Here is a 72,089-nt window from a genome sequence, read left to right as displayed (position 1 = left end):
TAAACGTTGGGGCGTCCTCTACTAACGACGCGCTACATCGGAGCCCGGGTGTAGTGATAAATATGCAAGGGTGTAGGGCGTTCACCGAAAGCGACGCGCCATGCCGGCGCCCGGGTGTGGTGTTAAGTGTGCAAGGGTTCCCACATCATGGACGGGTGTGGGTAAAGAAGTTAGTCCATAGGACAGATAATAGAACAAATAGTGGAACAGAACACAAGATAGATATAGAAAACAATAGAAGATATCATAGAAGGAGACCAATTAGGAAGGAGTAGGATAGGAGGAGGATCAGGGTTGGTACTTGGAATGTTGGATCACTTACAGGAAAATTGATGGAGCTTGTGGATACCTTGGAAAGGAGAAGGGTGAATATTGCTTGCATTCAGGAGACTAAATGGGTAGGAGAGAAAAGTAAGGAAGTGGGTAATTCAGGGTACAAACTGTGGTTTACCGGAAAGGAGAGAAATAAGAACGGAGTGGGTATAATCATAGACAGAACATTAAAAGACGCAGTAGTAGCTGTAAAAAGAGTAGGAGATAGAATTATACTAGTAAAGCTAGTACTAGAAGGAGAAACAATAAATATAGTTAGTGCTTATGCCCCACAAATAGGACTAGACAGTGAGAGTAAACAAATGTTTTGGGAAGATATGGATGATTTAATGCAAAGCATACCGAATGAAGAGAATGTTTTCATTGGTGGAGATTTGAATGGACATGTAGGAAGTGATAGGCAAGGTTATGAGAATGTTCATGGAGGTTTTGGTTTTGGCAGTCGAAATGACGAGGGAAAAAGCATCCTGGATTTTACTATGGCATACGACCTAATACTAGCAAATACCTACTTTATAAAAAGAGAGTCACATTTAGTGACTTTCAAAAGTGGGCAACATAGAAGCCAAATCGACTTCCTCTTAACCAGGAAGACAAATAGAGCTCTATGCAATGATTGCAAGGTCATTCCAAGAGAGGCTTTAACAAGTCAACATAGGTTGGTGGTCTTGGATGTCAAGTTTAGGAACAATTCAAGTAAGGTTAGAAGAAATAGTGTAGCTCGAACAAAGTGGTGGGAGTTCAAAGGAGTAAAGCAAGTGAAGTTCAAAAATGAGCTTCTCGAGTCCGAAGTATGGAAGGTAGATATGGAGGCCAATGATATGTGGATACAGATGGCATCAAAGATTAGAGAAGTAGCTAGAAAAGTACTTGGAGAGTCTAAAGGACATGGACCACCCTCAAAAGAGAGATGGTGGTGGAATGAGGAAGTACAAAAGGCAGTGAAGAGAAAAAGGGAATGGTATAAGAAATTACCTAAATGTGATAATAATGAGGCATATGAACAGTACGAGATAGCAAAGAAAGAAGCAAAAAAGGCAGTTAGTCAAGCAAGAGCATAGGCCTTTGAAAAGTTATATAAGAAACTTGGAACTAAAGAAGGGGAGAAAGATATTTATAGATTAGCAAGGAGTAGAGAAAGGAAATGTCAAGATCTCAATCAAGTTAGGTGCATTAAGGATAAAGAAGGAAAAGTGTTGGTAAAAGATGAAGACATTAAAGAAAGATGGAGAAATTATTTTAATGATCTCTTTAATAATAGTCAAAATGGTAATAGCGTGAATATAGATTATAGAACAATAGAAAAGAATGTAAATTATACCAGAAGGATTCGATCTTTAGAAGTAAAGGAAGCACTTAAGAGAATGAAAGTGGGTAAAGCCTGTGGACCCGATGAAATACCAATTGAAGTGTGGAAGTATTTGGGAGATATGGGAGTGGCATGGTTAACTAAATTATTTAATAAGATTCTAAACTCAAAGAAAATGCCTGATGAATGGAGGAAGAGTATTTTAGTACCTATTTTTAAAAATAAGGAAGACATACAGAGTTGCTCAAACTATAGGGGAATTAAACTCATGAGCCATACTATGAAGTTGTGGGAGAGAGTTGTGGAGCATCGACTACGTCATGATACTTCTATCTCTCTCAATCAATTTGGTTTCATGCCCAGTCGTTCAACTATGGAAGCGATCTTTCTCATTAGAAGCTTGATGGAGAAATATAGAGATGTGAAGAAAGATCTACACATGGTTTTTATTGATTTGGAGAAGGCTTATGATAGTGTTCCAAGAGAGGTCTTATGGAATGTGTTAGAACAAAAGAGGGTATCTATTAGGTACATACAAGTATTGAAAGATATGTATGAAGGAGCAACTACTATTGTGCGCACAGTGGGAGGGGACACAAGTGATTTTCCGATCTTAATTGGATTACACCAAGGATCAGCCATAAGCCCTTACCTTTTTACATTAGTTTTAGATGAACTGACGAAACATATACAAGAGAGTATTCCTTGGTGCATGATGTTTGCGGATGATATTGTTTTGATAGATGAGACACGAGAAGGAGTCAATAGGAAGCTAGAACTTTGGAGAAGTACTCTAGAGTCAAAGGGTTTTAAGTTAAGTAGAACGAAGACAGAATACATGCATTGCAAGTTCAGTGAAGGCCAAACTGGTGATAGGGATGTAGTTAGTTTGTATGTAGTGGTATTGTCCCAAAGTAATCAGTTTAAATATCTAGGCTCATCCATCAAGTAGATGGGGATGTGAGGAGGATGTTAGTCATAGGATTAAAGCCGATGGTTGAAGTGGAGACGTGCCACGGGAGTTTTATGTGATCGTAAGATTCCCAATAAATTAAAAGGAAAATTTTACCGCATGACCATACGACCGGCTATGTTATATGGTAGTGAGTGTTGGGCCTTTGAAAGAGTCGTATGCATCTAAGATAAGAGTTGCAGAGATGAGAATGTTAAGGTGGATGAGTGGCCATACTAGACTAGATAAAGTCCGTAATGAGAGTATTAGAGAAAAGGTAGGAGTGGTGCCAATTGAAGATAAGTTGAGAGAAGGGAGATTGAGGTGGTTTGGTCATGTGAAGCGTAGACATACGGAGGCTCCAGTTAGACAAGTAGAGCACATTAGGTTAGAGGATAGAAAGAAAAAAAGGGGTAGACCTAAATTAACTTGGAGGAGAGTAGTACAACATGACTTAGAAGCATTAAACATTTCTGAGGATTTAACCCAAAATCGTTCAGAGTGGAAAAAGCGAATCCATATAGCCGACCCCAAATTTTTGGGATAAAGGCTTAGTTGAGTTGAGTTGAGTATTCTTTAGCCTTGGTTTCTAGACTTTCATTATAGTTCAAAATTTATTTATTGTGCTTAGAACATTCCAAAAACTTTCTGGATCCTTGATGTCTCCATTTAATTATTCCAATTTAATTTACTTAATTATGACATGCTTTGAATATTTAATTAGACATTGAGCTAACTTAACATCTACATAAAAACAAAGAATTTGAGTTCAAGATTCCTTTTGCAAAAACAATCACTTGAAACATGTCCGAAGTGCCCAAAAATGCTGAAAATGATTATAATGTTAGGCACTTTTGTGACAATCTATTGTGCACTCATGTCAAGGCAAAAACACAATGCCCGTGCCTATGGAATTTCACCTATTTGAAGGTACTTTTTGAACGCCATAAGGATGAGCATTCGGTTCAAACTAAACCGAACTGAATTAAATTATAAAAATCGAATTACATATTTTAGAAATCGAATCGAACCGAAATAGATGAAAAATCAAATTAAATCGAACTGCTCTATTTCGATTCGATTTGGTTCAAACCAATCGGTTTTGATTTTTGATTATTTTTTAATTTAAACTTAATTTTCAAGTTATTTGTCTAATTTTAACTTTAGTTTGAACCTAATAACCATTAATCAATGAAATTAAACAATTTACATATATATAACTACATATAATTCATAAATTCTCTATAAAAATAAATCAATTCAAAAATCGATTCGGTCTGATTTGAATATATAAGATTACTATTCGTTCGGTTTGACTGATTTTTTTCTCTTCAAAATCAAACCGAACCTAAAATAACTGAAATTTTTATAATATAAAATTGAACCAAACCGAATTATTTTAAAAATCAAACTGAATTACTGAATTAAGACGGTTCAGTTCAGTTTATTCAGTTTGAACCGAAAAATGCTCATCATTAGAATGCCACACCACTAGTCATGAATCTAAAGTTTGTTTTTTGAAACTTTATTCTTTTAGACAAAAATCGATCGATTTAATCTGGATCATCCATATGCATCTTCACCGTTTGGTGTCCGATGAAGGTGGGGTTGGTGCTAAAATAAAGTTTAGGAAGCAGGTATGAAGGTGGTGATATCTGATCACCCAGACCACTCACATTTTGATCAAAGAATGCCTTCGAATGTGGCAGTGGACACTATGACAATCTCACAATTCTAGCAACCTTAGGGAGCAAAGCAAGTCAAAAAAAGGTAGCCCATGTCTAGAGGAGTCTAGCACTAGTGAAAATGGACTCGATGAATGGATCGCTTTTAAAACTAACAATAAAATTCAAATTATATTAAACAAAGAATAACTCATATAACTTCTTGTGGAGAGTTGATTTTAATTATAGGTATCTTCTATGGTTATATTATATGGGTTTTTTTAGTGAAGGTTAGTCAAATTAATAATTTTTTTTGTAATTAATTACTTTATAAAAAAATATTAAATACTTCTTATAAGATTTATGAGATAAATTGTAAAATTAAAATTATATTAAATCACCTTTTTTTTTTACAATAAAGTAATTTTATTTTATATGAAATCAAATACTTAATTATATGACAAAATTATTGAACTCTTGTAACTTTAAAGGTAGAAGTTAATATAGAAAATTTGCTGTGATTTTAACTTAATGTTTTTAAAGAAAGAAAAAATTTATAATTCAAAATGAATAATTTCATTAATTTTTTTCCTTATATTTTAATTATATTTTTTAATTTATTATAATTTTACCAATATTTATGTATTATCCAATGTCTCGATTTACTTTCCTTTTTTAATTTTAATTTATTATTAAAAAATTTTTAAATTTTAATTTTTTTATAAAAATATTTCTAATTTTTAAGTTAAAAACAATAAAATTACATTTTTACTCATTCTATCTTATATTCAAAAAATATTGGCCATATCAATTATTATCACAAAAATGCTCTTTCTTCCACTAAAAAGTATTGAAAGTGTATTTATTTTTTATTTTAAAAATCTATAATTACATGTTAGGAGAAATTTGAAAAAAAAAAATCAAAGTTAAAAATATTTTAATACTAAATTGAAATTAAGGGTAGATTTGAACAAAGACAATGACGTACAATAAAATTGTCGGGAAAGCCTGCGGTAATGTATACAACTTTGCTGCAATATGAAAAAAATGATATATATATATATATATATATATATATATAATGTGACATTCACAGTACAGGATCATCATGATTTGATTCTTGTTCGATGCTTTCTACTCCTACGGCATTACACGAGACAAGATCGTCTAGAGTGCAAAGAAGTTTCAGCATTCTTTCATTTGTCTCTGTCATGAACAAGAGGGGAAGGGAAAGCTTTGGAAGGAAAGAAAACAAGATTATGGCCATTGTTTGTCTTCTGGCATTACATGTATGTATTGTCTTAAAAAAGGACGGGCGGCACCTCGGAGATATCTGAGGTCCAATAAAGTGGGAGCACATGAACACGTCCCTTTTCTGGGATACGAAGGGTATATCCTTTGTTCTCCGACTCGGTACTTCCACTCCAATTTCCTCCTCTGTCCACTTTCCCTTCTAGGATTCTTTGCTTCTTGTTAATTTTTAGGTTTTTCTTTTTCAAAGTTGTCTCTTGGCATTAATTATTTGCATTTGTTCCCTGATTTCTACCATTTTTAATAACAACGTACCATTCAATGCTGAAAACTATTGTTGCCTTGATTGTGCATTGAATTGATGTGCTGAAGTAGATAAATTATTAATTACTTTTGATGAATAATATTTCATTCCCAAGTTAAAAGAATGCCAATAGAGCAAAGTGGTAGAAGTAAAGTAGATTTTTCTTGGAAAGATTTGTTGGTACTATTGGATATGTGTTATGATTGAAGAGAAATTCTTATCTAGACTCAGTCTACCATGTCATCCGTAGAGTAAACTAATCAAATCATTTTATGGTTATACAATCATAGATAAATATGTGATTTAATTTTCAGTTTTCATTCCATATTTATGTAATTATGCATCTCCACAAGTATTAATTGGAACTGGATGAGGTAGAAAATAAATATATTAAGCCATCACTTTCCAAGTTTATGCAAAAACACATTCTTGTTTCAAAATTTCATTATCACATGCTTTATAACCATATTTGCGAATTCATTTCTTGAAAGGGGTATTTCATTCTTCACCTTTGTATATTTATAGCAGGGGGACATGTGAAAGTAATTAGAACTGTAGTATGGATAGAAAAATTGCAAACTTAACAAGGGCTGCAACAAAAATCACAGAAACTCTAGGACAAGCATGCAAAAAAAAAAAAAAAAAAACTAACTTATTCATTTTGTTTCTTTTTATAGAACAAGGAAGTGGCTATATATTCTAGGATACACATTATTTCCTTCCTTTCTATCCTTGGAAGACAATTTGTGTAAGTCACAAAGTGCTCTATCAAGACCTCTGTTGTTTATCTACATTTTTCTCTGCAAAAAATACAAAAATGACAGAGATGGCCGTATCCCCACTTCTGCAAGTAGTTTTTGACAGACTAGCTTCTCCAGTCCTTGGAAAGCTTCGTGAACTCTGCAATCTTAAGCATAACTTAAAGAAGCTGCAGCAGTCATTACCTATGATTCAAGCCATTCTTGAAGATGCAGAAGAGCGACAAGTGACGGATAAAGCTGTGAAAGCTTGGCTGTCGAAGCTCAAAGATGTGGCTTATGATGCGGATGACTTGTTGGATGAGCTTGCTGCAGAAATCACTCTATGTGAGAGTCGCTGCAGCATTGGGGATCAGGTACGCAGCTTGCTTTTACCTTTTGAACCATCCAGGCGTCTTTTTCGCATTGCTTCTGATCTTGAAAACATGCTTAAGGTGTTAGATAAGAAAATAAGTGAGGGCCTAAAATTCAATTTGAAAGAAAAAGCTTGCAATATGCAGCGTGAGACTCCAGCTAAAAATAGAGACACAGGGTCCTTTGTAAATAAATCAGAAGTTTATGGGAGAGGGAAGGATAAGGAGAAGATTTTAGAACTTTTATCACTATCTTCCCAAGGGCAAAATGTAGGGGATGTTACAATTATTCCTATAGTTGGTATAGGTGGCATTGGAAAGACAACCCTTGCTCAGTTTGTCTACAATGATGATAAGTTGATAGGTAGTTTTGATTTGAAATTATGGGTTTATGTGTCTGATGATTTCAATGTTAAAAGGATTATTAGAGCTATTGTAGAGTCAGCAACCAGGAGAAGATGCAAATTCTTAGAGATGGATATTCTACAATCTGAGCTGCAGGAATCATTATGTGGGAAAAGGTTCTTGCTTGTTTTGGATGATGTGTGGATGGAAGATCCATGTGAGTGGGAGAGGCTTGGAAATTTGTTGAGAGGTGGTGTGGGTGGAGGCAAGATAATCGTGACGACCCGTAGTGACAAAGTTGCATCAATAGTTGGGACAATCCCGCCATATCATCTCACAGGCTTGCCCGAGGATGCTTGCTGGGCTTTGTTCAAGGACCGAGCTTTACCATGGGAAGATGAAGAAAAGTATCCTAAATTGGTGCCAATTGGAAAACAAATCCTCAAGAAATGTGGAGGAGTGCCAATAGCCGTAACAACTTTAGGATCCCTGATGCGCCTCAAAAGAGAGGAGAAGGACTGGTTGGATGTGCAAAAGCATGAACTTTTTGACATGAATGAATGCCAAAGCCAAATTCTGCCTGCTTTAAGATTGAGTTACAGCCATTTGCCAGCACATCTTAAACGTTGCTTTGCATACTGTTCACTGTTTCCAAAAAACTATGAAATCCATAAGGAAAAATTAATCCTTTTATGGATGGCAGAAGGCCTGATTTTAGGACAGGAAGGGAACAGACAGCTAGAGGACATTGGAAATTATTATTTTGATGAGTTACTGTGGCGGTCCTTCTTTCAGGAAGTTAAAATTGGTGAAGATGGCAACACGACAGTGTACAAAATGCATGATCTCATTCATGATCTTGCAAAATATGTTGGAGGAAATGAGTTTGTGAAGCTGGAGCAAGGTCATACATCAGTTAATCTTGCACGAGCTCGTCATGCATCAATAATTCACAACCATGAGTCTTCAATGATTCCACAAGCCTTGTTGAATGCAAAACGTCTACGAACCCTGCTTTTGATGTCCCTTACGGTTTGCTCCGGAGAACTTTCTTTTTCACCCACTAAATTTATGTATTTACGAGTGCTAAACTTAAGTGGGTGTGGCATAAAAACACTGCAGGAATCAATTTGTGAATTGGTGTGTTTGAGATATCTTGACCTCTCCAACACATCGGTTCAAATGCTTCCCGAAACCATATGTGAACTCTTTAATTTGCAGACACTTGACTTATCAGGTTGCTACCACCTTGCCAAGCTCCCCAGCAGGATGGACAAGTTGATCAATTTGAGACACCTTATTTTAATAGGGTGTGAATCACTGACATGCATGCCAGCTGGAATTGGAAAGTTAATTCATCTTCAGACATGGCCTGTATTCATTGTTGGCACAGGGATTGGAGAAAGCATTACAGAACTTAGATCTCTCAACCTCCGGGGTGAGTTAAACATCAAATGCTTGGAGAACGTCAGAGACCCAGAAGAGGCGAAGACTGCAAATTTGATAGCAAAAAACTACATTCAGGTGTTGCGGTTGTGGTGGGAAGATAATGACGGAGGCATGAAGATCCAATCAGCGAAGGCAACACCTTCACGTTGCATGAGTACTGGAAGGAATTTTCAATCATCGGGATTATGGCATGGAAATCATGGTGGTGATGCTCAATCAGTAGATGTGGAAGAAATTTTGAAATGCCTTGAACCACACCCAAATCTTGGTAGGCTTTTCATCAGAGGGTATCCAGGAATCACATTTCCTCAATGGGTGCTTCCAAATCTTGCTGTGGTTGTGTTGATCAACTGCAAAAGGTGTGAAAACTTGCCAACCCTTGGGCACCTTCCTTACCTGAAATTACTCTATTTGCAAGGCATGGACAATGTTGAGTGTATTTCCATAGAATTCTATAGCATTGACGTCCAGAGGCCGTTCCCAGCTTTGACAGAATTAACTCTCAGAAACTTTCCGAAGTTGAAAGAATGGTCTAACAGTGATGGCAGAGAAGCATTTCCGTGCCTGGAAAAGCTAATTGTTAGCAAATGCCCAAAGCTGAGTACAGCACCATTGTTTCCATCATTGCAACATTTAGAGTTGCATGATTGCCATCCATTGCTGATTACCACCATGGAAAATCTCTCCTTGCTTTCTGTTCTTGTGGTTGACACTATCCCTGGATTGACCGTTCTACCAGGAAAGTTGCTGCAAAACAATAGTTTTCTAGCCTCTCTGAAGATTAGCTCATGTGGAAGTCTCTATTGTCTGCCTTCAGAACTAGAAAAGCTTACAGCTCTCAAGTCATTAACAATATGCTCGTGTGAGGAGCTATCAACTTTGCCAGAAGGATTGCATAACCTTAAATCTCTGGAGTCCTTGGAGATCAGTGAATGCCACAATATTATCTCTTTGTCGGATGCTGGTGTTGGCAGTTTAAGCAACCTTAAAATCTTATCCGTTGAGAACTGTACTAATCTTACTTCTTTATCAGCTGGACTGCTGAATCTCATTGCTCTTGAGCAGCTCACTATTGTAGATTGCCCAAATTTGGCTTCTTTGCCTAACGAATGGAAAAATCTTTCAGCTCTCAGGAGTTTGAGCATTTTATGTTGTCCTAAGTTGGATTCTCTACCAGATGGGCTGCAATATGTCTCAACATTGCAAACTTTGGAAATTCGTAGCTGTCATGGTCTGAAAGATTTGCCAGGGTGGGTGGATAAACTTTCTTCATTAAGATCACTGGCAATTTCAGATTGCAAAAATTTGACTTCCTTGCCAGATGGACTGAAACATCTTAGTAAACTCCAGCACCTGTCCATTCAAGATTGTCCTAATCTGGAGAGCTGGTGCAAGCAGGAGAAAGGTAGAAAGGGCTGGCATAAAGTGTCTCACATTCCTCATGTCTACATCGGGTCACCAGAGTTCCAGAAATAGTTCAGACTGGAAATATATTCAGGTAAAACAAAAAAAACTCTCACATATTTGTTCTGTTTTAGTTCAATGCGTTATTGGTTTTAACATATGTTTTATGATAATTTTGTGAATTATACTCTGAAGTAATCACTTCAAGAAAACATCTGATCCCATAAGAACTTCACAAAGATGAGTTATTTTTAAAAGCTTATGTAATTGTTTGATTCCTCTTTTTGTTCATTATCTACTTGCTAATCATGCAAATATTTTTGGTTCTTGTGGTCAATCATTTGGCTACACAAGTGAAATGAACTTATCCAATTTCAGTTTGCATAGTATTGCAAACCAAAGTTTGTCTTTGAAATCAAAATTACTTACAATTCAAGCATAGAAAAGCTACAGTTTGTCAGACATTTTAATAGTGTGTCCAATTTTACTATATATTTCATGTTATTGCCGCCGCAAAAGAACAGCTTTAATTATTTGAGTATTGGATTCATCCTCTGAATTTTACAACTAAATGCCATCTACGTAATATATGTATGAGGTACAAGATTTAGAGGTTTCATATGTGTTAGTGCAGTAATATCTCTACTGGTAGCATTGATGCCAAAATGTGCAGGAGAAAAGCATGCATTCCAGTTCATTTGCTTTCGAGATGTTCAAATATGCATGGTGATAATGATGATAATTATTATAAATTACCTTTTGTTCTAGGAACATGCAAGCATGATATATTATTCCATTTTTACTATTTGTCCCTCCCCCTTCTAATTGCCAATGTTACTTTAATCTGGGATTATTTTGGATGCCAAATTCTTTTTTCCCCTGATACACAAATACATACAGATAAGGGGTAGAAAAAAACTAAGAAAGAAGCTTATTTTGCTTATACTAACATGTGGAATGATGATAAATTTTTCTGGTTATGTTTGAAATGGCAGCTTTTGAAATCCATTTTAGCTTTAGCTTCTACTCTTTTATAGTGTGATGCATCATGTACTGAGATAAAACAGTCTTCTGCTACTTCACATCTGTTTACAACTTCAGTAGTATCATTTTTCTGCATGCCTAGTTGAAGATTCTAAGGACTCTGTTATGCTGTTAATTTTCCTTGGTGGTGGTTCTGCTTTTTTGTTTGCTTATTTTTCTGCTTCTGTGGCTTCAAAGTTTTTACTTCTACACCCTTGATACATGTTGAATCGAATTCTATGACGTCAGATGCTTTTTCTAAGACCTCAATTTTTCAATAGCAGGTGCTATAGGACATGGATATAGAGGTAGATAAACTTCTTGGAAATGAACAGCCTATACAGCTGTGAACAAGTCCAGAGGAAAATTATTAGCTCATCTTCAATAGCTGCAGCCAATCCTGAAAGGGTACAATGGACCATCAAATGCTAATGTCTCTGTGGCTTTGAATATGAATTTGGAGTTCAATTTGCTGTCCTTGTTACACCTCCATTTCATAACTCACCTTGCATTAGTTTTGAATATTGAATTTGTACTTTCCATCCAGAGTTCCACTTCTAGGGCTTATTTTGTGTCAAACAATCTGAATATTGGTGTTTTTTCACAGTTACCAGTGTTTTACTGTTTTCTGTTAAGGAGGGTATGAAAATACCATGAATGGAAAGGAAGAAATGAACTATTGAAGTACTTGATGAATAAAATCAGAAATTTATTTTTTCTTTACAGCTTCTATTTTGACAATGTGTTCAGCATCTGAGGAATATGTTGAAGTGAATTTAATTATCATGATATCATTAGCTAAAAGTTAAGTAGAAAATGAAGAATTCAAACTGCCTAATAGTTATATGCAAAAGTTTCAAGAAATTTATTGCAACTTCAGAAATTTCTTTAATTGATTGTAGCTCAATATGGGTGAACAAATATATTCTGTTTGGAGGAATTGTTTTTCTCCTTGTTCATTAAGAACTCCATGTTTTTCTCATTTTTCCTTGCATAGCTAAAGTATTGCATATGTTCTGTCCCATATTGTGGTTTTCAGTAAAATAACTGCGCGAATTTGCATTCAATGCTAGAACTTGGCTAGTTATGAAGATGTTTATGAAACCTTGTTAAATAAACATTTTTTATAGGTTGTGGTATTATGTGAGATCAAATTCGATAAAATTGTCGGAAAATGGAGGCTCAAATTCTGATACCATGTTGAAAAATAATGGAGGGAGAGCAGAAAATACTTTTCATTAAAAGTTTTTCCAAGAACACAACAAAAGAGATTCAAAATTGAGAGAAAACATAAACTGCATTGATAAACAAAGACAATGCAAATGCTAAACAAACATTTTTTTTTTCCTTCATTTTCTCACAACTCGCTTTCCTTTCTCTACACACCACCCTCCTTTTTATGGGTCAAAAAAGACTTTATCAAGTCAACAAATTCACACCAAATACAATACAAGGTTACTAAATTCAAAGCTACAAATGTTGAGAATCACTCCTTTCCAACAAAACACTTTACATCAAAATACTTCCATTTCTTGCATACATAATTTCCACCAAATATTCTCCAAAAACTCATCAACTCCAACAAAAATGTTTGAAAATATCATATGTTTTGCCTTGTTCTTCTTGTATGATCACATTATTTTCTTAGTGCCTATTCCTAAGAAATGATAACCTACGAGGCATGCAGTACAATTCTCTGGAATTGCATCAGCATAATGTTATCGGTCACTTTGGATTTTGGAATAGAGAACTGAGCTGAATGCTGAAAATTTTCAATTCATCAATTCCTGTAAATCCAAAACTCGCATCCTGATTGAATAATTCAATCCACTCCAAAAAAGTAGTTTACAGCCATAACTTGGTAATAAACTTTTGGAAATTCCCCTTGTTGACTCATAGTGTCAGATAATAGATGTCTGTGGATTCATACATGACCACATTGAGCTTCAATATTAGAGGGTATTGGATAGAAATGACCATCAAACATTTCTATTGTCATAGTATAATATGCATTGACTGAAATAGAATGGATTGAGATTTTCTCTGAGGAAACTCCAGCTGAATGTTTGCTGATCTGTAGTTGTCCGTGTTAAAATAGGCATCGTGTAGAGACGAGAATTTTCACTTATTTCCATGTATTCCTTGTTTTCTTGATTTTAACAAGCTTATGCTACGTAATGATTGTAGAATTAATGTGCTTAACAAGGGAATGATTGCAGGTAACTAGATCATCTGTACATTTTGGCTCATCTGAAGGCGCTCCAAGCCTTCACCAAAACAATTCAGCCAGAGTGGCTCAAGCCTCGAAGGTTAAGATATCGTACAATCTGAGTATTTTCAGAGTGAACCGTTTTACTCTGTGCATGCAAAAGCTTCCAGAACCGCTGTGGAGGGATATAATGTTTCACCAAGCTTCTTATTTTTTTCAAACCAATATAGTTGATACCTCAATCCGAATAAAAAAACAAAGGCTGGTGTTAGAAGTGAGTAGATTGCCCTTAAAACATGCGATCCTCCAATCTTCCTAGTTTATTGAACCATAAATGCGTTTTTCTGTTCTGAAATATTCCTGTTCCACTTTGTGTCAGATGTGTTGAATCTTTGCAATGGCTGACTAATGAGTGCCTATTTTAGCAATGTTCTGCCATTTTGCCATTAGGCCATGCTACTCTCTGATGCATGGTACTGTTGAGGGAAAATTTAAGGTAAATGTGGATGGTATTAACTTCAGAGAAGAGAAAACTTCATGAACGGATGTGTGCTGTCGCTCAATACAATGAGCAGCTGTGGGAATTGTGGAAAAACATTATATTGGAATATTTTTAGCTGAAACGCTGGACTATGATTAAGATGAAGCTACCAAAGATTAAAGAAAAATCTAGATCTCAAGCAATCTAGTTTGCCTTTTATCATCTATCTTAATCATAACTGAGTTGATAAATGTATGATTCTTAGTTTATATAGAGCACATCAAGAGAATGAGTCGTACTAGCACAAGACATAAAGAAGCCATTGAAAAGAGACATCTAGCATTTTTGTTGAGGCGATGAAGTAAAGTTGCATACTCATGAAGCAAAGGCCAGAGAAGAACTTACTTCAAGCAGGGGAGCTACTTTCTGCTAAGGATTTATTGAACCTTGGCAATCCAATGTGTTTATGTGGAATGTGTGCTATTTTAGGCCAATGCTCCCCCTTTCCTGTTTGCTTCGTTTCTCAAGTTCAGGACAGTCTTGAATACATAGGTGCTGGAGTGCACTAAGAAGCTTCAGACTTTCTGGCAAATATTTTAAGTTAAAGTGTCTTGAGAAACATAAGATTAGGGGTGAGCAGATTTCAGTTCAAACCAAAAAATCGAACTGAACCGAGTCAATTCGGTTCAATTAGTTCGGTTTTAAAACTTAATCGGTTCAGTTCGGTTTTACATTATACAAATTTCGGTTATTTCGGTTCAGTTCGATTCGGTTTTGAAGAGAAAAAAATCGGTTAAATCGAACCGAACTGAATAGTAATTTATATATTCAAATCGAACCAAATCGAACCGAATTGATTTATTTTTATGGAAAATTTATAAATTATATTTAATTTTATATATATTAATTGTTTAATTTCATTGATTGATGGTTATTAAGTTCAAACCAAAATAAAAATTAGACCAAATAACTTAAAAATAAAGTATAAATTAAAAATCAATAAAAAATCAAAACCGATCAGTTTAAATAGAACTGAACTGAAATAAAGCGGTTCGGCTTGATTCGATTTTTTACCTATTTTGGTTCGGTTCGATTTCTAAAATACATAATTCAGTTTTTATAATTTAATTCGGTTCGGTTCGGTTCGAACCGAATGCTCACCCCTACATAAGATTCCCAAGCGCAGGGAGATCTTCACATTTTCTACAGGTAGTCAAATGAAGCAACACCAAATTTGGAAGCATCCAATGTGGAAATTTGTTTCCAGGATACCCTTCTATACGTAATGTAGCCATTTTATTTTTGAGTGAGGTTGTAGGTGTTGAGACAGTGGATGTAGAATAGGTTTTGAGGCGTGATGAATCACTATCTTTAAGATATTAATTGCCCCCACTAGATTGCTCCAAGGTTATGACAATATAACTCAAGGATACAACAAAGCCTGAAATCTACAGACAGCAACTCCTAAAGATTTTCCTTAAGAACTCTTTATACGAACCGAATTTAGAGAGACTAGAAGAAAAGAAGAAGAAGAAGAAGTAGAAGTATTATATATTTGGATTGAAAAACTCATCAATATTTATAAAGAATGAAAAGTCATGGCACCTCTTTCTAGATAGACACATCTGTCTATCTCTAATAGATATAACTGTTTGTGTAAAAGACATGTCTGTTTATTAACAAACACCTATACAAACAGTTGTGACTTTTTGTATAAAATATACATGTCTGTTTATTAATAAACATATCTACTTGTTAATAAACACATCTGTTCGTAATTTATTTACGAAAATTACAATAAGATAATTATTTTATATCACACATATATGTGCTAAGTGCCATAATAGAATAATATATATATATATATATATATATATATATATATATATATATATATATTATTCTATTATATATATATATAAAATTCTATACACATTTCATTCTTTTCATTCCTTCACTTTCTTATATTTTAACAATATAGGAATTCTTTCTCTTTATACTATCTAACATACAAGCTATTTATAACAATCCCCCACTTAGCTTGTATTGTTAGATTCCATTATTTTATGCATAATAAAAAGTATCTTTCGATTTAAACTTTTCCTTAGTGTAAGTATTTCAAAGTTTTAAAGAAATCATGGTGGCCTTAACTTAAACCTAGATTCCTATTAAATAGAAGCAGAAATACTACACACACGAATCAATTAGTTCGACTTAAATAGTTCACCAAAATTTTAGCACCAATATGGCCTTGTGCTACCTCATGTTTTCATGAATATTTACAAAAGTTATTTTCACTTTTGTTAAAGCGGCACCACTTCCTATATTCATATAGGTGAAGTTTCTTTTGTATTAATATTAAACTTCATTAAAAGTATAAATACTCATTCTCATTCTATTAACTTAGTATACTAAGCACTTAATTATAATATTTACTAATGACTTGTTGTTACCCTTTAAACTTTATTTAGTAATAATATTATCAAGTAGGGTTCCCATCAGTAGTAAATTTAATAGAATATTCTAAATCCTAATCAGCACATGTACTTATGATCATAACTCTTGAGAGCCCTTTTATTAAAGAATTTATTAGATTATTATAGGATTTAACATAAACATGGTAATAACACCATTAGAGACTAATTGTCTTATATTTTCATGTCTTAACCTTATATGTATGTACTTTTAATTGTATATTTTACTATAAGCTTTAACCATCACGATTTGAATGATTTCACTATCACAATATAAAGAAATAAATAGCATAGGTTGTGGCCACAACTTAATATCCGATAACAAGTTTTTCAACCATTCTGCTTCTTTACCAACATTTGCCTTATAAATTCGGATTCTACCGTAAAATGAGTTATACAAGTTTGTTTCTTTGATGCCTAAGAAATAGAACCTCCACCTAAAGTGGACACCCAACCAAAAGTTGACTTATTATCCTTAGTACTACTTATTCAATTGGCATTTGTATAACCTAGGATCTCCACCATATTTGTTTCACTAGTCAACCATATAATCACATATTTATAATATGAACTAGATAAATAATTCATAGTCTAGATATGTATCTTATTTGCAGAAATAAATTACTCCATAACTTGTTTAAAATGAGAGCCTCAAAAAATAAAGAACAAGACCAAACTTGCACAAACACAAATGCACACTCATTTGTCCTCTTGTCACTCCTTACAAATAACTTATAAGGCTCTTATATTTACTACTCAAAATGTACCAACCTTTTGGCCAATAAATTCATCTCTTCATACATGTAACTATTAAGAAGAATTGCATCTTTTTATTTAGTTACGTCTTTTGGCCAAGGGACACAAATCTTTGTATGGATACAACTCTTTATATGGTTTTAGCACAATTGAAAAATTATCACAGAATAATCTATAGTTTACAATTCTTTTTTTTTAAATATAAAAAAACTCGTGAAATTTCTTTCCAATATTCCACACTAGGATTATTAGTATATCTTGACAATTTACATATTGCAAAAGCAATATCACGAGTAGTGCAATGCATAGCATACATTAAACTACCAATAGCACTAACAAACTCAATTTGAGTAGTTATTCTACCAAAATTTCCAGTCAATTTACAATAAATATCATATATAATATTTGCTTCCCTCAATATAATGAAATTGACAAAGAGTAAGACCCCCACTATGTTGCAGCTAGATAGTTTTAGGTAGATCCCTCAAGAATAATAACCAAAATATAAATCTAGACAGCAATTTTAAAATTCTCCCAAGAATAAATTAAAGAATAATAATATTGATTGTAGGTAAAAATGAAGAGAAGAGACAAAAAAGAAAAGTTAATAGATTTTTGTTCCAAACTGCTATTTATAAAGTATTTGCATCTCTTCAAACATATACAACAGTTCACTTTATATCTATTAGAATAATTATATCTGTTCACTTACACCTTTTAGAATAAATACAATCGTTCACTTTGTATCTCTTAGAACAATTAAATATGTTCACTTATACCTTTTACAACAGATACAATTGTTCATTTTGTATCTCTTAGAACAATTACATCTGCTCACTTATGCCTCTTAGAACATATACAATCGTTCACTTATACCTTTTAGAACAGATACAACCATTCACTTATACCTCTTAGAACAGATACAACCATTCACTTTATATCTCTTAGAACAATTATATTTATTCACTTATACCTTTTACAACAGATACAACCGTTTACTTTGTATTTCTTAGAAAAATTATATCTGTTCACTTATACCTCTTAAAGCATATACAATCATTCATTTATACCTCTTAGAACAGATATAACCATTCACTTATACCTCTTAGAACATATATAACTATCGGTAATAAATAGTTCATTTTGATTCCTTTTAATGAACAAACATAACTCTTTCAAAATGAAATAAATTTTATTATCACTAATATTTTTAACAATATCCCCACCTAGTTAGTGATAGACACAATCAATATAAATTTGGATTTATGCATATAAAAGTGTTTTTCGACTTATGCACATAAATCTTATTACCTTCTTTAACACATTCACCATGAGCTTTAGCATCATAATCTAATCTTATATTTCTTCTAATTATAAGTATGTCAACAACATAAAGACAAATTATCACATAAAAAACTTTTAATATGTAAGTGTTTCTGAATCTGTTTAAGAGAAAAATCGTATGTGGCATACAATTATTTCTTCCTATAATCATTCAAACTAGAAGTATGATGTGCTATTATTCCTCCTAATTGTAGTGATTTGGGAACTACCACTTTCAAATCTTTAAACTTTGAAACAAAGATATTCAACTCATGGACTTATCTATAACAGTCATATTATCAAGTATTTAGAATTCAAAATATTTCATAATGAGAAATTTATCTATACCTTTTTTTTTATATATATATATATTTAAATTCTAACGAATTCGAGATTTCCTTTGGAGACTTGACAGAGGTAAACAAATCTTATAGTCTATTTGATAAGTTGTTGAGAATATGACCTCTGCATGGCAATTCATCTTTTTTTTTTTTTTTTTGAATTTGCTTTCACCTTCTTAGTGAACATAATTTATTCCTTAAAACGATCAAGTTTCACGAACTCTTGATTCATTACGGAAACAGCCTTAGACGCTATTGCGATTAATACCTTAAAATTATTGAGGCAGTGGGTGTAGAATAGGCTTTGAAGCGTGATGAATCACTATCTTTAAGGTATTAATTGCCCCCACTAGATTGCTGCAAGGTTATGACAATATACCTTCAGGATATAACAAAGCGTGAAATCTGCAGACAGCAACTCCTGAAGATTTTCCTTAAGAACTCTTTATACGAACCAAATTTAGAGAGACTAGAAGAAAAGAAGAAGAAGTAGAAGTAGTATATATTTGGATTGAAAAACTCATCCATATTTATAAAGAATGAAAAGTCATGGCACCTTTTTCTAGATAGACACATCTGTCTATCTCCAATAGATACAACTGTTTGTGTAAAAGACATGTCTGTTTATTAACAGATACCTATATAAATAGTTATGACTGTTTATATAGAATAGACATATCTATTTATTAACAGACACCTATACAAACAGTTGTGACTTTTTGTATAAAATAGACATATTTATTTATTAATAGACATATTTACTTGTTAGTAAACACATCTGTTCATAATTTATTTACGAAAATTACAATAAGATAATTATTTATTTCACACATATACGTGCTAAGTGCCATAATAGAATAATATATATTTATTTATATATATATATAATTCTATACACATTCCATTCTTGCCATTCCTTCACTTTCTTATATTTTAACAATATAGGAATTCTCTCTCTATACTATCTAACATACAAGCTATTTATAACAGTAGGGCTTCAAGAATGCCTTCTGCTAGAGCATCATCGTGCTCCTGGCCTTGTAATGGCAATCTATCATACCGTTCCCAGTATAGTCCCAAAATCTCAAGGTTTCTCTTCATCCTCATATTAGCTAATTGTGCTTGATATGCACCCTTTACATTCTGCAGGTGTTTAATTTTCAACTCACTATAAAGATTTAAATGTTCCAAATCACCCAAAGCATTAAAAGAGCCCCACTGCACAATAAACATTGGCAATGACTGAACCCTATGCAACGTTCTGATACTAAAAGGAACATAGATTAACTTTCCACATTCAGATATAATAAGATGTCTAAGATCAGCCATGGATGCCAAGTTAGGCAATTGCTCAAGTTCACTACAACCATGAAGATTTAGAGTTTGCAGAAGACATAGATTGCGTATAATTGGAGGCAAAGTTCTGATAAGTGTGTAAGATAGGTCAAGGTACCTCAAGCAAGTCAAACCACCTATTAATTCATGCAACTTTGTCAAGCCACAGCTTTTCATATCTAGCACCCACAAGTATTTAAAACCTGATAATAATCTTATTGGAACCTCCTGTAAATCTCCTCCCACAATCAACAAGATTGTTCGCAGGTGTTCTGCTTCATATAAGCCTTCTGGAACTTCAAATGATCCAAATTTACAGAGAATAGAAGAATGATGAGTTTGTAGCATACTGCTTCCTGGATGAGAATGATCCAGTATCACAAATTCTTTCCCTGCTACATATCTTGCAAGATCGTGAATGATATCACGCATTTTATACCTGGTCATGTTGCCAGTGTTACATTTCTCTGCTTCTTGAAAGAAACACATCCACAGCAAATCATTGAAGTTCTCATTGCCAATATCTTCTAGAGTTGTGTCCCCTTCAAGCTGAATTAACCCTTCTGCCATCCACAGATGGATTAACTTCTCCTTGATGATTTCATAATTTTTTAGAAAGATCGAGCAGAAAACAAAGCAGCGTTTAAGGTGTGACGGTAGATGGTGATAACTTAACATGAGAGAAGGCAAAATTCCACCATGACTTGTGATTAAATTCCACAGATCACTGCTTTTCACCAGCAACCATTCCCTTTCACTCTTTTGAAGTGCATTAGGCTTCCCAGGCTTTTTGCTGCTAATGGCAGACCTCCACATTTTTGGACAATTTGCATTCCAATGGGCAAATGATTTGGACACTTCTCTTCTTCTCCTTTTTGAAATGCTCGTTGCCTGAACAAAGCCCAGCGATCATCATTAACCAAACCCTTCAAATAGTAAGGAATGGTTAGTGAGTGCATTACCATTCCAAACTTTTTATTGTGGCTAGTGATGATTATTTTGCTTCCAGCAACACCTCCACTAAAAATCAACCTTTGTTTATCCCACTCATCCTGATCTTCTGTATTATTTTGCTTCCAGCCAACACCTCCACTAAAAATCAACCTTTTTTTATCCCATTCATCCTAATCTTCTATCCAAACATCATCTAACACAATCAAGTACCTCTTTTTAGGTAACAAACCATATAACTTTGAATGGAGTGTATCCATTTCTGTGAATCTGCTTACAGTACCATTCATTGAAGACTCAAGAACTTCTTTCATAATCCTCTTTGAATTGAAATTTTCAGAAACAAAAACCCAGATTTTAACATCAAAGTGTTGTGTCATCCTCTCATCATTGTAAGCCAATTGGGCAAGTGTTGTCTTGCCAGTCCCCCCAATTCCAATTATTGGAATAGCTATTACATTTCCTTCTTGGGTGGCTTCACATGACAATAACAGTTTAACAATGTTCTCTCTATCTTTCTCTCTTCCACAGATTTGTGATTCAACAATGAAAGAGCTAGTTTCTCTTTCATTATATGACCTATTCATAATACTACCCTCTTTCAAATTCAAGCTAAGCCCCTCAATTGCAGTCAATTCCAAATCTTGAAGGGTCTTTCTAACCTTACCTGCATTTATTGATATTGATATACTTGACTTTCCAGAATCTATAACAACAGCTTTGGCAGCAAAATCATCAAGCAGATCCTCTGCATCATAAGCTGCATCCTGGAGCCTTGACAACCCAATCTTCACACCCTTTCTGGTCAGTTGTTGCTGTTCTGCATCTTCAAGAATAGCTTGAACCATTAATAATACGTGTTGTAACTTTTTGAGGTTGTCCTTGAGATCCCATGAATCTCCAAGCCTCTGTAGGACAGGCGAAGCTACTCTGTCAAAGATCACCTCCAAAAGTGGGGATAAAACTAGATCTGGCATTTCTTGCTACAAGATAAGGATCAGATAAGAGCTGGTGAAAACTGTAATGAGAAAAAGGAAATTGGAGTTTTGACTGGTAATATACCTAGCCTTTGAGAAGTTTCAAAAGGCTTTTGAGTAGTGTTCCTCCAATTTGAAAGAGTGTAATTGTCAGATGACACTAAAATCAAAGCAGTGATCAGGACAAGAAAAAAATTGCGGACCGTATCTCTACAAGACCGTTGAAATCACAACTTTGTTTCTTCAAAGTTGAAGAATCAATCAATTTGAACTCAATGGTATGAGTTTAAATTTCAATTAGAATTAAATCAATAAAAACAATCCAACTTCATGAGAAAATTGAGATAAAATTACCAATAAATTGCCATAAATGAAAAATCTACATTACCTTTACCCATGAACAGTACACCACAGTTGCAGTGCCCTCACTGTTTGCAGAATTGCTGTCCTTGATAAGGGATTTGTTTGATAGTTGGTAACTAGTATAGAGCTTAATTCACCTTTTGAAAAACTCAAAGCAAAACTTTTCAAAACCTAATTGCATATTCATACCAAAATAATTATTGGCTGATCTTCAATATCTGCAGCCAATCCTGAAAAGGTACAATGGACCATCAAATGCTAGTTATGTTGGTGTTTGTGAAAGATGGTTAAACAAACATTTTTATAGGCCATGGTATTTTTATATGAGTTATCAGAACCCTATTGTTTCAGCATTTTCTGATAAAATGTCATTTGAAAATATCAACTTTTCAGACATTTTGCCTCATTCTTCTTGTATGGTCAGATTATTTTCTCGGTGCCTATGAAATGATCAAATTTTTTTCCAAGAAAATTCTTATCTTTCCAAACATAATTTCTCTTTTTTCAAATTTTTGCTCGTACCATAATTAATTTTTAGCTTTGGGCCAAATTAATTAATTGGGTTCAGGCTTAAAATTAATTATGATCTAAAGCCAAATGTTTTGAATAAGTCAAAAGTAATTAGTGGCCTTGAAGTTAGAAGTAGTCATTGGCAAGTCTCCAATAGCAGTTTTGACAATTAAGGACTTGAGTACATTGAGCGTGATCAGTAAGCAAGGAGCAATTATATAAGTAGCAATACATACAACTCGAAAGGATTTTTCTTACTTACTCCATCATATATCTAAGGCATAAGATGTGTGACGAGTTTTACTTATTAAATATATAAATATTATACATTTATATTTTAAGTTTATAATGAATTGAGTTTATGTAAGAATTTTTAATTTTTTTTAAAAAATTAATATATATCTATTTATCTGAATCATAACTACAAGGTCTTAAATTTAGGAGTAATAAGTATAAATAATTAAAAATACAATCACTTAGTTAAGTGATTACCCATAATTTTAATGCATCTTATTTTTATATTTTTTAACTATATTTTATCATTAATTGTTAATACCAAATATATATATATATAGTACATAAAATTTGTTGGTCTGACTAAATTTATCATCATATTATTATGATTAATTACTAATTAGTGTGACTTTTTGATTTTGTAATTCTTAACATGATATCTATCTAAATATTATCAAACTGAATTACGAAATAAAGTCAAAATATAAAACCAACCGAGTTATGATAAGAAGATAAATAGATTAATGACAAGTAAAATAAAAAATAATTAATAAATATAACAGTGACATATAAAACTATAGTTACAAGTATATAACCATGAATGAGTGTACAAATAAAATTAATATTAAAAAAATAATTTTTTTTTTAAATTTTAATAACAAAAAAAACCTATATAAATTTAAAATTATTATAAACCATCACCGTCAAATCTATAAGTTATAATAGAAAAGGTACGTAGAGATGATAAATTAAAAGTTTCTACAAATATTTGTAATGTAGTTAAATTTTAAGACTTTTTTTTTTACATTTTTAATATTTATTTTTAATTTGGATATTATATTTTTATTATTTATTTTATTAACAATTTTAAAAAGTTAAAAATATAAGGGTAATGGTAAGAACAAATTGAAATACTGTACAGTATTTAGATTACACGGAGAGGCACTCCAGAAGTCGAAAATCTACGAAGCAAAATGAAAAAACAACCTGCGATGGCGCAGGTGACAACTCCAAGACCCGAGTGGTGTGGTAAGACTAGTCGCATATGTACCTGTCGTGAATGCCAGCACCATCAATGCCATGGCGAAAACAATAAACACAGATGCCCAAGAGTATAACAAAAGGAACAGCCTCTTGTTTCCTTGCATTGCCATGAAAAAGTGGATAAGTACAGATGTTGTAGAGAGCACAAGCGCGAGAGAATCTGATATAAGAAAGGCTTTGAAGGCTGCTCTTCTTGTTAATATTGCAATCCCTTGGTTGTTAATATTCCATATTAATGTAGAAAAATTTATTTATAAATTTATTTAAAAAAGATTACAAACAGAACAAAGTTAAAAAAAAAATAATTTAGAAAAAAATAATAAATAATAATTTATCATAAAAATAATTTACTATAAAAATATTATTAAAAAAATACCACAATAATGTTATTAAAAATAATTTACTAATAAAATTGTAAATAATAATTTATCATAAATATATTATAATAAAATTACTAAAAAATAATGTTATAAAACTCATAGACAAATAATATAATTTAATAAAATCATAATAATATTTTTTATGAAACAAAATATATAATTGAAAATTATTTAAAATACACTATTAACTGCCATCTTGTCAACAAGAGGTTGCACCAAGAACAAACCAGGGCCAAAGCCAACAGTTGTGAGCAGATGCAGTGGTGTGTTGCCCTCATCATCCTTTTGATTTATAAGGTTGGAAATGAACGGATTTCGAAGGAAAGCACGCAGTCCAGTGATGCTTTTGCTCTCAACAGCATAGCGCAGAGCATTCCGGCCTCGCCGGTCCACTAGCTCACAACAATCTGGGCAATGTGACAAAATAGTTTTGGCGATCCGCTCACGAGTTACGCCACCCAAAGTTGCATTATGAAGGAGTGTGATATTTTCATCTTGGTCACGAACATATGCAGCAGATGGATCAGAATGCAGTAGCAGCTTCACAGTTGCCGGTTGACGGAGTGTGATCAGAATTACTTGTTTGATTAAAGTGTGTGATAAACAGGTGATATGTTTGATAAAAAATAATTTATAAGTATATTTATTATATTTATTATTAAAATAATAAAAAAAATTAAATAAAGTCTGTGATTAAATTTTAAAATTAAATAAAGATGATATAGTAAAATATTTAATTAAAATAATTTATAAGCATCAAAATCCTTCAATTTTTTTTTAATTTATAAGTTTAAAAATTATTATAAATAAAATTTATTATTGGAGCTTATAAGCTGTTTTGACCGGTTTATAAATCAAGATAAACATCTTTTTAATTCATTTTGTAATAGTTGGGCCAATTCTTCTAAAAAAAATTTCAAACTATAAAAGAATGTCAAAAAATTAATATAAATAGAAATTAATTACAACATTTTTTTATATGCTTATTAAAAATAACTTCTAAATTTTATTTTTCATTATAGAAGTAAATTAGAAAATTTTAATTAATTATCATGCATTATATGAAGATGAAGTTCTAGCAAAATCTATAATGATAGTTATCCTGTTGAACAAAAATCAGACCTAAATAATTTTGCTAATATAGATTAAAGCTTAGCAAGAATTATGGTGTGTGTATATATATATATATAGTAATTCTAATGGTAGGAATTTACTTATAGGTTTATTAAAATGTTTAGGACTAAATTATTTGATTTTTTATTTTAAAACTACAGAGACTAATTTATAAGTTTAATCAAATTTTAGGGACTAAATTACTAATAAAATAAAATCGCTAAATTATTTTCAAATTGAAATAGAGTTAAAAGTATTTTGGTCAATTTTATTAAAATTAATAGTAACTTAATTGAAATTTTAACGACAGAGATTAAATTATAAGTTTTATCAAATTTCTAAGAATTAAATTACTTAATTTTGAAAATATAAAAAATAAAATATAGATTTTGTCAAAAACTCAGAGATTAAATTATAATTTATGCTATTAAATTATATTTGAGGGGGCATTTTCATTGTGTGCACTGTTACTTATATTGATTCTCTTTACGCTGTGAAGATGCTCAAACTTCTTCATTTGCTTAACTGCTCTGAAATCCAATCTTTATTAGTCATGGACTGGATTAAGGTTATGGACCAAACTACACCTATACTCTTATAGAGATTACTTAATTATAAGTTGAAACCCAGTTAATTAATCAACCTCAAACCCAAAATTAGAGGGGAGGTTTGGGCTTTTCTTCAACAGCGATTCACCTAGACCGATCCTTCAGACATCTCCTGATCATCAGTTTCCATCCTTCTCTAGCATTACAATGGTCGCTCTCGTCCCGATTTGCTTTCTCTCAATTCTTAAGTTCGAAATAGAGATGTCGACAGAATTCATAAGTAAGAAACATAAAACTATTTTTTTTAAAATTATTAGAAATGGTAAATTTAATTTTTTATTTTTTGATATATTTATTATATTAAAAAAATTATATTTGATTTTTATATTTTAATAAAATCAACTATTTAATTTTTATATTTTTAAAAATATATTATTTAATTCTTATATTATTTTGTTTTCGATAAACTATTTAGTCTTTTCATTAAATTTTTTATGTTAATCAATGCAATTAAATTATTATTTAGTTCCTCTATTTCAAGAAAACTAATTAATTGATCCTTATAATTTCAACAATATTATTATTTAATCTCTTTATTTTATTGAAACTAATTAGTTAATCTATATGTTTTAAAAAAATAATATTTTAAAAAACATATTCTTAGATAAAAATAAATATTTTATTATGTGAATACTAAATTTAATTTTTTTTAATTGTTTAAAGTATTTTCTTTCAATACTTTGGATATCATTTTTATATTTTTTTGTAGTGGAAACAATTTTTCTTGATTACTTAAATATTTAGGACAGTTGATTAACTTTTTTCCTCAAGTAACTTATATTATTTGTTATCAAAAGATAAAAAATAAAGAGAGAATGAGGAGGAGAAGGATGCGAATATATAAGAGAAGAAATATGGGGAGAACGAAATAAGAGGGGAGGATTATATTGGCCATACTAGATTGACTCTTAAGTACTGAATCGACTTTGTGAACTCTGTTCATGGTTAGCTGTAAATAAAGAGTCTCTTTACTAGTTTAGGTATAAAAAATAATTATAGACTAAATAATTAACGAAACCAAATTACAATGACTAATTAATATATTTTTCAAAATATATTATGTGACACCCTTTACCCGTCTACAGTGTAGGCGAGCAAGGCATGTCACACTCGGTGTTGGAGCACCTTAACATATCTTACTTTATTATTTTCGAAATTTTGAATTTGGTTAATTTAATATTAATTATTTTTTTATCGAGAAACTGATGGAGTTTCCTCAATTATATTATCGTTTGGCGCATTTCACTGTTCACTTGCTTGAAATTTTCAATAATATTTTGAAATAAAAATCTCATCCATACTAATTATAATCATCTGATCAGTTCAAATATACTCTATATAATTCAATTTCACATTATCATTCATTTTCCATTCACATATCAAAATTCTCATATTTCTATTAATTTACATAATTTGCAAACTAATTGAATAAGTTCACAATTTACATGATATACAAATTAATTACATATGAACTAATCAATTTATTAATTTACATCACATAAATATTACTTACAAATTCTTAGTTTACATTACAACATACGAAATATTTATAATATACAAAATATATAAAATGACTTATATGGGCCCTATCTACATGCATTGTTGAGGAGGTGACAACCTTGGCACTTCTGCAGATACGGACTCCAAAATCCCAGTCTAATATCCACTGGGCTTTATCTTCAGCACCTGCGCGGGGAAACAAATCCATCGCGCTAAGCATTGCTACTTAGTGGTGCGATAATATAACAAAAAAAAAAATATACAATAAAGATAACCAAAGCAACATTTGGAAGCTCAAAAATTAATTTAATTTCGTGTGAGATTACTAATATTAATTATTGGTTATCCTAATTTGTCCTTCTTTAAAAATGCTTAGTGTATAAACTGTATAGTAATAATGTATACAACATTCAATTATTTAACAATATTAAATTTAGTCTTATTTTATTATGAGAGACGCATTTGTAATAATTATTTACGTTCTACTTCTTTTGCAAATCTTCTTATCATTTTACTAATTTATTTCTAGGTATTTTGAATCATTGCATAATAAATAAAATTTTATACTAATTCCAATTTCTTTCTTATTCATTCATTTAATTCACATTATTCTTAACAAATTTCACTGTCCAAGTAATTTATGACAGGCTAACTAAACTGGATAAGCGGGTCGTTGGCACTGGACACCACAGTGTCTCGGGCTGTCATACCATGGGATATCTAAGATTAGTACGTCAACCACGTATACAGTCAGTATGGCTAAAAAGCCATAATAATATGTCAGTATGGCTAAAAGTCATGATAACAAGTAATCGGGCATAAAAGCCATGAGGGCAGGTATAAAACCATGAATACAAGTATAAAACCTTACACAGTACTGCTAAAACAATATCCTATTGGCATGCCAATCTATCCAATCTGACACACGTGTCTAGGCAATACATAGGCACATTAGTACTATTAAGCATTAATATGTATTATTATGTCATTATTTCATTATAAGGTTCAATTACAATTGATAAAATTTTATTCTATTTTTAGTAAAAACATAAATTCCTAAATCACAATTATACATAATTCATGCATTTCTCGTAATTTATACATTCACTATTCCATTCATGATAATTGCGATTCACATCGATAAATTTTCGTGTACTATTTGTACATCGAAATGTTTTCCTAAAGCCCTCCATATGGATTATTCCTTTATGTCCTAGAATCACTAAAGTTTAAGAATTTTTAATTCACTAATTATACTATATATATTAGTGCTCATAATGGCTTCTTTAATTCCTTTTATTATTCCTTATGTTTTTAGGGTTACTATTCATACATTACTATTTACTCAATTTATTGACTTTTTCATACATAATAGTTACATGAGTTCTAACCACATGAGATTACCACATTTTGGTTCACTAAAGTATTGGCATTGGTTGCCAATCAATACTTCAAACCAATAGGAAATAAATCAAAAGTTTCAGTTTTGGGTGCTAGAGTTCACTTTCCATTAGGCAATTCTACAGTGAGAATTTGACAAAATATTCTTACTTAAAGTTATTCCTTTATGTGTCTTCTTTAATTCTCTTTTTGAATCACTCCATTTGGAGTTTTGTAACTCAAGTTATGACCATTTCACCATAACTGGCCGGATTTACCTGTACCCAGAATTCTGGGCAGAATTGGGTCTGCCAGATTTGGTATCCTGATTTTGTTGGATAATTCCATCAGGTTAAGTCCAGAATTTGAGTTTGTATTCTATATGAAGGTTGTTCTAAATTGTCTAAGCTTTCCATTGATATAAAATTTAGGTTAATTGGATATTTCTACACTGAGTTATGGTCAAATGAATAAATACTGTTCATTTAGTCACTTTTACCAGGTCTAGAATTGGTTACCCGGATTTGGTTAATTTTTAGGGTATCCTAAGTTTGTTTTCTGGGCAAGGTTTCTTCATCAAAGTTGTGCCATTATGTGTCTAGTTTCATTTCCAATTAGCCTTGCACTAATTGAACCTACACCTCTCAAGTTACAGCTACCCAAACTTGCTGGACTCACATCCAGCCCTGCAGGTCACCTAAGGTAGCATACCTAACCTCAATTTCATTGGCATAAATCACTTCAATTCCTCATCAAATATAGCCAAATGGTCACTAATTGACCATTAGGACTCCAATTCCACAACACATGAACAAAACCCTAACTTCATGCCTCAAACCCTAATTTTCAAATGTCAATTTCATACAACCCATGCAAAACTAATATTCTAATCATATATACACACTAAACAACTCCAATAATCACAATTTATTTCATTCAAATTCATAAACTCCCTCAACTCATAAGATGGCCAAAATTTCTCTTGAATTAAACATGAATAATTTCTCAATTTCTCTTGAATTTCTTTCCATTTTCCTACTCAAGTTCAAGTTTAAAGGAGAGAAAGGGAAGAAGGTAGCACTAACCTTGAATTAGCCAATTCCCAAGGCTTGAAAACTCCACTTTTTCTCTTTCTTTTTGCTATCTAAGTTTTGTTCTGGGTGTGAGGATAAATTTTTGTGAAGGAAAGCTGGGGTTTTGTGGTGATTTTGGGGGTAGAACACAAGCTTGAAGTGTGCTCTAATGGAGGTTTCTCTCTTCTCTCTCTCTCTCTCTCTTTTTCTCTTTGGTTCGGTTGCCCATGGTGAAGAAGATGCAGATTTGTTTTATTTTTATGTCATCTTTATTCATTTTTATCCCTTTTTATTAGTTTGTCATATGGTAATTGGGTTGAGCTTTTTAAATGACATCATAGTGATGTCATAAGTCCCATTTTAATTCATTTTCTTTTCTTTTCTTTTCTAATCATTTTTAATTCAATTTTCATAAATTTTTATTTATATTTTATGCTATATAATTTATTTACTTAATTGGACAAGTTGGTCAAAAATAATCTCTAAAGACAAAATCACCAAAATGCCTTTCGTTTTGCTTAACGGACTAAAATTGTCTGTACAGATTTAAAAATTTTTCTAAGCATTTTCTTGGCATTTTAATGCCATTGAAACCTTAATGACTCTTCTCTGGAGCCAAAAAAATTATTTCACTGGGTTTTCCTCTGGTTTAGGGCTACTAGCCGTGAAGACAGCAACTTCCCAATAGGTCACCCATCGCTGGAGCACCGGCTCATTTAACCTTGGTGTATTTCATAGCTTAAATTTTTCTAAATTTTTCCTTACCATTATTTGGGTTATTTATGACTCCTCACTCTAGTTTACATATATTTCCAGACATTTCGACTATCTGAACCGACATTGGTCACAAGAACAGTAGAATGCACGGACTAGCTAAAGTGAGGGTGTTACATATGACTCATTAATTAGTTTTATAAAAATACAGCGACTAAATAATAGTTTATCTAACATTGATTAACGGAAAATTAATGAAGAAATTGAACAGTTTAGCCAAAATAAAATACAAAAATTAAAGATTATATTTTTCAAAATATAGGAGCAAATAATTAAGTTTATTAAAGTATCAAGACTAAATAATAATTTTTCTTAAAAGAAATACAAACCATCAATGCGCTTGAGCGAATTAATGTATTAAAATGTGAATTTATTTTTTTATAAAATTTTAAGTTATATTCATAAAAATTTATTAGATATTCATATTTCTCTGTCTGTATTTGTCATCCTTAGCATCTCCCTTGCTGCTATTACCCCATTATCAAGGTCTTCATGTAGTGACTTTGCGCGATGTACAAGAATCTACACTATATCCTGATGCCCAAATCTTGATGCAAAGTGCAGTGGAGTTTCCCCTTTGATGTTGACCTGAGTTAGTAATGATGGACACCTGTTGAGGATTTGTTCCACGACCAAAAAAAGAAAAGACATTAGCAACTCAAATTTTACCAAAAGCAAGGTCCAACGGAGCCCCTTATATTCATTGGGCATTCGGAAATGATAACGGGGGCCATTGAAATTGATAGCTGTAAAGACAGGGCAAAGTGATAAGCCTTTTTTTTTAATAGATAAGAAAATAATGACATCTCTTTATTACATAACTTTCATCTTACATCTAAGCCAGTTTTTTGCACGTATGAAAGGAACTGCAACTTGGCATCAAGTGAAGCATCAGGTTTTACTCTTGTGAATAGGATACAATGTCCATGTTTTATAAAGAATCAGATAATTTCCATCAAAGAAAACCACTATGATAAGACTTTCACAGGGAAGAATTTGCAGGAACAAACTTGAGCGATATAATATTGACATAATGGCGTTCATCTGTGGGTGTTGGAAATCCTTCACCTTTGAAAACATGTCCCAGATGTCAGCTGCACATGTAACTTCAGTTCTCGTGACATCTGGATCCGGCTGATAACACAATGCATGGGAATCTTGTTAATGCAGAAAACTACATTATTTTTGGTGATAAATGTCCACTGTACAGTTAATAGTAGCAATTGAGGGCAATTTTGTGTTTACAGGGAGAAAGAGGGGCATTTGTATAGTGTGTAATGAACAGTAACAAGTGGTTGACAATTTTGTTTTACAAGGAGAAAGAGGGGCAGTTTTATTTCCTCGTGTAACTAACTGTTCCCTTATTTTATAAACAAAAACGACCGCCGGTTTAGGTTCAATGAAATCATGAACCTGAACCAAACCGCCAGGGGACGGTTTGGAAGACGGCTCCTGAACCGCCGGTTCCAGTTTGAGCCACAGTTTAAAACGGTTTGAAGGGGGGTTCGAAAAAGAACGGTTCAAGACAGTTTCGAGGACGGTTTGGAAGTGGTTTAGGGATGGTTTAAAGGTAGCTTAGACAAAAAAAAATTAGAGAAAATTTTTATTAATTCAAAATTTAAGTTATATTTGTAAAAATATTTTAATTTTTCTTAGAAATCTTTCAATCAAAATAAAATTAAAAAAAAGAAAGAAAATAAGAAAAATTTAATAAATAAATACTTAAACCTGATTAAAAAATCAGAGATGAAATTAATTTTTTTTAAAGAAATTAGTAAAAAGTGTATGAACTTAATTTTGCCTAAATATCTCTTTAGGATTTAGAGGAATAAAAATTTCTAGTTCTATTACTTGCCTTTTTTTAAAAATTATATAATAATTGATAATTAAAAAGTATAAAAGAGAAAAAAAATTAAAATAGAGGGTATTGAAAATTTTATTGAGGATTTAAAGTAATAACAAATTAATTGAGATAGTATTGAAAATTTCAGTAAGTATATAAAATAATAAAGTAAGAAAATTGAGAGAGTATTGAAAATTAAAATAAGTGTAGAAAATAATTATTTAGAGAATTTGAGAAAAATTGAAAAAATATTAAGAATTGAAGAAAATGTACAGAATAATTGTGTAGAGAATTAATGATATATATAAATGAATTAGGAGTGAGGTAACATATTTATTAAATTTTTTTATATTTAAATTGCCGGTTTAATCCGGTTTGAAATCGTCGGTTCAATCCGGTTCAAAACCGTCGGTTCACGGTTATTAAAAAAATATGAACCTGAACAAATCGCAGAAGGACGATTTCGGTCCAGTTTTGATCAGTTTTAATCCGATTTTGACCGAACTGGTTCCTATTCGGTTCTGGTTCAAAACCGGACCGTGGCCACCCCTACTTCTGACTGTGGAGAACAAGTCTTTTTCTTCCTTCTCCACAGTGTGGTTCCCCGCTTGAGGGATTTTTTTTTTTTTTTAAAGTTTGGGAAGGCATATTTGACATGAGTTTTTCTTTTCTAAATCAAGTCAACATAAATTTAAAATACAAGATATATAGTAGAACTCACCTATTAAATAAGTAAGTCTCATATATTTATCTTGAATTGATCATGAACTCTCTATTTGAGAGATTATATGGTAATCTTGCTATTCTATGCAGGATTAATAAATGGAATGGTAAATCAATTAAAAATTAATACATAATTATAATAAGTAATTATTATTTAAAAGAAACAAAAACTGTTTTGAATACATAAGAAAAATTGAATATTACGAGACTTGATCATACTTATTTTTATAATTTTAATTGGCTTATAATTTCATACAAATTATTCTGTTTATACGTGAAAATTTATTCTTTCTATAGAGAGAAAAAGAATTCAATTTACATATGGCTTAAGAGAGAAAATAAAAATACTGACTAAGCTCCATACTGGAACTATCTTAATTAGCGTCTAACTGAAAAATCGAAAATTAGAGATTTGAAGAATTTTACTGTGTAAAATTTGAAAGTTGATGAGGTTTTATGTTACATGTTTAAGTTGATAGACTATAATACTACAACTAGATAAGTTCATGATAGATGTCAAAATTTATCCTATTAGTTTGGCTTGTATGTTTGGAATTTTTTTTACTTTACCCTTTTTTTGAATGCAATAGAACCTACCAACCACCAAAAAGCAAAACCTCACTTGCTTGGATGTAAGAAACTCTCAACTCATTAGACCCATTTTAATAGATTTTATGTTACATGTTTAAGTTGAGAGATTATAATGTTACAACTAGATAAGTTCAGGGATAGATGTCAAAATTTCATACCATTTTTCTTGTTTCTTTTGCTTTGCTATTTTTATTTTTAGCATTTGAGGGTCTTGAATCATGTTATTTTTTTAACTTTTCTTTGGGTATTCTGTAATTGTATAAATTACTTTATTCTTGCTTCTTATAGCAGTTTAGTTCAGGTTTGGTTTAGATTGTGCATAGTGAATTTTTCTGTTGTTAAATTGTGCATAGTGAACTACCATTTTAATTCAAACGTTAATTTTATTTTCTTTGGAACAAAGAAAGCAATAAATAAATATATATATTTATTAGAATATATAGTAATAATCAAGTACGTCAAGGATTTTTGTTTTGGTGGTGAAGAAGCTTTTCTCCAGGGCATCGAATATCATTAATTTCTTTCCTTGATCATCTAAAACAATTGCATGCCCTCTGTATTTTCTCCTTTAACTACTTATATATGCATGCATATCATTTAGCAAAAAGAGTAATTCTTGAGATTCTTACTTATATTCGAGTGTATATATACAGTCAATCGTAAGCAAGTTCTCAAGTATTAATACAACAATCTCTTCTATTTATATCAATGGAAGAAGTCAAGGCTGAAATGATAGTGAAAAAGACTAGAAAGCCAAAGATGATGGCGTGTGTTAGTGTTAGGCAAATTCTTAACTAAGCAGCCTGTTGAAAACTATAAATATGCAAAATTTTAATTTAATTAATTTTTTTATTATTTTTTATATTTAGAAAACTAGAAACATATATAATAAAAGAAAGAATTTAATTTTTTAACTAAAAATTTATTTTTAAAAAATAAAAAATTAAATTAAAAATAGTATAATAACTTAAGAATGTAATTCAATTCTTTTTTTTTTTTACATATTATTTATTCCAAACAAAATTAATAAAATATAAATCTTAAAAGCTGTGTTACTAAACCCGGCCCGAAAGTTGAGCTGGTGATAGGACCAAGTGAACGGGTCAATGGTTCAATTAACGGGTCATGGGTCATTAAAAATTAATTAAAAATAACACATATTAATGTAAATAAAATTAATTAATTAATTAAATTTATTTATTTAAAATAAAACTTTAACATTTATATATTAAATTATATTTAATAAATTTTAATAGTATTTTTTAATTTTATATGAAAATATTAAGCAATATAATACATAAAAATTTCTATATTTATATATTTCTTTTTTTAATATTTATGAAATATTAAGTATATATTAAAAAATAAATATATTGAAATAAAAAATACATAATTACCAAAATTCAATTGATTTTTATTTTAAAAATTTTTTTATGAGATTTTGAGTTTTAATTCTATGTACCAATATTGAAAAAAATTCTATTGAATAATTGAATCGGTCAAGTCAATTGAGTCACATTAATTTACCGATTTAATTATTGTGTCATTTTTTTATCTAATTTAATTATAAATTTATACTAATTTAAGTATTAATTTGTCGATTCATTGATTCAACTGACTGATTTAGTTCAGATTTAATAACTATGCTTAAAAAGAAATAATAAGCAGAAGAAATACTAACATTCATTTAATCAATAAAAAATTTTAATATAATAATATTAAATTATTTTTAATATTATAAAATTTTAAATATATATATATATATATATATATATATATATATATATATATATATATATATATATATATATATATATATAAAATTCATCCCATCAACCTGACTAATGCTTTTCGCATTTAATGGGCCAAGCCATCCAACAGTTCCTGAGGGAGAAAAACGCCAAGCCCAAGATACCAGCGGTCAAAATGGGAGAGGGCGAGGAGATAACGGACGACAAGGTGACAGCAGCATTGAGAAGGGCAGTCCACTTCTTTTCGGCACTGCAGGCTAGCGATGGGCATTGGCCAGCGGAGAATGCAGGGCCCTTGTTCTTCCTTCCTCCATTAGTCATGTGTGTTTACATAACAGGTCACTTGGACACTATTTTACCTGCTGAGCATCGCAAGGAAATACTTCGCTGCATCTACTACCATCAGAATGAAGATGGCGGATGGGGCCTTCACATCGAGGGCCACAGCACCATGTTCTGCACCGTTCTTAGCTACATTTGTATGCGCCTTCTCGGGGTTGGACCTGATGCTGGTCAAGACAATGCTTGTGCCGGAGCTCGAAACTGGATTCGTCAACATGGTGGTGTCACATACATTCCCTCCTGGGGGAAGGCCTGGCTCTCGGTACTTTTTCCATCAACAAATACAACCTTTTCTTTTTTGCTCGTCCGATTAGTTCACTCATCATTTTCATTTGTTCTTCTTTTGTAGATCCTGGGTGTGTATGACTTGTCTGGAAGCAACCCAATGCCCCCTGAATTTTGGATCCTTCCTTCCTTCCTTCCCATGCATCCAGGCGAATAAATGCTCTCATTTCATACTCTAGTGTTTTGGTTTAACATATTCTTCTTATAATGATCTAGGAAAACAGCAAAAATGTGGAGCTACTGTCGGATGGTTTACATGCCAATGTCTTATTTATATGGAAGGCGGTTTGTTGGCCCCATTACTTCTCTCATTCTTCAGTTGAGAGAAGAACTCCACGCTGAACCTTACCATCAAATCAATTGGAAGAAAACGCCCATCAATGTGCCGCAGTGAGTTGTAACATCAACTTGATTAATTAAATCTTCAAACCCAAATCACCCTTCAAATTTCTTATTGTCCTCATGATTAAATTGCTTCTGCCGGAGGATCTCTACTATCCCCATCCTTTGATTCAAGATTTAATGTGGGACACCCTGTACATATTCACTGAGCCTCTTCTTACTCTTTGGTCCTTGAACAATGTCATCAGAAAGAAGGCTCTTGAAGTGACCATGAAGCATATTCACTACGATGATGAAAACAGTCGTTACATTACCATCGGATGTGTGGAAAAGGTATTTCTCATTATTAGCTTACTCTTCTTGCCGCTTATGACGGTCTCTAATGCTTCGTTCCCACTTCAATTTTACTTTTCAGGTTTTATGCATGCTTGCTTGTTGGGTTAAAGATCCAGAGGGCGACTATTTCAAGAAACACCTTGCTAGGATCCCCGATTATTTATGGGTTGCTGAAGATGGAATGGAAATGCAGGTAATTTTACACTAGTATTCTTTTAAGCCATTTGTAATTACACTGTACCTCTAACAAACATGTGTTATCTGTATGCAGAGTTTCAGAAGTCAGGAGTGGGACGCGGGTTTTGCCATTCAGGCCTTGATAAATTGGAGACGTTCTTAAGAGAGGGCATGACTTCATAAAGAAATCTCAGGTTTATTATAAATGTCTTTGTACAATAATCAAGTATTTTCCTTTTCTCTTTAGTTTTCCCTCACACTCCTTGCTCTGTTTGAATAAAACAATTGCAACGGTCAAGGACAACCCTTTAGGAGTATGCACAGGCATATTTCTAAGGGATCGCAGACTTTCATTGACCAAGATCATGGACGGCAAGTTTCCGATTGCACTGCAGAAGGTTTGAAGGTAACAAAAACTTTGTTCAATCATGCCCTTAAATAACGAATATTAGTTCTTTTTTCCAGCATCATCATGTTCCTTATATTGCAATGTCTCACCAGTTTGTCTTATACTATACAGTGCTGCCTGCTCTTCTAAATGATGCCAACAGAAATTGTTGGCAAGAAAATGGAGCCCCAACAATTGTACGATGCTGTCAATATCCTAATTTCCCTACAGGTGTGGATCAACCTCAGCTAGAATGCAGCTTTAAATGTGTTCCCTTGCACAAGTAGTATATGCGCAAATATATAATCCTGATCATTGTATACGTTGCAGTGTAAAAATGGAGGCATAGCAGCGTGGGAGCCAGCTGGGGCTCAAGAATGGTTGGACGTAAGTTACTTTATGACGCTTTGGTGATGCTTCTATATTGAGCTTGGATCAGCATGACCAATTAATTCACGTATTTTTATCCTGAATCAGATACTAAATCCCACGGAATTTTTTGCTGACATTGTAATTGAGCACGAATATGTGGAGTGTACTGCATCTGCGATCCACGCTCTTGTTTTGTTCAAGAAATTATACCCTGGGCATAGAGAGAAGGAGATAGAGAATTTCATTACTAAAGCTGTCCAATACCTGGAAAATATACGGAATTTGGAGGGTGGATGGTATGTTCCCATATCCAATAGCTACTGGATTTTCAAGAAATTATTTGAGAAATTAATTACATGAAAATGAAATTTAACAACGACAGGTATGGAAATTGGGGAGTTTGCTTCACTTATGGTACATGGTTTGCACTGGGAGGCCTAGCAGCTGCTGGCAAGACTCGCAACAATTGCGCAGCAACACGTAAAGGTGTTGATTTTCTTCTCAGAATACAAAAAGAGGATGGAGGCTGGGGAGGAAGCTATCTTTCATGCCCAGAGACCGTAAATTTGATTGCATAATTGTTGGATTTGAAGGAAGAAAAACTAAAAACATATTTATGCTAGAACAATAGGAGAGAAAAGACATAAATTCACTATTAAAAACAGAGGATTTACAAACACAAATTTGAAGCTTTTTTCTTTCTTTTCTTCTTCATTTTGCTAGATCTCTCAAACTCTCTTTCCAGCCCTCTCAATTTCTCTCTGCACTCTCTCGTTCTTCCAGCAGCAGCCTCTTCCTTTTATGGTGAATTTGCTTTCTTTTGTCAACTAATGCCATACTTGCACCATGCTTAGGTGTGGCTCTTTTCTTTTCTTGTGCACATAGATATTCACCTACTAAAATCTCATCAACTCCAACAATAATCAATTGTTGATGTAAATGCTAAAAGTCTTCTGAGTGTTGTTGGCGATCGATGCAGAAATATGTGCCTCTGGAAGGTGATCGATCCAATTTGGTGCATGCTTCTTGGGCGATGATGGGTCTAATTTGTGATGGGCAGGTCAGTCATTAATTAAGTTTTGTAGGTAGGAGCATATGCATATATATATAAGACTTTGTAATACTGATTCTTTTCATGGATAACAGATGGATTGAGACCCTACAACTCTTCACAGTGCTGCAAAGCTCATAATCGATTCTCAATTGGAAGATGGCGATTTTCCTCAACAGGTAAACTTGTTTATAATCTCAAGATAGGAAATCATTTAAACAAGATTCATTATTAGCAGTTTTGCTTTCTTTTCTTTAATAAATGGGTGTTAATATTGTTGAATGGTAGGAAACCACGGGGGTGTTCATGAAGAACTGCATGCTACACTGCGCAGCACACAGAAACATCTTCCCATTGTGGGCTCTGGCTGAATATCACAACCGTTTTCTACTGCCTTCCAAGGCTTACATCACATCAGTCTCATAACACTTTGTGTGGCTATTTTTGTAACTAGGTCAACTACCCTCTACGACTTCGATGCCCTTAACTTGGCCTTTGTGAGAAAAGAAAAGGAAAAACAAACACTTGGTAATTGTATTTCTCAAAAATTTCAGTATGTGAATTGAAATCTTGCATGCTTTTTCAGAAAGGCTTTTCAATGAGTGCCTAAAAGCACCTATTACGTAATAACTAAATGAAATTTAACCACATATATAGTTTCACTCAGAAATTTTATCATGATTGAAAGTATATTATCATTAAATATAAATGAATAATTTGTGATTAAATCTTATTAGCCCATAGCTCAAAGGAGCATGATTTTTGATGATTACAAAACTTAAGGTAATCTATTTAACAAGTTGTGTAGTAAGCATTTTAGGTTTGCAAATGATGAAAATTGGTAATGGAAAATTGACTAGCAACAAGGAATATCAAGAATCATGTCAACCAGTGAGAGCACATTTGAGATTATGATCTAAAGGCAAGAGGAGCACTTAAGTAAAATCCCTGTGTAAAAAGAAAAGCGAGAAATGTGCTACTTTTCTCTACGGAAAACTTTTCTCCATTGAAAGCACCCATAATATGTTACTTTTAAAAGTAACATATTACTTTCATGCCAACAAGCACGCTTGCATAATAACATCTCTTTATTACATAACTATCATCTTACATATCTAAGCAAGTTTCTTGCACATATGAAAGAAACTGCAACTCGGCACCAAGTGAAGCATCAGGTTTTATTTGTGTAAACATGATACTATTTCCACGTTTTATACAGAATCAGATAGTTTCCATCAAAGATAACCACTATGATAGACTTTCACAGGGAAGAATTTGCAGGAACAAACTTGAGTGATATACTATTGACACAATGGCGTTCATCTGTGGGTGTTGGAAATCCTTCACCTTTGAAAACATGCCCCAGATGTCCACCACAAGCTGCACATGTAATTTCAGTTCTCATGCCATCTGGATCCGGCTGATAACACAATGCATGGGAATCTTGTCAATATATCTTTAAAAATGAACTGCTACAAGTTTTCAAAGACTACATAGCGCAGAAGGGGAAAGCAGTACAACAGAGGAAGAAGAAAGCTCACATTGCAAGCTATAGCTCCCGGAAAACCTTCATAGAAAGCTGGCCAACCACAACCAGAGTTAAATTTGGTTACAGATTTATAGAGAGGAGTCCCACATCCTGCACAGTTGTAGACACCCTCTTCAAAAAACTTGTCATATAATCCTGTGCCTGGATACCTGCATAGCATCAAAAAATGCAAAAACTTATCTATTTCAATAACACGACTTTAGAGACATCTACGAGCAACAATACACGGTACTGGAGCATGCTGCAATCAGATCCAGCAACATAAATTTCAGATTAAATTTTCTTAGCTCCCTAAGGGTTAAGGCAGTACAATTTGGTGCACACATATCACCTTAGATATGCAGTTTCATGGTTTTAAATAACGGCCGTTACATTATGTAATGGCCATTATTTATAGGTTTTTCAAAAAGCTGTTACCCGTTACCCCGTTATTTAAAGGCAGATTCTGAGTTGCATTAGCAACAGCCATTGCAACCGTTATTTAATAGTAAGGGCTGTTATTTACCATTAAATAACGGTAACGGCCGTTACCTCAATAATTCAGCTAATACCTTCCAACTATTGTTTCTATAACACTTTCTCTCAAAATTTCACCAAAACTTCCCCTCCTTTGCACAAATCTCTCTCTTATTCTTTTTCACGCTAAGATTATTATAACTATTTCTATTTTCTAGAAACACTTCTTGCAAAAGGTGAGTATTATTATTATTATTATTATTTTGCATATTTGTTGAAGAAAATTTTATTTGATGTTGGATTTGTTGTTAAATTGATAGTATGAAGCATTAGTTTGCCCGATCTATAGGTTTATGTTTTTTTTTCCCTAACTTGAAATATTTTTATCATTCTTTTTGCTAAAATACATTATTAATTACAAAACATCTAATTTGATGTATTTATGCTTATTATATAGTTGTGTATCTTAATTTTATTTGTCTCCACCAATATCTACTCATTTTATCAACTTTGCAAATTTTGCAAAAGAATTTATGTAGTGCCAGACCATTACCATTACTTTATGATGGTTACCATTAAGTTACAACAGCCCATTTCCTTTACCCGCAACCACAATTTAAAACCATGATTAAACCTGTGCTATGAAGAACAATTATTTATATTTGGTTGATGTGTCGACACCACATTTGTATCAACAATACACGTATAAATACTCCTTCCACCAGGATTCATTTCTAATTCCGCTAAAAGATATCCATGCTTCTCTAAAAATAAACCTATTGGATACTGAAACACAACTGATCCTTCTCAGCATCCTACATAAATATTTGACACGAATGAGATATCAGGATGCATGTTTTTCTGGTATTAACATGAATAATCTCACAAGAAAAATCAGAGCTTTTTTTTCTTTGAAAAATACTAACTTTCCAATGTAGAATGTCAAAGATTACGTATAATTGATAACTGTATCCCTTACCCAAAAGCAAGCAGACATCTCTTTGGTTCCTCCCTTGTCTCTTTAATTTCTAACAAACAAAACTTCCCCTTCACTCCTGATCCTGAAACCCTAATATCCTAATGACCAGAACTCCAGAAACAGAACCATCATCAAATTCATAAAACCAAACAGCATGCATCAACAGAAAGAACCCATGAACCACCCAAATGAAATCATAAACTACCCATCTTGCTCTCATATTATTAGATGCTTTCCATTCAAACTGGCTTGCATTGCACTCGAACAAGGATAATATTTCTACTATGACTGATATGAGATTATTTTCAATTGTGTTCCAACTTCCAAACAACATAAATGAATTAAATAGCTCTCAATTAGTTTGTTTCAAACATTAATTCAATTATAAATAATTAAACTAATAGAAAATAAACAAATCAAGACATGGAAAAATACAAACAAATTTCAGTTACATATAAAACCTTACTCTGTGCCTTTCTGCCTCAAAATCCGAAACTGATCTGGCGATAAAATCGCACGCCACTCCTCCTCTGACTTCTGGACGGACCCAGGAGCAGCCATGGCGATTAATCCACCACGAAAATTACGCTTTCTCCGGTAGAAAGAGCCACCGAACCCAGCAAGAGAAATGGAATAGACTGCGGGTTTGGAAGAAGGAAATCTGAAATGGGTTTTGCAGGAGTTAGGAACAGAATGAAGCAGAGAAAGAACCTTGGAGAAAGTGGTTTTGGCTGTGGGGGTGATGAGAACTGCTTTGGTTGCAGAAACAGGTGAGCTTTTGAGGATGTTGAAGCCCATCATCTGGAAGAGAGAGACAGAGAGAGAAAGGGGTAGAGATGAGGTTTGGATAATGTGTTGTTTAGTGAGGTCTTTAGACCGTTCAAGCGTTGCACTACCTATGCGACATGCCGTTTTCTTCTACTTGAAAATTTTTCATGGATTACAATTTTTTGTTTTCAATTGGTGGATAGTAATTGTTACTTTATTTATAATAAAATAAAATAATATTATTTAAAAAAAAAAATAAAACTCGAATTTAAATCTATTAAATAAATAATATGTCTTTAATTATTGATCTAATCAAAGCTAGACACTTTATCGACCATGAAATTATTACTTCGTTGCCAGATCAAGTCTATCATATATGACCATATGGTAGGCAAATCAAATTTATATGGGAAAAGTAGCTTTTATAAATAGATCAGAGAATTATTGAAAACTAAAAACTTCCATTTTCCATCACTTCACAAGGCTTCTTACTGTTAAACAGTCATATTTCTCAAGTGAGAACTTCATAGTCTCCCTGCCATTTCCAGCAGCATTGCCTCATGCATAGTTTATTTATAATTGCCACAAATTTGCATCTTCTGCATATCACATATTTCATGCCTCTTGCCTGTAAAATATTACTTTCAGCAAACCATTTCAGCCAAGAAAGACATTTTGAATATAATGATTAACTGATTGTGTTTTACTGGACTACTATTAAAGTGCCTGTATCAAATCAACAAAAGGTTATTTGTATGATTGATGGCAGTCCCCATTTTGGCATGCATTGATTATAAAATTACAGCAGAACAAAATCACAGAATGGTATAATTTGGACTAAAGATTGTGACTGAGGAAGAACATCAACAATCATACCCACTTTTTCAGGGAGTTGCACACAAAAGAACAATAAAGATTGTGATTTTGTGCAGATATTGGATGCTTGAATGCTTCTCTGTAACTCATTGCCACTCAAGTATATGGCTTAAACAAACAAGAAGACAACTAGAATAAAGAATCACCACAACTCAATATCGACAGAACAGGAATTGAAAGTTCTCTCCATGTTTCAATAGAAACTCTTTATAATAAGAAACGATGAAAAATACAGTGAAGAAAAATACGGTAAAAAGACCATAACAAAATACTCGAAACAACCTTCACTTTCTTTTCATGGTTTTTCCAAAATGAAACTTATAAATGTATTTCAAGAGAATCAGTGGTCCATGAATTCCCCAAAATTACAATAAATCAAATATTGAAAAGTGTAACAACACCTTCCTTTTAATGACCAAGAACTGTCAACCAGTAATAGAGATTCTCTTGGCTATGAACTGATTCGCCAAATACAAGTCCCCAAGTTCATTTGAATAAGGAATCACATATTTGCACAAGAACTGTGCATTACCAAGCATACAAGTAGTAGCCAAACTATGTTTTATCTTAAGCAAATTCTTACTTTCCAAGACCTTAATAACATCTAGTCAGGGCTTTAGCCTCTTGTTAACACTGCATAAAAGCAACTCTGTAACACCCCTTGCTCGATCTACAGTGTAGCCGAGTAAGGCATGCTACACTCTGTGCCTGAGGCACCCTATCTTATCTTGTCTTATTCAGTATTAGTTTTAATTTCATTATATTTTAAATTACCATATTTTTATGGTGAAACTGACATAACATCCCCTGTTTTATGAACATTTGACCTGTTTATAAATCTTATCATAATTTCAATCATTTCAAATCATATCTCATCATGTCCATATCATATCATGTTTTCATCCACTCGTATAAGCAACTCATATTCATTCATGTGTAATTTATCTCATTTCATTTATATAATTCATGTACGTAATTTACAGAACTTATACAATCCCAAATTTAATAACAAACTTTCATTTGTTTACAATAGGCAAAATGTACATATCAGATATCCATGGGTCCTACCAAAATGAACAGTTGAGGTGACAACTCTCCTACTGTAGATCTGATCACTACTGGTCCTTCTCTCCAATACCTACGCGTAGACAAACCAACGTGCTAAGCATATTGCTTAGAGATGCAATAATATAATGAAAATAAACTAAACAATAGAAGTATAGGTTTCATGTGTGTAATATCATGAAATGTTATGTTTATGTAATTCATTCACATGTCTACGTATATTTCAAGTTTACACATTTTTAGTGATCTTTGGAACATTTAGTTCATTTGGATCTTTGTCATTCAATTGCTTAACATCAATTCTTATTAACTTATTTCAATGTCCAAGCAACCTATAACAGACTGCTAAGACTGGATACACGGGAGTATACTAGTTAGACACCCCATGTGCTTATCAGGTATACATCTGTCAGGCATAAAGCCAACGAGCAAGCATAAAAACCAGTAAAACATGTTAGACATAAAGTTAGCGGATGGACATAATAGCCAGAAGAACAATCATATCAAATATACATTGTCCATCAATGATCATCCGTGAAATAGGCTCAAAAGCCATGAGCAGTACTGCATCTGTGGTCCCTAATTGGCATGCCAATCGATCCAACTCATACACACAAGTCTAGGCATACAAGGGCAATTTTAACATCTTTATATTTATTATTTCATTTCATGTGTTATTCATGCTCATAGCATTAGTATACTATTCATAGCTGGAACATAAGTCCCAATCACCTATTCATATGGTTCATGTGATCATTAATCTATTTATGTCAAGTTTTTATCACATTTCAAGTCATTTATGAAAATTTCATGAATTTTCAGAATTGTTGTTTTAACTTTCCCTAACAATTTGGCCAAGATGTAGAATCAATTTGGCCTCACTTTCTTTACGAAAGTTGTTTCCCTATGTTTGAACTTTAATTCCCTTTTTGAATCATTCAATTTGAGGTTTTGTAGCTCTAGTTATGGTCAAATTAGCAAGAACTATTTCAGGGTACTAAACCTGACACTTTCCTTGTTTCCAGGATTTTATCAAATTTTGCAACTAGTATTCAAGCACCTTAGGCTCAGAATTAGTTTCAGGTCCTTAAAACAAAGTTTTAGGCTGTTGTCTTAGGTTTCCAAATCTTTTTGAATCACTTCATTTGGAGTTTTCTAGAGAAAGTTATAGCCTATTAACCATTCAGAGGTCACCCGGCACATTTGCTGGAATTAAGAAATTTCAGCATTGTCATTTCTAACTTACTCTAACAATTTCACTAAGTTACCTTAAGATCTAGGTTCAGGTCAAAAGAGAAAAGTTTTAGTTCTATGTCTTATGAAAATTTTTGCTTTGGAATGACCTCATTTGCAGTTTTGTTGCTTAAGTTGTAGCAATTTTACCAAAACTGGTTGGGTACCTAATATTCAGGATTTTCAGCTTTGGCCCAGGAACAGGGCAAATTTGCTGGACTAACTTTGCTTAGCAATTTAGTTGAGTTAAGTTCATAATTTGGCCTTAAATTCTTCATGTGAAATGTTCTCCTAAGTCTCAGGTTTCCATAGGTTCAAGAATCAGGTCAATTGGAGTTTCCTAAAGTGAGTTATACTCATTTTACCAATTACTGTTCATATGGTCATTTCTACAGGTCCAGAATATATCATTCCGGATTCAAGCCTAATTTAGGCAATTTATGGTTAGTTTCTGGGCAACCTTCCTTCATGACATTTCTAGCATTATATCTTAGGTTTTATCTCCAATTGGCCTCACACCAATTGAAGCTATGTAGCTCTACTTATAGCCATTCAAACCTACTGGACTTAATGGTCAAAAATTCCAGCACAATAGTCACACTTCCAATTCATTAATTCATCTCAACCACCAACTTCATTTCTCAATCAATACACATTAATTGGTCAATATTTGACCTCAAACATATCAATTATACATCATATCACAAAACCTCCAAATTTCTCCAAACCCTAATTGGTCATCTTCCCCAATCTCATACAACTCATGCAATTCAAATTATAATTCATGTATACACACCAAATAACACTACTAGGCAAGTTTAATTCCATCAAATCCTCAAAACTCTAATTCTCTCTACATTAGCTGAAAATCCATAACCCTTAATCATGCATCATCTTTTTCATTTCTCATGTAATTCCATCTCAATTCAACTCATTTTCAAGAATTAAAGGAATCGTTTAGAGTGGAGAAAGCAAATCCATATAGCCGATCCCAAATTTTTGGGATAAAAGCTTAGTTGAGCTGAATTGAGTTAAAGAAGGAAAAAGGCAAGATTAGGCACTAACCTCACTTGACCAATTCTTTCCCTTGCCAACACTTCAATTTCTTTGCCTCCTTTTGCTACTAATCACTTCTCCAAGATCAATTAACAAGTTTTTGTGTTTGTGGTTATGGAAAATATGAAAGAAATGCAAGGAAAATGGAGCTTGAAAATCTAAAATGGGGGAAGAGCTAGGGGAGCTTAGGGACGGCCATGGAGAGAAATGGAAGAAGAAGAAGGCGTTTTGGCATTAATTATTTTTGTCTTATACTTATATAATTATCCACCTTTTTAATTAAATTTTTAATTGTATTTATTATAATTTTAACAATTTATTTAATTCCATCTATATCCCTTCTTAAATTTTCACACACTTTTCATATATTTAATTCACTTTCAATATTTTAATCTCTCTCATTTTAATTGACATTTAAGTCAAAAGTCAACTCTATGAGTGAATTGACCAAAATGCCCTTCATCGGGTTATAGTCAATCTTTTTCGGTAATATTGATTAAGTCCATAAAAAGATGGTCACTTTGATTTTATTTTACTTATTTCAATTTACTTTCATCTTATTTTTAGTCCTCAAACTGCCTTTGAATAGTACTATTCACTGACTGAAAATAGTACTATTCAGAGCTCAGAAGTTTGGGATGTTACAATTCTTCCCCTCTAAATAAAAACTTCGTCCTCAAAATTTACCTGATGTAAATAGCGGAAGAAACTGCTACCTCCTCATTGCTTCGCTTTCCTGTGTCACCTCTTCAGTGTCTAGATTTGACTCCTCCCAAGCCTTCATGGCATATACGCATGGTGCTACTATGGCTTCGGGCCTCTCGACTGTCTCAGAAGCAGCTTTCTGTGAAGTATCAGCCGCTTCTGTCCTAGCAGGTCTTCGACCCCTCTGAGCTGCTCGGGCAGACCTCTCTGTCTGTGGTGGAGCTGTGGGAACACTCCTCTGTGGGCAATCCCGCAGATAATGATCTGTAGCTCCACAACGGAAACATCCCCCAGTCAACATTTGACACTCCCCTTTGTGTCTCCTACCACAATGTAAGCATTCGCACCGGGTGATCCGTTCTTCTTTGTGCCAGAATCGCCATCGATACCCCAAAGCGGCCTCTTCGCCTCGTGTGCAGCTCTGTGAACCCTTGGGCTTCTTACTAGCAAAAGTCGACATGCTAGACTGCCCCGATCCAGATCCTCTCTTACGCTGCTTATTCCTCCTAGTCTGCTCACTATCCCTGACTCTCTCCACATTCAGAGCCGCTACCACCAATTGGGAGAAATCAGTAATCCGGTGTTCCAAGACTAGAAGTCTGATATTATCATTCAGTCCATTCTCAAACCGTCGGCACCTATCGGCCTCTGTAGGCATCACCTCCCAGGCATATCTGCTTAGCCGTACAAACTCTCTCTCATATTCTAATACTGTTAGCTGTCTCTGCCTCAAGGCTAGAAACTCCCTCCGTCTCGCCTCCAAATAAACATGGTTGATGTACTTTTTCTTGAATTCAGCCAAAAAGAAGTCCCATGTAATTACTGTAGGCTGCACAACTCTTGACACCATAACCCACCACCGGTAGGCGTCCTCTTGTAGTAATGAGATAGCACACTCTAACTGTTGCTCAGGTGTACAGTGCAACTGTCGTAGTACTCTCTCAGTCCTCTCTAACCAGTACTCTGCAACTGTTGGATCGTCCTCCTTCGTAGCCTTAAAATCCACAGCCCCATACTTCCTCAATTTCTCTAGTGGGGACCTCTGAACTAGCTGTGCCTGTGCCTGTGCCTGTGCCTGTGCCTGTGGAATGACTCCGATAACCTGACGAAGCATCTGAGTCATCTGCTCTAGAAATGCCTGTTGTGCCCTACCAATGGCACCCTGCGACGAATCCTCTCTTGTGTCTCTATCCCGACAACGGGCAGATACATGACTCTCAACTTCTTCCTCCATAGGTCTAGGAGATCCGTGCTCCGAAGGATCAGACTCCATCTAACCTATAAAACAGACAGAAGAACAGATCTATATTAGTGTTACCTCGACTGCAAATTAAAGGCCCATCCATGTCATGCACATTATTTCTTTCTATCTATCTAAGCCTAGGAACGCCTAAACTTTTGCTCTGATACCACTAAATATAACACTCCTTACACGATCTACAATGTAGCCGAGTAAGGCATGCTACAATCTGTGCCCGAGGCACCTTATCTTATCTTGTCTTATTCATTATTAGTTTTAATGTCATTATATTTTAAATTACCATATTTTTATGGAGAAACTGATAGAGTTTACTCTGTTTTATTAACATTTGACCTGTATTACATTTACCTGTTTATAAATCTCATCATAATTTAAATCATTTCAAATCATATCCAATCATGTCCATATCATATCATGTTTTCATCCACTCATATAAGCAACTCATATTCATTCATGTGTAATTCATCTCATTTCATTTATATAATTCATGTACATAATTTACAGAACTTATACAATTCCAAAATTTAATTACAAACTTTCATTTGTTTACAATGGGCAAACTGTACATATCAGATATCCATGGGCCCTACCAAAATGAACAGCTGAGGTTACAACTCTCCTACTACAGATCTAATCACTATTGATCCTTGTCTTCAGTACCTACGCGTGGACAAACCAAACCAACGCGCTAACCATATTGCTTAGTAGTGCAATAATATAACGAAAATAAACTAAACAATAAAAATACAGGTTTCATGTGTGTAATATCATGAAATGTTATGTTTATGTAATTCATTCATATGCCTATGTACATTTCAAGTTTACACTTTTTGGTGATCTTTGGAACATTTAGTTCATTTGGATCTTTTTCATTCATTTGCTTAACATCAATTCTTATTAACTTATTTCAATGTCCAAGCAACCTATAACAGACTGCTAAGACTGGATACACAGGAGTATACTAGTTAGACACCACATTTGCCTATCAAGTATGCATCTGTCAGGCATAAAACCAGCGGTCAGGCATAACAGCCAGTAAAACATGTCATACATAAAACCAGCGGGCAGGCACAAAAGCCAAAAGAACAATCATATCAGACATACATTGTCTATCAATGATCATCCATGAAGTAGGCTCAAAAGCCATAGCAGTACTACATCTGTGGTCCCTAATTGGCATGCCAATCGATCCAACTCATACACATAAGTCTAGGCATACAAGGGCAATTTTAACATCTTTATATTTATTAATTTATTTCATGTGTTATTCATGCTCATAGCATTAGTACACTATTCATAGTGGGAACATATGTCCCAATGACCTATTCACATGGTTCATGTGATTATTAATCCATTTATGTCAAGTTCTTATCACATTTCAAGTCATTTATGAAAATTCCATGAATTTCCAGAATTGTTATTTTAACTTTCCTTAACAATTTGGCCAAGATGTATAATCAGTTTGGCCTCACTTTCTTCACAAAAGTTATTCCCCTATGTTTAAATTTTAATTCCCTTTTTGAATCATTCAATTTGAGATTTTGTAGCTCTAGTTATGGTTAAATTACCAAGGACTGTTTTAGGATACTAAACCCTACACTTTCCTTGTTTCCAGGATTTTACCAAGTTTTGCAACTGGTATCCGAGCACCTTAGACTTAGAATTGGTTTCAAGTCTCTAAAACAAAGTTTTAGGCCTTTGTCTTAGTCTTAGATCTCCAAATCTTTTTAAATCACTTCATTTAGAGTTTTTTAGAGAAAGTTATGCCTATTAACCATTCGGAGGTCATCAAGCACATTTGTTGAAATTCAGGAATTCCAGCATTGTCATTTCTAACTTACTCTAATAATTTCTCTAAGTTAGCTTAAGATCTGGGTTCAGGTCAAAAGAGAAAAGTTTTAGTTCTATATCTTATGAAAATTTTTGCTTTGAAATTACCTCATTTGTAGTTTTGTAGCTTAAGTTATGACAATTTTGCCAAAACTGGTTGGGTACCTAATATTCAAGATTTTCAGCTTTGGTTCAGGAACAGGGCAGATTTGCTGGACCAACTTTGCTTAACAATTTAGTTGAGTTAGGTTCATAATTTGACCATAAGTTCTTCATATAAATGTTCTCTTATATCTCAGGTTTTCATAGGTTCAAGAATCAGGTCAATTGGAATTTCCTAGAGTGAGTTATGCTCATTTTACCAATTACTGTTTATATGGTCATTTCTACAGATCCGGAATATGTCATTCCGGATTCAAGCCTAATTTAGGACAACTTATAGTCAGTTTCTGGGCAACCTTCCTTCATAACATTTCTAGCATTATGTCTTAGGTTTCATCTCCAATTGGCCTCACACCAATTGGAGCTATATAGCTCTACTTATAGCCATTCAAACATACTAGACTCAAGGGTGATGAATTCCAGTACAAGAGCCACACTTCCAATTCATTAATTCATCTCAACCACCAACTTCATTTCACAATCAATACACATTAATTGGTCAATATTTGACCTCAAACACATCAATTATACATCATATCACAAGAATCCCAAATTTCTCCAAACCCTAATTGATCATCTTCCCAAACCTCATACAACTCATGCAATTCAACTTATAATTCATATATACACATCAAATAACATTACTAGGCAAGTTTAATTCCATCAAATCCTCAAAACTCTAATTCTCTCTACATTAGCTGAAAATCTATAACCCTTAATCATGAATCATCTTTTTCACTTCTCATGTAATTCCATCTCAATTCAACTCATTTTCAAGAATTAAAGAAGGAAGAAGACAAGATTAGGCACTAACCTCACTTGACCAATTCTTCCCCTTGCCAAAACTTCAATTTCTTTGCTTCCTTTTGCTACTAATCACTTCTCCAAGATCAATTAGCAAATTTTTGTGTTGGTGGGTATGGAAAATATGAAAGAAATGCAAGGAAAATGGAGCTTGAAAATCTAAAATGGTGGAAGAGCTATGGAAGCTTGAGTTAGGCCATGGAGAGAAATGGAAGAAGAAGAAGACTTTTTGACATTTATTATTTTTGTCTTATACTTATATAATTATCCACATTTTTAATTATATTTATTATAATTTTAACAATTTGTTTAATTCTGCCCATATCCCTTCTTAAATTTTCATACACTTTTCATATATTTAATTCACTTTTAATATTTTAATCTCTCTCATTTTAATAGACATTTAGGTCAAAAATCAACTTTAGGAATGAATTGATCAAAATATCTTTCATCGGGTTATAGTTAATCTTTTTCAGTAATACCAAGTAAGCCCATAACCCGATGGTCACTTTAATTTTTATTCTCCTTATTTCAATTTATTTTCATCTTATTTTTAGTTCTTAAACTGACTTTGAATAGTATTATTCACTAACTGAAAATGATACTATTCAGACCTCAAAAGTTCCGATGTCACAAACTCTGGGTGGCAAATAATGTAAGAGATGTTGATGTTCTCAACACTTAGCAACAACTGAGTTACTTCCTTAATCTTCCTCTCAGATACTGCAAGTACTTGAGCTACCCTCCCAAAAGCAAACAAAATATTATCCTCTGAGAACCCCAGTTCCCTGAAGAGTTTCAATTTGCGCTCCCAATTCTCTTTAGTCATGGAACCCAGCACCCTAATGGCAGGAAGAAACGTCTTAGATTTCCTATCAACGCCCATTTCATCAACCCTTCTAACAAATTCCTTAATATTCTCTGGCTTCTCTAGAAAAAACCGTGGAAAGTTAAACACACATCCAAAGATTTGTGAGGAACTAATCCCACAACTCTTCAAGTATTTGATGTTAGGTATCAATGTCCTTTCCAAATCCTTCTTTAGAAACCATCCAGAAATCTTTAACAACGTAGAAACATCAGCGTCAGATCCCAACACATTCTTTAAGGCTAAAATTGATGGCCCGAGCTTATTATCCGCACTATAATCCAAAATCCAAGGATCAGCAGATACTATATCAGCAACATCGATGGAATTAAAACCCAAGTCCCGAAAAATCTTGATTTTTGGCTTGATTTTATTCTCAAGACTAGCAGAGAGAATACGGGGCACTCTTCGTACAACATTTTCAATGTGGGCTTTAGAGAAACCATTTTTTATGAGGAAATTTAGCACCGAATCTGCATTTTGGGGTTCTATGAGGTACTTAGTAGTTGATGATGAGACAACTGAAGCGGATTCAGGGGAGAACTGTAGTTGATTGATCAAGTAATCAAAGATTGTGGTTTTGGGTTTAGATTCTGTGGACCTAAAAGCGGAAAAGAAAAGGAGGGATACTGAATGCAGGGCTGGAGGTTTGTGGAGAAGCTGAGAGGTGTTTCGAGAGAGTAATACGAGAGTTCTGAAGATCCAGAGAGTCATTCTTTTAATAGATTTTAAAGAGTCATTCTTTCAACAAGAAACAGAGATTAGCAAGTGGAATCAAACATACCTGGAATTGTTTCAGGAACTCCGTCTGCTATTCTGAATCCCTAGAGCTCATTCAAACGCCCGGTCCTTTACCCTGTTTGGATTGAGGGAAATGGAATCGGAGATTTTTTCTAAACAGAGGATAGAAAATAAATTTTAATTTTAAAATTTTTTAATCGGTCTAAACCTTTTGTAAGAGTAAGTTATTATCAAAATTAATTATCTGTAAAATTAAATTCCTTAATCTTTCTGTAAAAAACAAATTAGTTAATTTATTTTAATCTTGAATTTAATTATTTATATTATTTGGGTTTTATAACTTTAATTATTTATATTATGTAATTCCTTTAAAACAAGTTTATTAGTATAAAAAATAATATAAAAACAATATTAAATAAAAAAATAATAAATATAAAGTATAGTGTTTTAAGTATATATAAATATTAAATAATAATTATAAATAAAAATATAACTTCTATAATATAAAACAGTCATCTTTTAATACATAAGCAAGAAGGTATTTATTTAAATGTATTATCTGATAAAATTAATTTATAAATTCTAATAATTTTTAAAATTATAAATTGAGGTTATAAGCTTAATAAAAATAAATTGGGAATTCAACTTTTATTTCATGCTTATAAGATAGTTTAATTAAGTATTTTATTATTTTTATTTAAATTTTAAAATTTTATTATAAATTTTATTTAATAATTTTTTAGTCATTTTATTAATAAATAAACTTATAAGTTATTTTTTATCAAACATATTAATTATTTATTAATTATTCATAAACACTTTAAATAAATACATAATTATTTAAAATTTTAAATATTTATAAGTTTAAATTAACTTATATAAGCTGATTTTAATAAATTAAGCTAAATATCTTTTAATCATTTTGTCTGCATTTATTTATTATTTTATTTTAATAATATAAAATTCTTAAAAAAATTATAATTTATTTGAATGTTAATAAATAAATTTTTCAAAAAGCAATTGATATTATTTCAAGTTTAATAAAATATATGTCATTTAATTTTAAATTATGAAATAAATTTATTAATATATTATTTTTTAAAATTAGTGGATATATGTCAATAAAATGATAAATAAAGTAAAAAATAATATATCCAAGTGGTATTTTTGAAGTATTATTATTAAAATTCTTATATTTTAAATATAAGAAAATATTTTCAAAAATAAATATTAAAATTTTATAAGTAATTTTTTATTTAAAAATAAAAGTATATCTAAAATTATTATGACTAATGGCAAAACCTAAAGATTTTAGGTTACGTTTTGTATAATGTAATATAATATAATATAATTAAACTTATAATATAATGTGATATAATTGTCATTACATTTTTATATTTAGTTGTATAAAAAATATAAATAGTGTGATGTAATGATAATTTTGATTTTAATATTTAATTTATTTATAATGTTAATAATAAATGGTAGTGATTAGAGTGATTGGTAATCGAATGGCAACGGTGGTCAAGTGGTAGTGGCAGCAGCAAGGATAACAATGGTTAAGTAGTGATAGTAATGGTCAAATGATAATAAATGTGACAGTGACTAAACGATAATAGCAGTGATCAAGTAGTGGTGGTAGTAATAGTAATTATGGTAATAGGATGGTATTGTTGGCAAGGAGATGATAATGATGACAGTAGTAGTGGTAGTCAACAGTAATTGTTATGGTGGTATTGATAATAAATAAAAAAAAATTAAAACAAGTAGTAATTATTACATCCATTTTAAATAATAAAAATATATCTAAAATTATTATGGCTAATGGCAAAACCTAAAGAAACCTAAAGATTTTATGTTACGCTTAGTAGAGCGTAATATAATATAATACAATTAATTATATAATGCAATCAAAGTTATAATAAAATATAATTTAATTATCATTGTATTTTTATATTTGGTTGTAAAATAAAAATATAAGTAGTTTAATGTAATGATTAATTTAATTTTAATATTTAATTTATTTATAATGTTAATAACAAGTAGTAGTTGTTAAATTGATTGATAATCGAATGGTAATGGTAGCCAAGTGGTAGCAGTGGTGGCAATGATAACAGTAGTTAGGTGGTAATGATAATGGCTAAATGATAGTAAAGGTGACAGTAAGTAAATGGTTGTAGCAATGATCAAGTGATGGAGGTTGTGATAGTGATAGTGGTAACATGATGGTGGTGTTGGTAGAGTGAGAGTAGTGGTGACAATAGCAATAGTGGTCGGATAGTAATGATCATGGTAGTATTAACAATAAATAAAAAGAAATAAAATAAGTAATCATGAATATATCAATTTTTCTGTGAAATAATCATTACGTTATTTTAAAATTGATTCCATTATTATTACATTATGTCACATTTTTTTGTGTTATTAAATAACATAATCAAATATACAAATATTATATTACAATTTTAATTAAGTAATATCAAACATAACATTAAATGTAATTTGTAAATATGTAACTTTTGTAGTGTAGTTGCGGGAATCAATTGTAAATAGAGAATTGTTTTTTGGTGTAAGCTGGAATGAGCTGTGAGTCTGTTATGAGATTTTTTTTTTCCTGCTCAACACATCAGCTTGTGTGCTGTTAGCGTGTGTAGTTATTTCTCTTACTTTTTGTGTATAGATGTCATTCTTGACAGATATAGAAAATGTCTCTTCCCATTTCCTCTCATTTCTAGCTATGGTTTACGTTACAATTTTTCCTCGGTTTCTACATGGTATCAGAGCTTGAAGGCTGTGATTCTTTGTTCTTGTCACTTTGCTTATTTTTCTGCCTGAAGGTTGTGATTCTTTGTTCTTGTTACTTTGCCTGTTTTTCTGCAAATTCCTTTGTATACTCTACAATATGAGTTTGATAAAAGGGACATTTGGGGTGAAAAGTGAGATAGGAGTTGAAGGTCAAAATAGCCTTACCAGCGATCCGTTGTATTTGCAAAACTCAGATCATCCTAGTCTCATTCTGGTAAGTACACTATTGATCGGTCATAATTACCTTTCATGGAGTAGATCTATGGTGATAGCTCTTAGAGCTAAAGATAAGTTGAGTTTTATTAATGGGAAATGTGTTAAGCCTGCTACTGACTCACCTTCCTTTGAGAGATGGTTAAGGGTTGATAGTATGGTTGTTTCTTGGATTTTAAATGCTATATCAAAAGAATTGTTGAAGCTTTTTTGTATACTAATTCTACTCAAGAACTTTGGGAAGAATTACAACAGCGTTTTGGGCAAAGTAATGGTCCATTGTCGTTTCAAATCAAAAGAGATACATGCGGATTTACTCAAACAATTTACCTGTGAGTGTCTATTTTACTAAGCTGAAGAAAATGTGGGATGAACTAACCTGTTTACGTCCTTTTCCTGCATGCACATGTGGTATTTGTAAATGTGGTTCAACAAAAGCTATTGTAGTTATAGACAATGAAGATAGACTCAAACAATTCTTGATGGGACTTAATGAAAATTATGAACATGTAAAGAATCAAATACTGTTGATGGATCCACTTCCTAATGTTCAGAAGGCTTACTCTATGATACAAATGGTTGAGAAAAATAGAGAGGTGCAGAATACTACTGTTGAATCCAGTGAGAATACTGCTATTCTGTTAGCTGAAACGCAGAACTATAAGAAGGATTTTTCTAAGGATGGTGGACCAAGTGGTGGATATAAACCTTCATTAAAAAAAAAAAAGGGATTATGGAAAGAAAGATGATAAATTCTGTACTCATTGTAATGTTGGGGGTTATTTTAAAGAATCATGTTTCAGATTATTTGGCAATCTAGAATGGTACAAGGATTTTAAGCAGAGGAAGGGTAGGCAGCAATTCAGTGTCACAGCTAATATGGTTGATACCCCCATGAGTGATACCTCTCAGAAAGCACATGAGGACTGGAATGCTAATGTTAATATCTCTGCACAGGCAAGTGAAGTCATGAAACTGATTAAGGGAAAGATTGTGGAAAATGAGCCAATCAATGTCAACACAGCTGATTTTGCAGGTGAAATATTTAATGGTTGTCATGTTGGTATGAATTCTAAGCACAACAGTACTTGGATTATCGATACAGATGCAACTAACCTTATGTGTTCCACTATTCAATCTTTTGACAATACCACTTTATTGTCACACCCAAAAACTGTTAACTACCTGATGGTTCATCCCAATATGTCACATACATTGGCACTATTACCTTAACTCCAAAGTTGATACTCACTAATGTTTTATTTTTACCAAATTTTAAATGTAATCTTTTATCTGTCAGTACACTTGCTAGAACATCAAATATCTCAGTAACCTTTCTCCATGATAAGTGCCTATTGCAGGATATGTAGAGTGATGAAGTCATTGCTATGGGGCAAGCTAGAGCTGGACTATATTACCTTGATGTCAATTCCAACTCTAGTCAAGTTTATGCTATTACTTATAATAAATCTTCTGTTGTTGAGTCTTCTATCATGCTTTGGCACTCTAGACTAGGTCATGTCTCTTGTTCCAAGTTGAGCCACATTACTGTATTAAATATGAGTTCCAACAAAATACTTATTTGTACTGTTTGTCCTTTGTCCAAACAGCAAAGAAAACCTTTTCCCATTAGTAATATCAGTACTTCTGCTGTTTTTGAGCTCATTCATCTTGATGTTTGGGGTCCCTATAGGGTACCTTCTTTGACTGGAGCAAATTTTATGGTGACTATAGTTGATGATTTCAGCAGATATACATGGACTTACATGTTTGCAGCTAAGACTCAAGTACCATCTGTCATTCTTAATTTTCTGCATATGGTTTAGACTCAGTATAACAAGTTAGTAAAGAGAGTAACACTGATAATGGGACTGAGTTCATTAGCCAAAAGAGTACTGAAATTTTCAATTCCAAAGGAATATTACATCAGAGGTCTTGTGTTTATAGTCCGCAGCAGAATGGTGTTGTTGAAAGGAAGCATAAACACCTCTTGCAAGTAGCTAGATCCATCATGTTTCAAGCTAATTTTCCAATCACATTCTGGTATGAATCTATACTTATAGCAACGCACATAATTAACAGACTACCTACCAAAATTTTAAAATGGAAGTCCCATTTTGAAGTTCTTTTCAACACTCAACCAAATTACAACTACTTCAGAGTAATAGGATGTCTTTGTTATGCCACCAACCTCACCCCTCATAAACACAAGTTTGCTCCAAGAGCTATACCTTCAGTTCTTATTAGCTATGCTCCACAGCACAAAGGGTATAAACTCTATGATCTTAATTCAAACCATCTTTATATTTCAAGGGATGTTGTTTTCCATAAATCCATATTTCCTTTTAGAAATACTAAGCATTCAGTTTCTTCTTTTTCTCTTCCACTTCCCATATTTTCTACACAAGACTTACATTTTCCTCCAGTCAACACTTCTTCTAATTCACAAGCCAATCCTTTTAATTCTTCACTCTCAGGTTCTAATCTTCCCCTAACACAGTCACCAACCATATCCCCAGAATTAACCTTAAAAGAGTCTTTCTGTCCTTCTTCACATGTTTCACCTATTTCTAGCCCCACATCACCTCATGTTCAAATCAGACGTAGCACTAGGACCATTTCCAAACCTGCTTGGCTTCAAGATTTTGTAGCTCATGTCCAGCAGCCTTCTTTTGTGTCTCATAGCATTGACACTGACTGCATTACAACAGAAACACCGGGCATGCCATCCTTCTTTATTAAATTCAATCCTTCTTACCTTGAATTTGTTGCTAATGTATCTAAAATCCCAGAACCTAGTTCTTATAATCATGCTAAACATGACAAAAATTGGATATTAGTTATGCAAAAGGAGTTGGATGCACTGGAAGCTAATAATACCTGGCAGCTAACTACCTTGCCTCCTAGAAAGAAGCCTATCAGATTCAAATGGGTATACAAAGTGAAATATTTGGCTAATGGACAAGTTGGTAGATACAAGGCAAGACTTGTAGCTAAGGGACATAATCAATTGTTGGGGTTGGACTATATTGAAAGTTTCTCGCCAGTTGCTAAACTTGTTACTGTGAGGATTTTTCTAGCTCTAGTAGCAGCTAAAGATTGGCCCTTACACCAGCTTGACATTAATAATGCTTTTCTGCATGGTTTTATTGAAGAAGAGTTATACATGGTTCCTCCATAAGGTTATAATAAGGCTTTACCAGGTCAAGTATGCAAGCTTACTAAGTCTTTGTATGGGTTAAAACAGACAGAAAGGCAATGGAATAAAGAATTTACTGCTAAGCTTCAAGGTTTTGGTTTTGTTCAATCATCCCATGATTGTTGTCTCTTTCTCAAAGGCACTGGATTGTCTTTTGTTGCTCTACTAGTTTATGTTGATGATGTTCTGATTACTGGAGCTGCTGAATCTCTTATCTTACAAGTCAAACAGTTTCTTCATGATCAATTTACTATTAAAGACTTGGGTTATGCCAAGTTCTTCCTTGGGCTTGAAATTGCAAGATCATCTTCAAGGATGTATTTGAATCAAAGAAAATATATTCTTGATATTATTCATGATGCTAGTCTTCAAGATGCTAAACCATCCCCTTCGCCAATGGTTCAAGGATGCAAGCTAACACCAGATATGGGAAATCCTTTACCTAATCCAGATTCTTATCACAGACTTGTGGGTCTGTTACTTTACTTAGGGTTAACAAGACCTAATATTACATACTCTGTTCAATAATTGAGTCAGTCTATGCAATTGCCTTGTCAACCTCATTTTGATGCAGCGTTGCATGTTCTTAAATATCTTAAAGGGTGTCCAAGCAAAGGCATATTTTATCCACAGTCCAACTCTCTCCAGTTATCTGCATTCTGTGATGCTGATTGGGCAATATGCCCTACTACCCGTAAATCAATTTCTGGTTATTGTATATCTCTGGGTTCCTCCCTCATATCCTAGAAATCTAAAAAGCAAACCACTGTGAGCCGTTCTTCAGCAGAAGCAGAATATCGCAACATGCCTACTACAGTTTGTGAACTCTAGTGGATTACTTATATTTTACAAGACTTGTAGGTTCCTGTTGCTTTGTCCATTCCTTTGCATTGTGATAATCAGGCAGCCCTTCACATGGCTGCAAATCCTGTTTTTCACGAGCGCACTAAGCATCTTGATAATGATTGCCATATTGTTCGAAGTAAATTAGCTACTTGGTTCATTTCCACTGCACATATTAATTCTAAACACCAGTTAGCTGATTTGTTTACCAAGCCTCTCTGTAGTCAAGCATTTAGTTTCTTATTGTCCAAGATGGGGTTGGTTGATTTCTCTCCAACTCCATCTTGAGGGGGGGATGTAAATATGTAACTTTTGTAGTGTAGTTGCGGGAATCAATTGTAAATAAAGAATTGTTTTTTGGTGTAAGCTGGAATGAGCTGTGAGTCTGTTAGGAGATCTTTTTTTTCCTGCTCAACACGTTAGCTTGTGTGCTGTTAACGTGTGTAGTTATTTCTTTTACTTTTTGTATATAAACGTCATTCTTGACAGATGTAGAAAATGTCTCTTCCCATTTCCTCTCATTTCTAGCTACAGTTTACTTTACAATTCTTCCTCAGTTTCTACATAATTCCCCATTTATCAAATTTGATCGAAAATATAATTAAAAAAATTTAATCGAATATCCTTTATCACAACTATCAAAGAGTGCAAAGAGCCCACTGGAGCTATCGCGCGTTGGAGAATCGAAACAATAATGGAGTTATGATGCTCCAATGGAACACGCCTAAGCCGCTTGCTCTAAGGAAGAAGAAGACCCTCGTTGACAGCCCAAAATTCAGCTCCCAAAACAGAAGAATTTCCAAACCCTGACCTGAAAACACCTTGCCAACCACCACTAGCGTCCCTCACCAAACCACCACCATAACATAATCCATCCTCTTGCTTCACCGACCCATCCATGTTCAAAGAGACCCATGAAGGGGGAGGACACTGTTAGCTAATCCATCGCTTCTCCATCTATAAAGCAGGCCAGCTTACGTTACCAAACAATTCTGAACCTCCATAATGCTCTTTCCAAACTCAATACAACCTGTTTAACATTGCTACTAAGTGTTATTGATAAAATTATTTTTTTAAATATACTAATAGGAGATTATTAAAAAATAATTTAAAATGAAATTTAATAAATTTTAATAATGAATATTAAAATTACAAAATTAATTTTTTTTCAACTAATTTTCTCAATATCATTTAAAATAATATTTTTATTCGTAAAATAATTTTAACTTTCCAATCTCAACGCCGTACATGATAATTTTAGGCGTATTAATTGTCCATCATGGTAAATTTTATTGCAATTAACAATAAAGATACAAATCAAACAATTTTCAGAATTGCATCGGTAGTTTCCATTTTAGATATCTATAATCTATATATGTATAATATATGTAAATGTGTGAAGAGAGAATATTAACTTTGTCAAAAATGTCTTTTAATTTTTACATTAATTATAATTGTATTTTTATTATTTAAATTGATTTTGAAGTTTGTATAAATTAAAAATTATTAATTTTAGAATTTATATAAATTTTAAATTTTTGCCCCACTTACACTTAACTTCAATTAAATATAAAATTTTATAACAAGATATAGATACATTATATATATACTATAGATTATGGTTATAGATGTATTTAAAATTTTCAATTTGAAAAAACAAATCTTAGTTTTTCTATAATCCTATTTTTAACTTAAAAAATATATACATTCAGTGAAGAATTTATCATTTTTATTTATTTTATTATTATTATTATTATTATTATTATTATTATTTGAATGGAGAATGTCATTAACGTTTATAATACTATTATAATATAAATAAAAATAATATCAAATGCATTCATTGAAAGAAATGAAAAGGAAAAAATAAAATAAAAGCATTCTTTTTTCTTCCTTAACTTGAAAAGAAAAAAATATTGTAATAATAATAAAATTTAATATTGAATTTTATAAATCACAATACATAAAAATCTCAAAAGAAAATTAAAAATATAAAAATAAATTACTACCCTAATACAAACTTGTCGAAGAATATTCTTAAAAAATGGAATTCTAAAAAAGAAAATGTAAAACTAAATAAAAGAGAGAAGCTATATCCAATATGAAATAAAAAAAAATTAAACTTAACAATAATTATAAATAATATAAATAAATGTAATTGAAAATGTGGGATAAAATTGAAATAAGTTAGTTTTGAATAAATAGGAATTCTAATAAGAGTGGGAATGGAATTTGTTTTTAATAATATTTGTGTGTGTATATATGTATATATATATATATATATATATATATATATATATATATATATATAGAGAGAGAGAGAGAGAGAGAGAGAGAGAGAGAGAGAGAGAAATTCTATCATATTAATATTCCTAAATTTTATTTTTCAATTAGGCTTTACATTAATTTATTTTTAGCAAAGGTTTTTTATATTGATTAATTTTAATATTTTTATAGTAATTAAATTCAATATATAAGGGTATTTTGTATTTTACTCCTGCAACACCCTCACTTTAGGTAGTCCGTACATTCTACTATTTCAATGACTAATGTCTATTCGGACAGTTAGGATGTCTGGAACTACACTTAAATTAGGGTGAGGAGACATAAATTGACTGAATAAAGACTAAGAAAAATTAAAGAAAAATTAAAAAAAATGAAATACTAATAGGTTAAAAAAGCCGAGATTTCGGCGATGAGTAACTCTAATGGGAAGTGACTGTGAATGCAGTTGCTAACCCAAACTCATGGGAAAACCCTGTGAAAATAAATATTTGGGACTTAAGTGGGGGATTTATAAGGTTTAAATGACAATAAAAATGTCAAGAAAAATAAAAGAAAATTTAGTCAATTGGTACAGACAATTATAACTTGATGAATACAACGAAAGGCATTTTGGTCATTTCACCCTCAGTGTTGAATTTTGACCTAAATGTCAATTAAAATGAAAGAGAATAAAACATTAAAAATAAATTAAAATCATGAATTATGCAATGGAAAAGAGAAAAGAAAAAAAAAGAAAATAAAAATTTAATTATGACATAAGTCTTACCTCATGATGACCTAAGCATAAGTAAACATGATGCTAAAATGACATCATTAAAATTTAAGATAATTACATAGGGATAAATATAAATACAAGAAAAAATTTTCAATAATTAAAAAGTTATCTTCTTCCTTACTTCTCTCTTGGGCGAACCCCATGGAAAGAGAGCTTCCACCATTTTCTTCACAACAAGCTTGAAATTTTCATGCTCTTCACCCCATAACCCCTAAGTGCCTTCACTAAAAATTTATCCTACACCTTGAAGTAGTCTTTGGCAGCCAAGAAAGTGTAGAAATTGGAAATTTTACAAGATCAAACTTGGGTCACAAGAGGTTAGTGCACTATATAAGCTCTCTTCTTTCTTTAATTATTGTTAACATGCAAAACTAAGTCAAAATTTCATAAAATTAAAAAGAATACCATGAGTAAATGGAACCTTAAATTTCGGCAACCATGGGAATTGATGAGAGTTTGATGAATTGATGATTATAATTGTGGTTATTAGTGTTGATTAACAAATAGATATGACTAACATATTGATTATATGTGTTATGCATGAATTGGGAATTTAAAGTTAGGTTTTTTGATCCAAATTAGGGATTTTGTGTTGTGGCTTAAAATTGATGTTTTTGAGGTTGATTGTTGACTATTTGAAGTGACATGAATGTAATTGAAGTTTGAGAGTTGGGTGGAATTGAGAAATTGGGAGTGTTGTTTTCATGTAGGAATTTTGGACCTATGAGTCTAGTGTGGTTTTAAGGCTATAAGTAGAGCTATGTTGCTCCAATTAGTGTGAGGTCAATAGGAGATGAAACTTAGGACATAATACCACATTTTTCATGTAGAGACCTTACTCAGAAACTATACCTAACATGACCTAAAATTGGCTTGAATCCGGGTAACTAAATGCTGGATATGGAAAAATAACTATATGAACAGTAAATGTTCAAATGGCCATAACTCACTCTAGGAAGGTCAGAATGACCTAATTTTTAAACCATTGGAAAGGTTGGATATAGGAGCACATTTTTCACGAGGAACACATAGCCTAATTCTATCTCTAACTCAACCAATTTCCTAAAAAAATTTAAGTCAATAATTCTGACCATAACCAAAATTGACCTGAAATTCTGGACTTGGACCTACCCGACCAGTTTTGGCAAAAATGCCATAACTTGGTCCACAAAACTGCAAATGCAGTGAAACCAAAGCCAAAATTTTTATAAAACCTAGAACTACAATTTTGATGTTTTGACCAAAATCCAAAATCTAATGAAACTTAGAAAAATTGCTAGGATAAATTCCAAATCCTAAAATTGAATCAAATAGTCACTTTACCCTAGAATAGTATTTATAATATATCTCCCACTAGGAAGCTCTAAATGAGATGAGCCAAACTATTCTGGAAACCTAAGAAATAGGGATTCAACTTTAATTTCGAAAATTTCCTCAAATTATGAGTGTAGGAGCCCTAAAATGGGAATTAAAGACACTGACCTGAACCTGAAATCTTGAAGGCACAGGGTTCAGGAGTCTAGATCAGTTAATTGGCTATAACTCACTCTACATAACCTGAAAAATTGTGATTCTTGAGCCTGAGTGACTCTAAGACATAGGGTAACAACTCATATGGAGAACATTAGGCCTAAAATTGACTGTAGCATGCCCAAATGACTAGGTAAATTTTGACTCCAGAATCTTCCTGGTTATGGAACCAAAATGAGGCAATGAACCAGTTTTGGTTATTTGACCATAACTTGAGTTCTAAAACTCTAAATATAACAAAGATAAGACATAGAGGAACAACTTCCATGAAGAAAGTGTGGCCAAATAGTGACTACAACTTGACCAATTTGGTAGGTGAATTTAAAACACTAATTCTGGATTCATGAAACCCCTTACAAAATAGCTTAAGTTGTAAAGGCTATTTAGTCTACATGGGTTAATGAACACATAAGAGTTGCAATTAGATACTTGGAAATTACATTTCCCATTTCAAATGACATGAACACATTATAAAGTACCAATAGTATTTGACATGAATAATAAAATTATAAGTACTTAATAATACCACTTTGCTCAAAGTATACCTAGACTTATATATATAGCATGGATCGAATGGTATACCAATTAGGGATTACAGATTGCAGTACTGCTCACATAAAAAATCATTAATGATAACATATGTCTAATATGATTATTCTACAGGCTTTATGTCTGCCCGTCGGCCATTGTGCCTATTATGATTTCTGACTTTATGCCTGTCCGCTGGCCTTGTGTCTGATATGACCGACGTATACATGATAGACATATAGATGCATAACTAGTATACTCTCGTGTATCCAGTCCATATAGTTTGTTATAGGTTACTTGAAAACTAATATGAATTTAATAAGACTGAATATAAAATAAATACGCAGAAAAGATCCTGATAATTTTATTTGCTCCCAAAGTTCATTAAATCTGCAATTGGTTCAAAATTTATGAAATTATACATAGCATAATTATTTTTAATTATTTAGTTATTCTTATTTTAAATTATGCACCACTAAACAATTCACTTAGCGCGTTGGTTTTATCACGCATAGGTACATGAGACCACCAACAGTAGCAGCAGTAGTAGTGCTCACATAGGGGTTGATCAGATCTACTAGCACAAGAGTCACCTTAGCAGTTATTTTTTTGGTAGGGCCCATGTATATTTAGTTTTGTACTTTTGCTCATTGTACATAAATATGATGTAATTAAGTTTTGTGATTGTAAATAAATTTGTAAATTATTGTATACAAATTTTATATGAACGAATGAAATATATTTTCTTGAAAATTTTATGAGCAATGATGTGATGAAAATTATGATGACATGATATGACTTATGAAAATATGAAAAGGATATAGACTGTTTTCACAGGTGAATAGTGGAACCTACCATATGCTAATAAAACAGAGGAGACTCTGTCCGGGTCTCCACAAAAATAATATGTGATAAAAATTTTTTTTTTCAACACATGAGACAATATGAATAAATATAATTTAAATTAATAATGTACACGACGAGACAAAATAGGGTGCTCCGGCACTGAATGTGGCACGTTTTGCTCGGCTACACTGTAGACGGATAAGGGGCATCACAAATCCGTTCATAAGTTTGTCCATTTATTTGTACTTTTATATATCTTATAGATAAACAGATAGATCACATATAGGGACTATATCAACATATATATGTACAATAATTAAGATTTTTATTTTATTTTATATATTCATTAATTTTTATAATTGTAAATAAAAAATATTATTAATAATATCATAGCAATAATTAAAATACATTCATGAAATTAAATTAAACTTTTGTAATAAAATAAGTTAAAATAACAATAATATTATTAAAATCATGAATATTAAAGAAAACTAAACCTTTTAACTTTTTACAAGACTATGAACTATAAAAATTAAAATTAGACCTTTTAACTTTTTACAAGACTATGAACTATAAAAATTCAAATAAAATAAATAATAATTAAAATGTAATTTAACAATTATTTAGATATTTTAAAGTTTTTATTATTATAATATATAAATTTAATGACTTTTAGTCAGTTTATTTTAAGGTAATATTTTTTAATAATAATTTAAATAATAATGTCAAATGGACTAATAAATTTTAATTCAATGGTATTAGAATTATTTGTAAAGCTATAAAGTTTCAAGTTCAAATCTTAATTGACCTCAATTACAATTAAAATATAAAAATTAAAATAAAATAAATAATATTTAAAATGTAATTTAACAATTATTTAGATATTTTAAAGTTTTTATTATTATAATATATAAATTTAATGACATTTAGTCAATATATTTTAAGGTAATATTTTTTTATAACAATTTAAATAATAATGTCAAATAGACTAATAAATTTTAATTCAGTGGTATTGAAATCATTTGTAAAGTTGTGAAGTCTCCAGTTCAGATCTTAATTGAACCCAATTACACCTAAAATAATATCAAATAAACTCTTAATATTAATTTTTATTAAGGAATATATTACACAGATACGTTATTTTGAGAAGTATTTGTTATTGTCATATATAGAATGACAAATCATATACGTCAAGTACAAGCTCTTTCAGCATTGAAATACGAAAGCTATAAAAATAAAATTAGTTAAATAATTCATGTATTTATCAATATCCTTGAACATGTTGTGCAATGAGATCATATATAGAGAAAAAATACTGACAGAACTTTTCAGAACATACTCGATTGATGAATATGTAAGACAACTATTATATGGGAAATTCCTAAAACATTATAAATTAAATAAGTATGGTTGATTATAATATGAAAAAGAAAGCAAGGCAAGTAATAGGCTGTGTAAATATTGAATCCGATAGAGGGTAAAAGGTACTATCTAAGACTACTCTTGTCCATTTAAATGGCTCAAAATCCTTTGACGATCTGCTAACAATAGAAATTGTCCACTGCCCAACATTCAAAGAAATTTTGGGAGAAATAAAATTCATGCGAAAATAACTATAGGACAATACGCTAAGAAGTAAGTACTTTTATCCAATATATTGATATTGCACACAAAAAATAAAAAATACACATTTCATTTCAAAAGAAAGCAATTCCCAATTAATTAATGCTTTACACTAACAATAAATAAAGATCAAGAACAAACAATATCAAATATCAATATATATTTGTCATATGATATTTTCTCCCATCGACAGTTGTATGTAATAGTAGCACTAATAAGAGTAGTATTGATATCAACTATAAAAGTCTTTATTAAGTCAAACAATATGAAAAAAAAAAAAATAGAACATGTACAAAGAATGTTATATATAAGGAAGTTTTACTCCCACAAAGATAATAAAATAACAAAACTTATATTCAAATATATTCAAAATATTTAACATTTATATTAAAATAATGATAACTAATATAATGATTTGAACATTGTAATGAATCTGTATTATGAAACAAATCGATCTATTATAACAATGTCATAGAAGAAAATGAAAAATGCTATAAAGTTGAATATAACATTATGTTATTTTATATTATCACTTCTATTATATCAATTATCCTCTCAAATTTTTGATAATGCTAAAAGTCTATAATATTATACAATATATGAAAAGTTAATAAAAATTATATATATAAAAAATTAAATAACAAGTATATACAGCGGGTAAAAATAACATACAATGCATGTTAAATAAAAAACTAGTCATATTAAAAGTGATTTATTAGTTTTAATATGGCTCATATTTACCATGGTGTAAGTTTATGATTCTAACTACTTGCATTTTAGAAAAAAAAAATACTACTTTAAATATTGTTAAAAAAAGAATTTAAGAAGTTATTTAATTTTTTTGAAAGTTTTCATATTTAAAATTTATTAAATTTAATTTAAAATTAATTTTTAATAATCTTTAATTAGTATAATAAAAATAATTTTTTAATAACGGTTTAAATAACCATACTAAACACATTTATAATTTTTTTTTTAATAAATACATCTTCAATAACTGAGTTAGATGGCTAATGCCCCTTGTCTCCGACCTGCAAATTTTTTTTTTTTCAAAAAATGTCACATATATTGACGAAATTTAACTTTTCATATTTTGCATAGGAATGGCAAAAGTTATCAAATTTGATCCGATATGCCTTAAACTCAATCAATTTTCTCTAATTCTAATATTATACGAGGTAGGGATGGAGAGACTTTCTCCCTATCCTAAATCTCCGTAACTTACCTCTTATAATAATATATTATTATTTTTTAATAAAAAATATTTATTTTTATATTTATATATTTAAATTTTAATAAAAATTATTTTTAATATTATGTTTAAAACTTATATTTTATTTTTTAATAAATCAATTTTAAATTACATAATAATAAATTAAAATGAAAAAAAAGTCTCTATAAGAAAATTCACCCCGCCTTACCTAGCTCTCCGATGAGGAAGTGCCTATGACCATCACCACTAATACCACTAGCCCAAGCACTTGTGAAGCAGGGACGGAGGGTGCGATTCCCCTCCTCAACTCGCCCTATTGTCATTTCCAATTTTGAAGCAATTCATTATTTTATATTTTATATTTTGAACTTATAAAAAAAAAAAGAAAAAAAAAATTAAGTGGTCTAAAATTTAAAGCTTTTGACATATGATTCACCCTTTGCCAAGTATTTTTGTTTAAATAATAAATAAAGACTGCATCTGCAAGATTTGAACATTGTAGGAGTATTTATAACTTGATGAATTTTGACTCTTACAAAATTAAGGATTACAAGAATACCAAACACATTATATAGTTTCCAAATAATACCAAATCCATGTATTATATAATTAAGGCATATATTGGTTTCTAGTTTCTATACACAAAATCAAGAATTAAAAAAAAAAAAAATTTCCCTTCTCTCTGTAAGTTGAAATCCTCTCCTTTCTCTCTAAAAGAGTCCCGGTTTTGGTTTAGTCTCAGCAGAGGTCCGGCCATCTGGCCATTGACCCTCCCCCTACCTCATCTATAGTTGTGCTTTTAGGTAGTTTTTATCTATTTTTTTCCTAGTTTTCTTTCAGTCTTCGGTAATGGATTTTTAGCGCCCCTATGTGGATGAAGTTTTTATTTGGGTTTTTGTGTGTTTAGTGGAGGTGCTTGCATTGTTGAAGCAAGCCTCCCCAGTAGGTTGATTAGAAGCTTTAGAAGATCATCAGCTAGCAGTTGGAAGGGTGGTATCGAGATGGCCGACCTTTCTTTCCAGGCAAGCACGAAAGACCTGTTTGCCTTCTTCCCAATTCGTCTGGCATGGGTCCAAGTCCCTGTTTTTGATGGTGTTTCTTTGCTGCAAACTTCTCTCTACCTTCCTTTGCTTCGAAAGTTTAAGGAGGGGAGATTTTTGGTTGAGTGGTGCTTAAACGCTCTTATGTGCTAATTGTGTTGTTTTCCCCTTGCTTGTTCATATGGATCTGCAGTCTCCCATGGGAGGGTAGTGTTGAGAAGCTATTGCACTTGGCTGCTGTGAAAAATGGGTTCAGGTTAACCCGGGTAGTCTCTGAGGTTTCTTTCTTTCAAGGCCTAGGCTTGAGAAATGTTTACAACAAACTTCCATGGGTTGGACCCTAACCTCAATTTCATCCAATGGAATTTTTGTTAAAAAAAAATAAAGAATAAAAAAGAATCATTTGGGTGTATGCAACTATTTGGTGGATAACAAAGAAATAAGTTTTTTTTTTTTTAATTTCAATCTTATCTCGTCACGATAATGATGAAGAATTATTAGGTGTAATTTTTGTACATATACTTTTTTTTATAATTATGTGAGATTCATTTATCTTTTCTCATGATTATGTGAGATTTACTTTTTATATAATAGAAAAGACTCACTTTCTGTGAGAGAATAAATATTATTTTTTAGTGCATCGAATACATCTAATAATTAATTAATAATGATTATCTTTTAAAATTAAAATTTCAATATCTCTTTAATTATTTTTTTTAAATTAAAACAAAAACAACTTAAAAATTCATTAACTGCTAAAAAATAATTAAATCATAACTGGGGCCAACATTATGACATATTCATAGGTGAACAATAATTCCTGAAGTTTTATTTTTTTCTTTTTCAAAATAAAAAAAAATGAAAATCTCACATCAACGACAAGAGTTTCTCGCCAAACACATGATGCTTAAAATTTGGCACGTGTAGCGTGGTATTCAATCTTCAACTCGATGAATTGTTTAAGATCAATACAGACCCAAGGGGCTTGGTAAGGGTCACCTCCTAAAATTATAGTTTTTAATTTGAAGGAATTTAAATATAAACATTTATTTAATAAACTTTCACATTTAATCCCAAAAAATTTTTAATAAAATTTAAAAAGTTGAATTCTTTTTTATTAGCTTAATTAAATAAAAAAATTAATGAATTAATGTTCTCATAATTTAAAACATCATTTTTTATTGACCAGATTACATTAAAAAATTAGTGATCCATATTATTAGAATTTTTTTAAGTAATAAAAAAATTTTAAAAAAGTTTGAATTATGTACAAAATACACAAAATATCTGAATTTAAATGTTATATCTATCCAACATTGAACTCGAGGGTTAAAAGGGTCACTGTCTCCCTTATAATTTTAATTTTTATTTTATTGTAGTTTAAATGTGTATATATCCTTAATAACTCTCACATTCATTCCCTAAAAAATTTATTACAAAATTTTAAAATATTAATTTTTTATTAATCCAATTAAAAAAAAAAAAGAATTGAGCCTATAATATAATAATTTAAAAGTTTACTTTTAAGGTAAATCATGTTTTAATTTTGCTTTTTGAAACGGATTGTTTGAAGCAAAGATGGATAACTCAAAATGTGTGAGAGTTGCGGTTAACATCCGGCCTTTGATTAACTCTAAGCTTAGCAAAGGTTGTGCGGATTGTA

At 32.0% G+C, this 72,089-nt stretch overlaps 5 protein-coding genes and 1 pseudogene across 9 annotated transcripts; 2 read left to right on the top strand and 4 right to left on the bottom strand.

Annotated features, from left to right (window-relative positions):
- Nucleotides 1-5,356: 5,356 nt before the first annotated feature.
- On the top strand, nucleotides 5,357-13,573 carry LOC110647747 (putative disease resistance protein RGA3). Of its 4 annotated transcripts, XR_009150590.1 has the most exons (4): nucleotides 5,357-5,671; nucleotides 6,491-10,216; nucleotides 11,430-11,553; nucleotides 13,365-13,573. XR_009150590.1 is itself a non-coding variant. In XM_058151324.1 (3 exons), the coding sequence occupies exon 2, from the start codon at nucleotides 6,631-6,633 to the stop codon at nucleotides 10,192-10,194; it is 3,564 nt and encodes a 1,187-aa protein (XP_058007307.1). In that variant the 5' UTR covers nucleotides 5,357-5,647; nucleotides 6,491-6,630; the 3' UTR covers nucleotides 10,195-10,216; nucleotides 11,430-11,877. The 4 variants fall into 4 exon arrangements, 3 of the variants coding, with proteins under 3 accessions (XP_058007307.1, XP_021657405.1, XP_021657406.1); XM_058151324.1 differs by lacking the exon at nucleotides 13,365-13,573 and having other exon boundaries at nucleotides 5,357-5,647; nucleotides 11,430-11,877; XM_021801713.2 differs by lacking the exon at nucleotides 13,365-13,573 and having other exon boundaries at nucleotides 11,430-11,877.
- Nucleotides 13,574-19,710: 6,137 nt separating this feature from the next.
- On the bottom strand, nucleotides 19,711-27,952 carry LOC110647748 (putative disease resistance protein RGA3). The gene is made up of 5 exons (XM_058150678.1): nucleotides 27,863-27,952; nucleotides 24,704-25,063; nucleotides 21,294-21,998; nucleotides 21,027-21,188; nucleotides 19,711-20,955 (listed from the first exon to the last, which is right to left on the bottom strand). Exons 1-5 carry the CDS (start codon nucleotides 27,950-27,952, stop codon nucleotides 19,711-19,713), a joined length of 2,562 nt encoding a protein of 853 aa, XP_058006661.1.
- An 8,029-nt stretch (nucleotides 27,953-35,981) lies between these two features.
- LOC110647746 (beta-amyrin synthase-like) lies at nucleotides 35,982-39,761 on the top strand (annotated as a pseudogene).
- A 481-nt stretch (nucleotides 39,762-40,242) lies between these two features.
- On the bottom strand, nucleotides 40,243-43,021 carry LOC110647745 (peptide methionine sulfoxide reductase B5). The gene is made up of 3 exons (XM_021801711.2): nucleotides 42,623-43,021; nucleotides 40,714-40,870; nucleotides 40,243-40,592 (listed from the first exon to the last, which is right to left on the bottom strand). The coding sequence occupies exons 1-3, from the start codon at nucleotides 42,955-42,957 to the stop codon at nucleotides 40,434-40,436; spliced, it is 651 nt and encodes a 216-aa protein (XP_021657403.2). The 5' UTR covers nucleotides 42,958-43,021; the 3' UTR covers nucleotides 40,243-40,433.
- Nucleotides 43,022-44,729: 1,708 nt separating this feature from the next.
- LOC110647744 (uncharacterized) lies at nucleotides 44,730-53,771 on the bottom strand. Of its 2 annotated transcripts, XM_058151323.1 has the most exons (4): nucleotides 53,569-53,771; nucleotides 51,927-51,991; nucleotides 47,842-49,137; nucleotides 44,730-44,938 (listed from the first exon to the last, which is right to left on the bottom strand). In XM_058151323.1, exon 3 carries the CDS (start codon nucleotides 49,130-49,132, stop codon nucleotides 47,867-47,869), a length of 1,266 nt encoding a protein of 421 aa, XP_058007306.1. In that variant the 5' UTR covers nucleotides 49,133-49,137; nucleotides 51,927-51,991; nucleotides 53,569-53,771; the 3' UTR covers nucleotides 44,730-44,938; nucleotides 47,842-47,866. The 2 variants fall into 2 exon arrangements, with proteins under 2 accessions (XP_058007306.1, XP_021657401.2); XM_021801709.2 differs by lacking the exon at nucleotides 51,927-51,991 and having other exon boundaries at nucleotides 53,569-53,769.
- On the bottom strand, nucleotides 52,521-53,498 carry LOC110647751 (uncharacterized). Its single transcript, XM_021801717.2, has one exon. It carries the CDS (start codon nucleotides 53,496-53,498, stop codon nucleotides 52,521-52,523), a length of 978 nt encoding a protein of 325 aa, XP_021657409.2.
- Nucleotides 53,772-72,089: the final 18,318 nt, after the last annotated feature.

Source organism: Hevea brasiliensis, chromosome 8 (assembly GCF_030052815.1).
Source record: "Hevea brasiliensis isolate MT/VB/25A 57/8 chromosome 8, ASM3005281v1, whole genome shotgun sequence".
Taxonomy (NCBI): domain Eukaryota; kingdom Viridiplantae; phylum Streptophyta; class Magnoliopsida; order Malpighiales; family Euphorbiaceae; genus Hevea; species Hevea brasiliensis.
Note: the sequence above shows the minus strand (reverse complement) of the source record. Positions and strands in the feature narration are given on the sequence as shown.

Coding starts and splice junctions, on each gene's coding strand:
- LOC110647748 (XM_058150678.1), bottom strand. CDS start 27,952: ATGGATTTGTTTCCCCGCGCAGGTGCTGAAGATAAAGCCCAGTGGATA. Junction 21,999..24,703: donor ACAAGATGGCAGTTAATAGT/GTATTTTAAATA, acceptor CTTATCTTGTAG/CAAGAAATGCCAGATCTAGT. Junction 21,189..21,293: donor AGTCTTCAATGAATGGTACT/GTAAGCAGATTC, acceptor ATAGAAGATTAG/GATGAATGGGATAAAAAAAG.
- LOC110647747 (XM_058151324.1), top strand. CDS start 6,631: ATGACAGAGATGGCCGTATCCCCACTTCTGCAAGTAGTTTTTGACAGA.
- LOC110647745 (XM_021801711.2), bottom strand. CDS start 42,957: ATGATGGGCTTCAACATCCTCAAAAGCTCACCTGTTTCTGCAACCAAA. Junction 40,871..42,622: donor TTGAGGCAGAAAGGCACAGA/GTAAGGTTTTAT, acceptor GATGCTATGCAG/GTATCCAGGCACAGGATTAT. Junction 40,593..40,713: donor CGGGAGCTATAGCTTGCAAT/GTGAGCTTTCTT, acceptor TTGTGTTATCAG/CCGGATCCAGATGGCATGAG.
- LOC110647744 (XM_058151323.1), bottom strand. CDS start 49,132: ATGGAGTCTGATCCTTCGGAGCACGGATCTCCTAGACCTATGGAGGAA.
- LOC110647751 (XM_021801717.2), bottom strand. CDS start 53,498: ATGACTCTCTGGATCTTCAGAACTCTCGTATTACTCTCTCGAAACACC.